This window comes from Pleurodeles waltl, chromosome 3_1, assembly GCF_031143425.1.
Source record: "Pleurodeles waltl isolate 20211129_DDA chromosome 3_1, aPleWal1.hap1.20221129, whole genome shotgun sequence".
In the NCBI taxonomy this organism is placed as follows: Eukaryota; Metazoa; Chordata; class Amphibia; order Caudata; family Salamandridae; genus Pleurodeles; species Pleurodeles waltl.
In genome coordinates this window covers 1,868,031,934-1,868,104,022 of record NC_090440.1, presented here as the reverse complement: position 1 = coordinate 1,868,104,022, position 72,089 = coordinate 1,868,031,934, and the positions used below count along the sequence as shown (strand labels likewise).

The 72,089-nt window shown below is 43.4% G+C and overlaps 1 protein-coding gene across 1 annotated transcript; it reads right to left on the bottom strand.

Annotated features, from left to right (window-relative positions):
- Nucleotides 1–34,377: 34,377 nt before the first annotated feature.
- On the bottom strand, nt 34,378–39,570 carry LOC138283448 (gamma-crystallin-3-like). Its single transcript, XM_069221400.1, has 3 exons — nt 39,465–39,570; nt 35,903–36,145; nt 34,378–34,705 (listed from the first exon to the last, which is right to left on the bottom strand). Exons 1-3 carry the CDS (start codon nt 39,471–39,473, stop codon nt 34,433–34,435), a joined length of 525 nt encoding a protein of 174 aa, XP_069077501.1. The 5' UTR covers nt 39,474–39,570; the 3' UTR covers nt 34,378–34,432.
- Between the last annotated feature and the right edge of the window lie 32,519 nt (nt 39,571–72,089).

The following is a 72,089-nucleotide window of genomic DNA, read 5'->3' as shown; positions in this document are numbered from 1 at the left end:
TTCCATGGTGGTCACCCTGCCATGAAAACCCCTGTGGTTACACACCCGGCGACAGGAGTCTCCATTTTTGTCATCGGCACACACATGAACACATGTCCCCACATCCGTCTGCACACTCACAAACACCCCTCAACGACTTCACGCACACATACATTCACACAGACACCAATTCAGCATATGCATACATCCACACAGACACCCCCAGTCACTCGCAAATGTTCACTCAGACACCCCCAGTCACTCGCATTCATTCACACAGACACCCCTATACATGTGCACGTACATGCACACACACATTCACATTCACTCGCATACACGTACGCATTCACCACCTCCCTCTGCAGACACGCAGACATACACCCACACACACAAACACCCTCCCCCCATTTCAGATTCACATTGAGGAGGACGGGATGGGATAGGTCCTGGAGGTCTTGCATCGCCAGCACCACCATGCCAGCAGGACTCTGCCAAGCCTTTTTCTGGCTTGTGATACGGCGGGCGGAGTCCTGCTGCCATGGCGGTGCTGGCGATGCAACTGCCACTGCGGAGTCAGACTTCCACCCAGAAATGGGTGGAAGTCCTCCAAGGACTCCTAAGGTGGTGGGCTAAAGAACGCCAGCACTGGCGGTCTTTTGCCTGCAGCGGCTTCAGCGGGCCTGGAAAAGGACCGCCGAAGTCGTAATGAGGCCCTTAGTCTATAACAAAGTTTTTAAATTGCAATTCCTTAGGCACCAAACATGATATTTCCCTTGCTCCCAAACAAAGGTTAACACTTATTAAATGTACTAAGAGACCAAATGGTATCTTATCGAAGAGGTAGGCCGCAGTAATTAAAAATGAATTTGTGAGTTTTTGCCTATCTTAAAAGTAGATGTCCAACTTTTTAATTACAACGCATCCTAACCTACAGGCTGTTTAAGGTCTAACTTAGGGGTAACGTATATGCAATAAAAAAGAGGCCTTTGGCACGACCAGTCAATTGGTAGTTTAAAACTGAATACAGGCAATGGCAGGCCTGAGAAATGTTTAAGGGGTTACTTAAGTGGATGGCACAATACGTGCTGCAGCCCCACTATTGGCAGTGAACTTATGAGCGCTTGGTATATGGTATGCCACTTTATTAGGGAGGTATATTTAATATTCCAATAAGGTGTAAGTCAATTTTACCATGCTTTTTGGAGTGAGCACAAGCACTTTGGCAATGGTTAGCAGTGGTAAAGTGCACAGAGTCCTAAGGCCAACAAAAATGAATTCAGAATCCTAGCAGGAGGGAAGGAAAGAAGTTTGGGGGGAAACTACCCTAAGGCTGATAGGTCTAAGAATGTGTAAGAGACATTTACCCTCCAACGGTGATACTATAGAAATGTTCAGTATGTTATAATACTTAAACCCTCACTGATTGTAAACAATAAGCCTACCTTAACCTCCAATATACCTGGATAGGTTAGAGTGTAAAGATATATGATATCCCAGCATTAAGTTTATAAGAAAGTGTGTTGTAGCAGATTGAAATCTGTGAGCACTGGGAAACTTCATATGTCATTCAGGGTGCACAACAAAACACACAGCAAGCCACAGGACATGCACATCGTTTTCAAACAAACAAATCTGTCGTTTCAGCTTGACAAATCAATACAAATATCTGGAACCAGTCACATCCAGTGGGTTCCCAAGGAGAGCAACAGGGAAACTGGAGAAAATGATCAAAATTCTGGAAAAAGAACACTGGTAGCCTGTAGACAACACATACACAGACAGACACACACACACTCATACGCACACACAGATGAGATGTGCTGTAATTGTGATAAAATGATAAAAGTCAATTATTCTATTTGGTGACCAGCCAAGGCATCTGGTGCCCTAATACGAGGTACAGGTAAACTGTTATAAGGCGATTACAATTCAATAAAAATGCTATGTAATGCCTTATTGCTCCAAGGCCTAGCACATACCAGGACAAAATACAGTGAATGTTGGAAAAATATTGGCAATGCCAATAGGGAAATAATGTTGGTATAAGTTAAAAGTTCAAGTGACACTTTTAAACCATACCAGATCATAAACATCTGAAAATGAATACAAATATCTGAAGCCCGCCATGGTCTTCAGTTCCTCATTACAGCAACAGAGAAGCTGGCTAATAATTACTGAAATTCAAGAAAAACACTATTTATAACGTGCACACATCAAAACCCTGTATACAACAATCAGCGTAATAGAAATGTAATTTAGTAAAATGGGAAAATAGTAATAATATCAAGATAAAGCTTGTCACCCTTACAATATACCGTGTAACCTTGTCCCCTACTTCCCACTTGTGCATATCCTTGTCCTAAAACTCCATCCCCACATCCTCCAGCAACGGAAAAAATAAAGAGTTACAAATGTTTAGTGGGGCACCTTGTGCCTCCCTTAGCTAGTAGTCAATCAAACACAAATCCCATACTTCTTAAGTAAGGCAAGCTAGGATGCAGCTAAAGGATGACAAATTATTTTTCTACACTATCAATTTCAAAATGATCAGAGGGCCTGACAACACCATGAAAGGACTCTGAAGGGTAAGAAGAGGAAACTGATACTGTATAGCTAATATTCCATGAAGGGCTCCTTCATGCTAAAAACCACCCTCAAAATGAATTTAACTGAATTTTACATGGACTTGAAAGCAAAAGAAATGTACATTGATCCAGTTTTTGTAAGTGGCCGAAATAACATTAATAACATTGCACTACTTGCACACATCCAATTTCAGAGTTTCCTGCAATACTTTTTCTGCTAAATCCAAATATTGCTAAGTGGAAATTATTATAGAGTGTATGCCTTAAACCTAGGTTTATTTAAGAATAAATATACATACTTGAGGGAATCCATGTGATGCAAGTGCGCCAATAAATTTGAACAACTTTGATATCCTCCTTCATTGTTTGCATGAATCAACTGTATGGCAACATAATCCTGATGTTTCAAGATGCTGTCACATTGTTGATTTAGGTCTAATAGTTTTATTACCATGCAAATATTTATATTGGTTTATATCGGAAGATTCAAAAGTTGCATCAAGCAGAATGATATTTGTTTTATGTTATTTTTTTTTTTTTAATGAATTTGAGGGTTGTTATATTTTTGCGGAGAACATTAAAAATCGTTTATCTTTTCAGTGGGCTTTCATGTGGAAAATATGTTATAGGGGTATGGGAAGATAGGGTAAAACAATTAAACAGTATATTTAAAAGCACAGACTTGTTCCTTCTGGCTATTGTAGGACCCTCTTCTTTTATAACTTTCATAGGTAAATTGTCAGAATATATTTAATTCCCTGAATATTTTTTTCTTAGAAGAAAGTTTTACTTGCATTTTCTTAGTGTGCTTCTCTTTACCTTTTTTGGCTACTGTGGAAAGTAACAGAAAGCAATATTGTTATTGCTGATGTTTATTTTAAACTTTTGGGGGTGTCATGGAAGTCATACATTCATCAATAAAAATGTAGTAACTTTCCCAAATGTATTGAAGTCTTCATGCTCTGATGCTTGGAAGTTAGGATGTCAGTGCATACATTTAAAGGATTCAGTTATGGAGGTGTGTTGGATCTGGTCCTTTCTGTAGGGTCACCACAGATTTCTACCATGCTTTGCTGAAACCATTTTTATTAATACATGTAGAAAATCTTTTTTCTCCTAATGTTGGCTCTAAGTTTATTCCTGCATTACAGGCTCTGCATACTGAGGCACTAATGACAGAGGCAATTATATATACGCTGACACCCTAAAACTATCAGAAATTGGCTAATCCCTGATTGGCATATTTAACTTTCCTATAAGGCCATAGTGTTTGGCGGGAAAATACAAGTACACTCATGGCATGAAAAGTTAACTGTCACCTATGGACTACAGTCTTATTGTGCCATCCACTAGTGTGACAAAAGAAAATATGGTTTCTGGCCTACCATTGTAGCCTGACTGCCATAGTATGACTTGTTAAAACAGCACTGTTTGACATGTAAAGACTTGCATTTTTAAAAATGAGTATGTCACCCCAATGTATGACTTGTAGTCCATAAAGTAGGGTAAACTGTATTTAACTTCTTCGACGCCAAGGACAAGCTGGTCTCATACTCGGCTGCAGCGCTGCTACGCTGAGAGCGGGACTAGCTCCTCCTGCACCTGGCTCACGGGGAGTGCTAGCGATCCCCCGTGGGCCTCCCAACCCCCTCCCCTGGTCAGGAATGGCAGGGGAAGCTCTTCCCCTGCCACCCCGACCCCCCCTTCTGGGCATCTAATGACACCATTGTAGGCAGGCTAATGGTCTGGAAGCTATTTGCTTCCAGAGTTTTGAGGAGTAAACAGATAAGTTTCTCCTCCGGCCGGGAGGGGTTTCTGTTGAAAAAGGCATTGGGGGAAAGGAAAGGGTTTTCCATTCCCTCAATGTCTTTTTCAGCATTGCAGCAGGAATGCCCGCTAGAGATTTGTTTTGGGTCAGTTTCATGTGGCAGGGAGCGGACCCTTGAGCAAGTGTCACTCCCCTTTAGGGGGCAATATGTTGTACGCGATTTCTGCTCACCTTGGAGGCAGATTGGCTATTGATTTTAGGCTGATCTGCCCCCAAGGGAGACTGAAGCCACAGTGATGCCAGGGATTTTGTCTCTTTGTTTTTTTTTTTTTTGTGCTAAGTGGTGGCCCATTGGGCAAGGGTTGCCCCCTAAAGGGGGAACAGAACTGTTGACCATTTCTGCCCCTCTTGGGGGAAGATGGGCCTATTGTTTTTAGGCCCATCTGCCCCCAAAGGGGACAGAAGCCCCTTAGGCATCAGGGATCTTGTGTGTGTTTTGTGTGGGGGGACGGCCCATTGGGCAAGGGTCGCACCCCAAAAGCGGCACATTACTGATGGCCATTTTTGCTCCTCCTGGGGGCAGATCTGCCTATTTTTCTAGGCCCATCTGCCCCCATGGAGGCAGAAGCCACCAACACACCAGGGACTTTTTTTAGTATTTTTTTTGTATGGGGGAGGCCCATTAGGGAAGGGTCACCGACCCAAGGGGGGCACACAACTGTTGGCCATTTCTGGCCCCTTTGGGGGGGGGATCAGCCTATTTTAATTAGGCCCATCTGCCCCCGGGATGCAGAAGCCACTTAGGCACCAGGGATCTTGTGTATGAGGGTGTTTTGTGTGGGGGCGGCCCCTTGGGCAAGGGTCACCACCCAAAAGGGGCACTTGACTGTTAATCGCAATAAGGTAATCGCTATTTGGATGAATGATACATCTGGCCCTTAAATACTGATAATATGTCCAAGGAATGTGACTGGAAAATATTTGTCACTATTTCTAATAGTTATTAAAAATAAATTCAATGATCAAAATGGATTTACTTAATTATTTAGGAAAAGTAACTTTTAAATAATTACCCTTCACCTTTCTGAACTGTCAGAATGCTAATTAGCCAGCTCTTAGCCTGAGTTCAGCATTGAATAGGTGTGATTTAGATGTTATTTGCCTCCCAGGAGTAAACAACAGTTTGACCTGAATAGGTAGGGATGACTCATATGAGCTCAACAGAATATTAAGAGAGGGAGCTGTGGGCATTCTGTGACACTACCATGCCAAATCCTACTTTGCAGGAATGTTTAGCCACATGCAACACCTTTGACACACTTGGCAAGGCGAGAACGGGATGCAGACCCCCTGTCTAGTTTTTGAAGGACCCACTTTTGTCTTCTCAGTTTGTTCTGGGTATAGTGCCTGCTTCACAGTAGATTTTAGTGTTAGGTGTGGGAGGACACTAGGAATACCATAGTATATACCACCCCCACACACTCACTCAATCACCCCTCAGAGCCCAATTTTAGTGTGGCTGAAGGCTTTAACCATTTTAAAAAATACCCTGACATGTGGCATTATTGGTCTGTTTGCAGTAAAGCAAGCAGAAACTTCTGAAAAGTGGGTAGGGTTGGCCCAGGACCTACCCCACTGGTTAGGAAGTATCTAGGATTCACCCCCACACAGTAGTTGGTACCAGATATTAACGTGACATTTCTAGGTACCTAGTTAAGAACACCTCTGGACCTGTGGAAGAACGAAAGAAAACTGTACTTGCTGTGTGTGACCTAAGAGGGACCTTGAATGACTGGGCACACTCACTCATGTACCCAGAACAAGGAAGTGGAGTCCATGGGTCAGTTCTCCAATCTCCTATTTGGCTAAAGACTGCAAAAGGCCTTTTTTCTAAAGTCTCCAGCTGACTAGGTTCAGCTAGACTTGGAATGGACTTTGCTCCTGACCTCTGACCAGAAGTATACTCCTGTTGTTGATTAGGACTTCAAAGATTTAGGGCCTGATTTAGACTTTGAAGGAGAGGGTACTCAGTCACAATGGTGATGAAGTACCATCATCGCCAAACTGGAATTCTGCTACCTCCTTTAGAATAGGGCAAAACTTAAGTATGTCTGCGATGGAGACTACTGATCTTTGTTGTTGACATATATCTCTCTGATGGCCCAATAGAATGAGGTCCATCAGAGGATTGGTCATTTGTCTGCCCACCCTATTTAGACTGAGTAGATAAATGGCTAGTTTTTACTTTACACTTTGCCTCCCAAAACACGCCAGGAAGTGAAGTAAAACATTTTAATATCACCCACTGCTTAAGTGAATGGCATGGGGGTGAATGCTTATTTCATTTTCAAAAAGAAAATACTGCTCTTAAATGTTGTTTTTGAAAATAGATAAAGATATTGAAATTTGAAGTTTGAAAGTGTGCTCCACAGCACAGTCATGTGACAGCAGTATTAATGTAAGAGATGTCTTCAGGGGCGGCGAACACTGTAAATCCGAAGTATACTTACTTTGAACTTTAAATCAGACTCTAAGATAGAAGGGACAATCTTTCACAATGACAGACCTAGTTGGTGTATCTGCCCTTTAATCCATCCTGGTCCTTGTCTGTGGGGACCATTGACTACCATTAGTGCTTAGTGCTTTTAGGTGCTATTTTCTCTTAAATCTTTCAAAATTAATATCTCTAGTTTCTCCTTCTTGGATATTTGTCATTTTAGTGTAATTTATTTTATTACATGTTTCTCTATTTTTATATTTTTCTAATTGAGTTTTGAAGTTCTTCTGCTTGATATTGTGACTTTAATTCTAGTTTTCTACTGCATCAATACTTTAAACATTGATCTAAGTTAAGCCTATATTCTCTGTGGCTTAGCTACCAGGTGGTTCACCTCAGGATAATTTAGGTATTTTGAGGCTTAACTTTGACAAGAATTCTGATTATTCTCACAGGAGGGCAGTCATCCATCCCAAATAATACTCCAATTTGTTACAGAGAACGTAACTGAATCTTATAGGTGTGTTTGAGGATAACAGAATCAGAAATGCAAACACTCCTTCACACTACCTTTATTTTAAAGCTTTTCTGAATTCTCAAACCCAATGATCTTGCTAATTGTTCACTTTACCTTACATCATATATGTATATGTATATATCTATATATATATATATATATATATATATTTATATATATATATACTGTATATATATTTATATATATATATATATATATAGGAAAGTGGGGGTGCATGGTGCGAGTACAGAGCTTTTTTAATAAAATAGGGGCGAGTGACAGGGGTGTGTTCTGGCCCCTACCCTTTTTTTGTTATATACAAATGGGTTGTATGATTTTTTAGTTGAAAGATGTAAGGACGCTACTAAAATCAATCGCAAAAGTATTCCAGTTCTGATATATGCGGATGACGCTGTTCTTATGGCCCGCACAATGAATGGTTTACGTGAGGCAGTCAAAGCATATGATACTTTTATGTCAGCCCTGGATTTAGAAATAAATTGTAGTAAATCTCATTTTATGGTCAATGGAAAACCTTTGAGTGAGGTGGGCGCGCTGAAAATAAAGGAATAGGTCATTGGAAAGGTACAAGACTTTCTTTATCTTGGAGTGATTTTTGATGATAAGGTCACCTGGAAAACCTGCATCTCTAAGAGAGGGAGGCTCTTTAATTCAACAGTAGGTGCCACTTTTGAGTTTGCAGCCAGGGTGGGCAACAAACCTATCAAACCCCTGCTGGAGATTTATAGACATAAATGTCTTCCAGTTTTGACATAGGGGGACCCACTCTGGGGCTATACAGAAAACAGGGTCCTGGGGATTGAGGAAAATCGTTATTGTAGAAGATTATTAGGTGTGAGTCAAAACACTTCTGGGTTCTGCCTGCATGCTGAGCTGGATCTAGATTTTATTGAAGATGCTATTAAAATTGCTCCAATTTTATTGTGGATCTCAATTTGGTCTAATGAATATGCGTCCCTTAACAGGAAATCCCGCTGGACTGTCTGACCTGCGACCACGCTAAGGAAATTGCCTGGTTGGCTTATGTAAGAAAGGTAGCCAGTACTTTTGGACGTTTAGACATCTTTGGTGCACCAGAGGGTCTATCTACCGCAGATAAAAAATGGGTGAAGGAGAATTTCTTAAAAATCTCAACAGCTAAGAGGGATGAGGTGGAGTTAAGGAAAAAAAAACAGTGAGGGATTTTATCATGCTAAAGATGGGGGTGGGCCCAGAGACCTACCTCTTGGAGGTAAAAAAAAGTATGGGAGAGGACCCTCATCATGCGATTCCGTTTGGGGGTAATTAGAAGCAATTTATGTTTCCCCTTTGGGCAGTTTGACCCGAACTCTATAAAATTGTGTCCGTGTGACGGTGTATCCCCACAGACCCTAATCCATTTTACTATGTTTTGTGAATTTTATGCACCTTTCAGGCAACTATACTTAGGAGTTTTGTGCAATACCACCCAGCTTTTATGTGGCTGAGTATGACCTCAGATGCGCTGGTAAGGCATGGGATTGGTTCCTCTTTAGAGGGAGCTATAACCTGGCATAACAATGTTAATTGTTAACTTTTTAAACTTTGGTTAGCGTTGGTTTTAAATTGTTACTTTTTATGGAACCATTATTTTTTTAGTATAGTGATTTTATATGTAATCTTTATTTTGTTAACTGTTAAAAAAAAAAGATTATCTGGAGGATATTGAGGTTAGAGATTTTGTGATGTGTTGTGTATTTCTATGTATTTATATGTTCTTATGGTTGTACATTTTTAAACCGAATGAAGTCATTATTGATTGATATATATATATATATATATATATATATATATATATATATATATATATATATATATATATATATATATATATATATATATGTATGTGCCAAATAAGGCTTTTCTACCTATAAATATATCTTGGAAATGTATTCTTTCAATTCTCCCCATTGTGGAAACTCTCTTTAACAAACAGAGGTGCCCAAAAAAGCCTCTGATTTAGGAACACACAAGCAGAGATGGTGGTCTGCTGTTCCTTATATACCACAATGCATGTGTTGTTATGCAGTCAAAGGAGGTGAATAATAAATACCTGCATAAATAATTATCATTATGCAGGAGGGACTTCAGTAACTCTTTGGGGCTCCGCATTTCTCAGCACAACCAATAAGCTCATATGTTGAATCACAAAATTACAGAGAGATCACGAAAAGTGGGGATGCAGTTTTTCAAATGCCTTTGTATGCAAACCATAATTGGGGGCTTTTCAATTTTGTGTCTCACTAGTCCTTTCTTTATCCCAGACTCAGCATTGCCCGAAACTTTCACAAGTAGTCTTGCAGAATTTGAAATGATTTGGCATCACACTTCATGTGATGCAACGGCAGATTATACATTGAAATCATACCTATGAGGCCATGCAAAACCACTTTGCATGGGTTTGAATGGCCTCATAGATATGGAGTAAGGCAAGGCAGTGGAAATTGCTGTGTTGTCTTACTTTGCGCAAGGGAGGTGTCCCATGGGTGTTAGAGTGGGTGTTCCCATGCAACACCAATGGATTTTGACATATCCTCGGATTTAAAAGACCTTGTTAACCTCGGGATGTGCCAAAATCTTCTGACTCATGAGTGGAGGGGCAACAAGGAGAAGTATCTTTATTTCTCCTCCTTTTTTCATATTTCTATGAGTGCTGCATTCTGCGGCACACAGAAAGAGAAAAACACCACTTAGGATTGTATTTGTGCAGGAAGGTGATTTGCAGTGCTGTCCTGAACCAAAATCACAGAAATATGGGTCTTAGTCTTTTTTTCAGAGCTCTAAATCCTCCAGTGGGGCTAGGCTGAAGGCTGTGTTTAATGAGGGTTGCACAAGGCCAAGTATCTTCTATCTGAGGGACTGCTGGAGTGAATTTACAGCTGCAGAGAGGCTCCCTGTGGGGCAAATGTGTTTCTTCAGCCACACAACTGCTTTGGGTGGATCAGCTTGGCACGTTTGTCCATGTCCTCTGGAGATCTTGAAGTCCAAAAATGTTCCAAGTACCAGGGTTTTAGGATTATTAGGAAATGTCCAATTGACAAAGTCAAGGGTGCCAGGACCTACCAAGCCCTGACGAACAGCACCTGTGGTCAGGACTCACTGCAACCCAGACCACTAGCAGGATTCAGGTCAGGTCCAGTTGATACTAGTCAGTTGCCACTTCAGGAAAAGGTCTCTTGAAACTTATTGTGGCCCTCTAGCTTACAAAAAGTTTCAACCAACTGACCATTGGAGTCCACTTGTATGCCCTGGGTACAAATGCAAACAGCCCCTTACTTCAGCTATCCTCAGAGGCCTTAAATAGCAGGGGTAGTCCTTCTTCTCTTCTTCTATTGGTCCAGTAGTATTATGAGGAGTCTGAGAGCGAATGGCACATTTATGTCTGACACTAGCTTATGGGTGTGGGGCTGACTCCTGGGCCCTACCTAACCAATAGGTAAACAAGATCTCAGGGGTAACCCTACCATCTATTGCTTTACGTTCTGTGTGTACTATTGCAAAAAGTCGGACAGTATCCCTCACTCACTAAATCCAAGAAAGAAACACCCTTCTCTCTTTCTACAAGGCGTGTGTGCCCCCCTCAAGGTGTGGTCAGTGTAATGAGCAGTCCTCTCCTCCTTGGTCACTTCAAATCAGTTCTGGGGGCAGTTTTTCCTCTGCTGGGTTCAGTGTCTGTGTGACTGGTAGGACAAAAGAAGGGGCCTGTTCAGGTGAGGCCTCTTTGTGTTAAATTAGGTTCCTGGGCACTGCCCAACTGATCTCACTGCCAGAGTACAAAACAACTCCCCATACCAAGGCCATTTCCTATACAATGACTGCAGCTTTCACATCTCATCACAGCTGTTCACCAGTTAGGTGACAGTTGAAGGCTAAAACAATTAAATACATCTCCTGGGGTTTCAGGCAGGAAAAGATCACTTTCTAAAAGTCCCTTTTCCTTAATAGTTATTAAACTTCCAACGTCAGCATTGAGTTGGACCTCTTAATAAATAATAAAAACTGTCTTTGAATTATTTGTCTGGCTGGTTCCAAGCCTGAGATAGCAGAATTAATATTTAATATAGCTTTCACATTGTTTCTCTAAGGAGTAGCCTGCCTTGCAATAGTGAACTTAGCATTTGAGTCACTTTAAGGACATATTAACTTTGAATTTCTACATATCATACTTTTAAATAGCATGCATTCTGTCTTGTGTGTTATAAGGCCTACGTAGGGGTGACATATTAGTATTTAAAAGAGAGGGTTTCTCCTAACAATAGGGTTTAGTTTAAAAGGCCAGTTTGCAGTTTTAAAACTGCAGCAACCTGGCTAAACTGGTAGGCCTGGCGTCCTGTTTCAATTGTCACACTAGTGGATGGCAGAGTAGAGCTGCAGTCCATAGCTGATATATAACTTTCAATGCCATGGATGTATTTTAGGCCCATATCATATGGCCCTATAGGAAACCTAAATATGCCAATTAGGGTGTTAGCCAATTTCTACATTTTGTAGGGGTTAGAATGCACTGAGGCCTGGTTTTCAGCCTCCCAAGGCACAGAGTAAAAAAACCAACATCATCAGTCCTCAAAAAATGTGACTTACCATGCAAAAATAGGCACTTTCTCCCATTCAGTATTCCTGTCACAATATTTCTTTAGTTTTACTGTAATCTTGTTAGTCATATCAACCGCTTACATATTTTATGAGTTGTGGGTGGCTTTTGTCACTTTAGACTGTTGCTGCTCATATGAGTAAGGTCAAACTACTTAACTCTGGGGACAGGAGTTTTGGGAATCTTATGAGTATCAAGAAGACAGTGCATGTGTCATGCAGCCTGGCACTGTCACTCGATGTCCTGGCAGTCTGAGACTGTGCTGCTTACTTCATGGTCATGGGCACCCAAAGAACTGTCCACAATTAGTGTGAAATGCTAGTAGAAGGACAGCGATTTGACTTTGGAATTCTGTGCCACGTAAAAGGTATCGAACTTGAATTTCCTCGTCTATCATACTGATGCAACAAATTACATGAAAAAAGCATTGAAAATCTTTTGATTTGCCCTTCCCAATATGTTGTTAAGATATATTTTCCTGTGATGTAACTTCCTGTTTGAATAATATATGTGAAGGTGTAGATTAGTGAAGGAAGTGTTCCATTGTGTATGTGCCCTTAGTTTTTGTCATGTTTATTGCCCTATATAGTCTTTTTGTGTTTTTGTCTGCAATGTTTTTGCTCCTTATAGTTAGAATGTTTGTTTGGGTCTCCTGCTAGATGTCTTTGCTTGGCTGTTTCCTTTTCCCTCATATCATGGAAAAGTTAGTAACTTTGTTATTTACTTCTGCCTTAGATTTCATCTTCAATCAAGTACTACAGGGTTGTCAAGATAGATTTTATCCTATGTGGCTTTTCATTCTATTTGGGGCCCTCTAAATGAGACACAACATTGTTCACATGAACTATTCTATGTAGGCTGTCACCGTTTGCTCCCGGGAGGAGTCACCCTTTCTTTAGGTAATCACCAACAAAACTTAACAGACCATTTCAGAATCCAATCCTTGACAACATGAGCCTGCATAGTGACTTTGCAATGCATGGTTAATGGCTGAAGAGTGCCATTTCTTTGTCATTTGGACCCTACATTGTTTTGCTATTCAGCTTGGATGTAATTTCATGTCTACCAAAATGTCTCATCACAATTTAGCTCCACAATTTAAATAGAGTACAGTTATCAAATTGAATGCTTCAGATTCCTTGCGAGAACATGTGCTTTTCTATTGCATTTTCATTGTTGTAATATGACAACAAATGTAGAATAAAAACAAGCATCACAAGTGTCTAGTAGAAAGCATTTGTACACTTTTTAGATACAGTGCATTTATAAGAAAAGTGGGAGTATGTAAATACGTTATTACAGAGTGCTTTAAATACAATAACATATGTACAATAACTCCTTGTCTAGAAATGTGCAGTGCGTAGTACCAACAAGATATAATTTATGTATGCCTGGATATCTTTGGGACAATATGTATACAGCAGATTCCAAAATGTGCTACTTCATAGTAAGGCTATAGCTGAGCAGGATGAATTCTATACGAACAGTCATGAGTAACACTTTGAGAAAGTCAAGGCATTGCCTGTTGTTTTTATCCCAGAGGAATGAGAAAACCTTTCTCAATAGCTATGCAGTGGGGTCACTATCCCACAAAATTCTTGTAACAAGCATCTATGAAGGTTTGTGAAATCTATGAAGCTTTGCATATCTTTTATTGAAGCTGAGGTATTCAATTATTACCTGCACTTTTTGGGTATCCATTTCTATGCCTATATAACTCTAAAGCCCCAAAATTACCTGGTGAGTGGATACAATATGCATCTCTGTGGTTGGACAAATACATAACTTGCAACCTCCTCTAGATGTGTTCACATAGTTCTCAAAATCAATAGATAACCTATATAAATGTCAGCCAAAATTGCTTAATGCTTTGTCCATCAGGTACTGAAATGCATCAAGAGTAAAAAACAGTCCAAAGGGCAATACTTGATATTTATATTGACATAGGATTCGGTGTATGGCGAAGTTTTCTATTTGTCACGCTGCATTATGATGATATGCCCCATGATATTTGGGTGAATTCTTAACTTGGCTAGGAGATCAGGAATCAAAGGCCAAGGATATATATGATCTATGTTCAACCTGTTTAATGTTCTATACCATATAAAGGTTCATAAATCCCAGATTTTATTAGAGATGGAAAATAGTGAGGAGGATGCTGGTGACTGCAATGCAGAATCTCATGGCCCAAGTCATCCTTTAATCCGACTTTTACGGCATGGAAAAACTGCTTTTTTGTTCACTCTCAAGCGTATTAATGAATAAACGGATTGAACCAACTTAGATAGCAGTAGAAATCTTTACTGTGTTGTTTCTATTCTGTAATGAATGTGTTTTCAATGTACCACTCACCATAACAGTGGTCAAATATCTTAAGAAACTCACCTTAGAATCTATTCCAATTATAGAACAAAGAGCTACTGTCAATTACCTGTGAGAAGGTTCTTAAGGTGGTCTCTCCACTCAATAAGAAAGCAAAAAGAAAAATCACAATGTTGCTTTCAAATATTGGTGTCCTGTACATGTAAAGTAAATTCTATTGTGCAATGCATGCATACAGATTTAGAGGGCCCCCAATAAATATTCCATGGAGAGCTATGGTTTTTAGATGGTATGCTGTCATTCACACATGTCCAGAGTGTATCATCCACTCTGGTATATCTTTCTAGTGGAAGCATCTGATGGCCCATGTACTGGCAAGAGAAGGTATTCTTGTCTGTTTTTGTACAGTTCTAACTAATAAGTAATTGGTGACGGCCACAGTGACTATTAGCTCAGTCAGACAATCATAATGTTTATTATAGACAATTAGCTAAATATCCATCCTCAGCCATTATTAACTATACTTGGATACACAATAAAGTACAGAAACTGAGGCCAATATTTGGCTGTAGAAGACATATTGAAAGTCCAGAGGGCCAGTTGGCAAATCAGTCTGTCAGTGGGTTAACTTATTATGTACACCAATACTTTTTTCCACATGGAACCTATAAACCAAATAAGTGCTTTAACAAAGACTTGTATGATTCAGCCTATTAAAGTGAGTATGCTCTTGTTGGGATGCAAAAGCAGAATTTAGATGTAGAGAAAATTTGGAAATCTGTCCTGGAGCTGTATCAATTTATCTGTAAAAGATAGAGAAAAGGTAGTGAATACCTCAATAAAAATCTCATACGTGGCAAGTAAGTAATAGAATGAAATATGCATTACCCGTGCAAAGCTGAGCAAAAGCAAAAACTCAATATAGCCTTAGAACCCGTTGTAGCGGGCTCTACCGGCTATTAAAGGCCCGTTCCCCGTGTTAAATGCCCGAGCCGAAGGCGAGGGCATTTAACAAGGGAGAGGGACTTTAATAGCCGGTAGAGCCCGCTACGGCGGGTTCTAAGGCTATTAGAACATTCTGCCACTCAGGGCAGAATGTTCTATTAAAAAAAAAAAATTTCACGGAGCCCGAGGGGATTAAAATCCCCTCGGGCTCCGTGAGGCTTTGTTCACAGCTGTTGCTGTGAACAAAGCGAACATTGGAATGTTGGCGCTGCGGGCTTTTACCGGCCAGTAAAAGCCCGCAGCACTCCATTGTTTTCAATGGAGCCCCCAGCATTCCAATGTTCTAATATTAATTAGAGGATAAGTTCACTGGAACTAAGGTTCCCCAGTTGTGCATGGTGGCAGTTCCAAATTACAATCCATCTAGAGACAAACAAAATTAAAATATAATCTTTATATCCTGAACAATTGCTTAATATTGCATACCTTAGACATTTCACAAAGGAGGAACAGAGAAGGAACCCACAACATCCTCAAGGTTTTGAGACACGATGAGCAAGGAGATTTTGAACAAAACAAAGCAAAATGAGGCAGGTCATCCAAAGACCTGAATCACGATGGGACAATACATGTACTAGCAATCCAAATTCCTATGAGATACTCTTTTCTAAAGTCAGTCAGTCTCCACCCACTACGTTCTTTTCACTATTCACAAGGCTATGTGAATAGTGCCTCAGTGGAGCTACAATCTATGTAAGAAATGTAGCTGCCTTATTGGTGGCATTGTTTCCATTTCTAACAATAAGTTTTCAGAATGCTTTGTCCAATGGTGTAAACAGAAAACATTAACCAAATTATTTTCTTTACCATCTGTCCAGTTTATGACTTACATGTCTTCCATTGTTGCTAGTGCCTCCCTACTATGGGAGCACAGCCATACCTGTTGTTTGGTGTCTGCTCATTCGATAACATGATAGGCTGTTTATGTGATCCCTGACAGATCACTTTATGGAAGACCTTCTGGCTTCCTTATCTGCTATGCTCTTGGTGTGGTCTCTCCTGTCTTTTTGCCTTGGCTTCACATGTTTTGACTCTGTTTTTCCTGTTTTTGGTACGCTGGATACTTTACCACTGCTGACCAGTGCTAAAGTGCAAGTACTCCTGTGTAAAATGTATGTGTAATTGGCTTTTACATGAGTGCCACTTTTTCTTTACTAGTAAGTACCTAGTAAAGTGTACTAGAGATGCCCAGGGCCTGTAAATCAAATGCTACTAGTGGGCCTGCAGCACTGGTTGTGCCACCCACATAAGTAGCCCTGTAAACATGGCTCAGATCTGCCACTGCAGTGTCTATGTGTGCAGTTGTAAACTGCCAATTTGACCTGGAAACTGTAGCCACTTGCCAGGCCCCAACCTTCCCTTTTTATACATGTAAGGCACCCCTAAGGTAGGCCCTAGGTAGCCCCATGGGCAGGGTGCAGTGTATGTGTTTTACATGTCCTAACAGTGAAATACTGCCAAATTTTGTTTTCACTGTTGCAAGGCCTATCTCATAGGTTAACATGGGTGTTGCCTTTAAATATCATTTAAGAGCAGTTTCCCTTTGGGAGTAGACAGAACTGTGTTCAATGTTTCTGAACTCACAATTTAAAAATACTGCTAATGGTAAAGTTGGTTTTTAAATTGTCAGTTTGAAAATGCCATTTTAAAAAGTGGGCATTTTCTTGCCTAAACCATTCAGTGACTCTGCCTGTTTGTGGATTACCTGTCTGGGTCAGACTGACAGTTGGGCTGTTTGTGAATCCCCTCTAGACAGTTAGACAAAGATAGCTGGGGTGTAGCCTGCATATCTTGATGGGCCATCTGAGCTAGAGTGGAGGGAAGAGTGGTCACTTACATCTGAATGGGTTGTGTCCGCCCTCACAAAATTCAGTCTCCAACCCCCTGGTGTTCATCTGTGGCCAGGGGAGAGGGTGAACAACAGAGACTTTCCTTCAAAGTTTGCCTGCTTCAAAGGCAGAAAGGGGTATAAGTAGTGGACACAAAAACCCAGATTTTTAGATTACTTCTGGGATCAAGATGAACCTCTGCCAAGGACAACAGCTTAAGAGCTGGAAGAGTACTGCCCTTTGCCTGTGACTGTGCTCTGATGGGTTGGCCTGCAGTGCTGCTTCTGCCTGAAAGAGGACAAAGACTGGACTTTGTTGTGCATTCCTGTTTGTGAAGAATCTCCAAGGACTTGGACTGAGCTTGCCCCCTGTTTTGACATCTTAGGGCCATTAAAGACTTCCTCTGCCAGCACCTAGACTCTCTGCTGAGACTCCAGCCCTGCCAGGTGGTGCCCTATCCAGTCCCTGGGCCCTCACAAGGAGAAGTTGGCAGAACAAGGACTGAAATCCATGCACAGAACACTGTGTGGGGAAAATTTTGACGCACCACTTGCAACACAGCTGAAAAACGACATGCCTCGTGCTTTGTGGCTAAAATCATCACTTCACCTGAATCGCAGCTGGGAGATTGACTCATCGGAGCTGGAGAAATGACGCAACACCTGCTTGCGGCTGCTGATAATGACGCAAACCCCATGTAGCGCGGTTTTACATCACTGTACGGCCGGATATCACACGTATCATCGCTGGGCGTCAAAAGTCAATGCAAGCCTGCACGGATCCGAGGTGCCCATCCTGAAATCAACGCATCGCACTCTTGGGGGAGAGAAAAACAACGCAGCACCTATCCAACTGGAGAAGACAACTATGCTGGGTCTTGCTTGCGAGTGAGGAAACAACGCATCACTGACTTTTTCGATGCACACTCGCTTGTGCATCTTTATTTCTGACGCAAACCAGGTACTTTGTGTAAAATCAACATTTCCATTGTTTTCTATATAGTAAGACTATTATTCTTTTGAAAATATTTTGACTTGTGTATGTTGGATTTTTGTTGTTTTGGTATTTTTTGATTTAGATAAATATTTCCTATTTTTCCAAACTGGTGTGGTGTTCATTTTGTAGTGTTTGCACTGTATTACTGTATATGTTGGTACAAATAGTTTACACATTGCCTCTATGATAAGCCTGACTGCTTGTGCCAAGCTATGAAGGGGGTGAACAGGGGTTATCTTGAGTGTGTCTCTCCTTTGCCCTGACTAGAGTGAGGGTCTCTGCTTAGACAGAGTGCAAACTGATTGCTAACCAGAGACCCCATTACAACCAGCTCTCATTAAAGATTCACTATTTTCCAGAAATATCTAATTTTCAATTTATTAAACATTTGCAACATCTGCTTCACATTCCTTTCAAAGATAACTTGCAAGTAGTTGAAGGCAAGGACAACCAATAGATTATCGCTTTACTGTGTATCCTCTCTGTGTAGGTGGTTAAGTTAAGTTATGTTGCTTGAATTCTTGGAACCATTTTTCCTTTTAATGTTATTGATAGCTCTGAGATTAATCGACCTTTGGAGAGGGAGCATTCTATTCTTAAAGTCTGAATCAAATGTGTTTTACAACACCTCATGGGATCTCCTCAGTGTCCGGGTTTTCTGGCCCTGAGTAAAAAATGAGGCATGTCATCGGGGGGTTGCAACAGTGGGTTCCTCTTGCTTTCTAAACTTTCGCCTCTGTAGTAGCCTTCTCTATCTTGCATCTAATTCTCCCTTCCTGCAAACTGGAGCTCAGAGCTCAGGTGCATGCGAGCTTTGCAATCCAAACAACAGTTTGTACTTTCCAATTAAAACTTCATTTTAGCTGAGTGGCTGTGACAGAATAGCAAAAAATGTATTGTAGGTTAGAATTAGATAATATATACAATAGGTAAGTAAAGCAGAGTAGGAAGAGGGTGGCTGTGGGGATATAACAGTGGTATTTCTTATTCTCATGATTTTCCATCAGGATGTCATTTTTTTACATCAGCACATTCAGGTGTAATTCTCTCAGTATTTGCTCCCTAGTGTCTTCCTTTCCCCTCTTGCTGTCTTGTCACCCCACACCCAAATGGGTTGGCAGCATTGCCAGCCACTGCCCTACTGTCAAAGCCCACATCTGACCTCATTGCTAAAGGCTATATGTTTGGATGGTAGAGCTCTAGAATACCATCAGTAACCACCAGAACCATGTCACATGTTTTGTCTATGTAATCTAAACTATGGACTTTGGCTAGTCAGTAGAATGGCAGTGGCAGAACAAATTAAACCAAAAGCCATTGCAGAAGTGGCAACAACCCAGTGTTAAGGCAACAGTCTGTCTCTTAATTTCTGGTAAATGACGTTCTGGCCAGAACAGTGCACTGAGAAAAGCTTGCACAATATGCACACACATGTTAGTTACAGGGTACAGGACCACCTGCAGTGCATTTTATGGTTGTTTCTTATATTTTCTGTCTATGAGAAAAATGTTTCCTTCCACCCTAAATTAAAGGTCCGACATGCAACTGAACTTACATTTAGAGTGGAATTGAATTTACAAAACGTTGCTGAAGAGAGGCAATAGAAACTCACCAGATAATAGAGGACATTAAATAGGATAAGAAAGGTGGGTGCAACTATTCATGAATTCTAAAAACAATGTTTACAAAATTAAATGCATCAGTTGCAACCATTTAAAAAACTTGGACATTTTTTCTGAAACAGTCAAATGAAAGACAGTTGCACAAGAATATATAGAATATCAAACCTTATGGGATGTCCTCCAGATTTCATTAAGGAAAAGATATTTAGTGGAGAAAATCAGTCCAAAGCTCAAGAGTCTCTTTTTTCAACACAGACAAATCAGAACAGAGAAGAAAAGTATATATTAAAATACAGAATGGGTATAACAAATAATGTGGGCAAACCTGCAAGAAAAGAAACATATATATATATAGTGCATTAGGAGCACACCTTGTGCTATGAAAATGAATGAAAATGATCCAGACTAGAAGACTAAACTATAGGGTGAAGGGTAACCATAATGCTCCTGAAAGATACTTTGGACTGTTTGTGATAACTAATACCTCAGATGACTCCTAAACTGCTGAGACATGCTTGGTCTATACCATGGCAGCTATCACACATTTCTCTGTTCAAAAGAATGAAATAGAGAGAATGGATAATCAAATAAAGACAGTTACCGCTAGAAGATTAATTCACAGTGTAAGAAGACCCAAATGGGGCAACAAGCAAAATCATATACAAACCTTAACAGAATTAATTGTTTGTAATAGGTTCTCTAACAAAGTTCATCAGATATAGTTGGAGAATACTGAATCACCACACTTTAAATATAGGAAAAATGGCAGTATTCCAGGCTTGAATATCATTTTAGGTCCAAAACAAATTCAAAATTGCTAACCTAAATGGCTTGAACTTAGTGACACACTAATCCATCAAAAGATATCAGAATCCATTTGTTACATCTTTCCAAGGTATATAGTTAAATGATAACATTATTGACAACTAAGTAATTAGATTTATTTCAAATAGCATAACCTTGTCAAAGCTGAACTAAGTCACATATGACTGTGGCTAATCTGAGGTGACATGGTGGGCTAAAACAAACAATAGTTTAGAATTCTACCCCCGGGTGAATGCTGGTGGTTAGAGTATTTGCAAACATTACTCCTGTCAATTTTTTTGTGTTTGTAGTAATTCTTCAAACTGCCATGGGAATATCTAGCCAGAGATCCTGTGCTCCCTGTGCCACTGGAACAAAGGTCACCTGACTGAAAAGACCCAAGTAGGCTGAAACTGGCCTTGGGTTACTGGAATTCCGTTTCTGAGAGACAGCAAGAGACATTTTATTGTAATAACCAAAGAAGGTCCCTTACTGGTCTCATACTTTTGACACCGTCTTACAGTGAAAACTTCTATGTTTGGAGTTTTGGAGTGCGGACTACTCTGGTGGGACTATAGTACAGGCTCTGCCTGAAGAGGGCTCAAAAAGGCTCTATAACATCTGTGCGAGGACCCACTAAACCAGATTTGTTGCTGCAGTTAAGCTTGGTGTGGGGGAAACCTGAATCTTCAACCCAGCTGCAATGCATGTTCATTGAATCTGCTTGGCTTTTATGTCCCAATCCTCCAGTGGTCTTTGGAGCCAAGAAGTTTCCAATTTACAGATTTCTCAGGATGTTAGGAGGAGTGCATTATGGCACGGTTAAGATTTCCAGAACTCAGGGACAGCACTTTGTGGTATCCAAGTTATATATACCTAGGTAACAGGATGCTGCATGTTCTAGAATAAGGAAACGTAAAGAGAGGGTTGGAGCAGTTGGAGAGAACTCTGTAGTGTGATCTTACCTACCTAGTACTGAAGTCTATCCTACAAATTTGTCGACGAGGAGGAAGCTCCGGTGTCAGAGAGCTCACACCCGGACTGGAGTGCCTATAGGAGGACAGCAAGCCGGTAGTTTCTGCATTGCTGACGTTAAAGGTATTCCTGTTGATCTAGGCAATGAGATAAATTGGCCGTAGGAAAGAAAGGAACAATTGAGAAGTTCTTTACTATTTCAGAAGTTGGTGGTGAGTAGGTAGGAGCAGCTGGGAGGGAAGAGCAATTGAGCCCCTCATGCTCCACCTTATTGAACTGCTCATTCATCATCTCGCACACATTGGTGAATGATATATGTCCTTTTCACCTGCACGCAGTACCTACTGGAAGCAAGAAAAAGCCGGAGACGTGCTGTAGTGACTACGTCCCCTGCCAGTGCACGCAAGAGATGCAGCAGCGTGTCACACAAACAGCCATCTAAGTTTAGGCTCAAATACTTTTTCGAAGGTATCAGGGTATGAGCACACAGCATCAAATTGTCATCATTCAGTTTAGTAGCATGTCCGATGATACACACCATTCCTGTAAGCCGCTTCTAATTGTAATACTTCCAGTGCATCACAAGAATCTTTCCTGAATCACAGTGATGCGAACACCTTAATCATAGTGCTAATCCTGTGATTTGCACACCATATAAGGTAACCTTCTAAGGCGATCTACGGGATAGAGTGCACATTTCGGTGATTTGCACACCTTGGTTAAATGGATTAATAATAACTTCATATAAATGAACTACTGTTAAATATTGATAATACGTTTTGGAAGTTTGCAAGTTAGCATGAGTTCTCAAAACGATGGTCTTACTCCTTCTGTACTGTTTTTTTCCGAGACCAGGTGATGCTTTATTAAAATGGTTAGACTGGAAGGAATGTTTTGTAAACTCCATATCAGCGCTAGAGGAAGAGAATAATGAGGAATTTACTTTGTCATGAAAGAAAGAAACATTGTTACATAGTCTTGGTCCTGAAGGGTTGCGAATATACTTTCAGATTGAAATGAAATACAGACAAGCTGATAGAACATTTAGACGCATTTAGAGATCTCTTGGGGGATCTGGAAGATTATTACCAACCAGTAGTTTATATGGCTATCGTTAGGTATGCATTCTTTCAAAGGAAACAGATGAAGAATGAAACTATGTAGCTTGTCTAAAATACTGACAGTATTTTTTATTAGAGATCAATTAGTTGTGCACTCTAATATTGCAAATATTCAAGGAAAACTAGATGTTTGTGGTGATAATAATTGAGATTATTGTAATAGTAAAGAAAGCTGAAATTTCAAAAAAGTATGCTAAAGCAGCTCTAAAGAATAGCAGTGAAGGAGAGTCAGTGTGCAAGGGAATTTAATCCTAAAGAATACCAAAGGTGCGTGGACAAGAAATGCACAAACAATTCTGGGTTGAAGAAATCAGTAAAATGAAAACCTGAATTAGAGGACAAAAGACCAGTGTGTCTTAGATGTGGTAGCATGGGGCACATAACCAGAAGCAAAAACTGTCCTGCAATCATAACTAAATATGATCATTGTGGGATCATTGGCTACTATGCTAAGATGTGAAAAAAAGGTGAAAACTATACAGTCAAATGTGTGTTAGATAAGGAAGAAAATGTAGAAGAAGAGAATGATTCTACTAGCAATGAAGGTGTACTCAGCATTGAAGATACAGCTTTAGATGTAAATATTAGTTCCAAGGAAAAATAAAAATGTGATGTAAGAATTTGTGGTGTACATAAACAAGTGGCTGCAGATTCAGGATCTCCATACACTATGGTGGAACATTCAGTGTGGGAAGACAAATTTGTAGCAATTTTGAGGTTCCAATTGAGTCCCACAAAAATACACACAATCATCTTCACGGGTGAAGAGATCCCCATAGTAGGCTTTCAAGAAGTGGAATTTGAATTTAAGGACAGAACAGCCAAAGGAAAATTGAAAGTGGATGAAAACGGTCCCTCAGTACTGGGATGAATTGACCAGTACTGATCATACTTGATCCTAACAGTGGATACTTGATATCATACTTGATCATACTTAATCCTAACTGTGGATGCCAAGTAATTTTACTGGCTGAATCAACAATGAATATTGAAGAGGAGGTCAAGGAACAATTTCTGAGTGTATTTTCTGGTGATGTAGGAGCATTAAAAGGGTTTGTCCATAGAATTGTATTGAAGAAGTGGGCTAAACCAATTTGTCACAAAGTCAAAAATATACCCATGAGTATTAAAAAAAATGTCATGAAGAAATTAGAGGCCATGGAGAAGAAAGGGATCATAGGACCAGTGGAAAATGCAGAATGGTTAAATCCCAGGTAGTAGCTCGCAAACCTGACAGGCGATTATGACTATGCATGACCTTAGGGAATTGAATAAAAACATTGTTATCGACAAATGCCCACTATCTAAGATTGATGAACTTTGATCTCAATCGAAAGATACTAAATGGTTCTCAACAAAATATTTAACGTCAGACTATCACCAGGTCCAACTACATACATCTAGCAGAAGTCTTACAGCATTTATCAGTCTATTCGAACATCATAGATTTGTTCGCATGCCACTTGGCCTTGCTTCAGTGGCAGCAGTTTTTCAACACCCTATGTACAAACTTTTCAAAGGTATTGATTGAGTGACTTATTTTCAAGACAACATATTAGTTATGGGTCGAGACAGGAGGGAAAATTATTATAGACTGGTGTTGGTATTAAAAAAATGAGCTGACAATGGGCTAAAGGTTGAATTAAAGAATTGCACATTTGTAGTCAATTTTGTAACATATCTGGACAACGAAGTAGTTAGTGAGGGTATTTCACCAAAGAAAAACATCAATAAACCTTTTAGCAATTCCCCAGCTCCAGTGTCTAAAGACAAAAATGAGGCAATTCTTAAAAGTGAGGCAGGAATTCAAGTGGGAATAACAATTGCAAATAGGTTTTGAAAACGTCAAACGAGATATATGTAAGGCTAGTCCTTCGTCAGGTTTTGAAGTCGGAACACATAGCATTGTAAGCACTTCTGAAGGCAATATTAGAGCAACACCACGCATAGCAAGAATGACTCTGAGATTGTTAGATTATGTATATGACATTGATTGTTTACCAGGGAAAATGAACAAGTTAGCAGTTAATTTAAGTCAATAGCCTTTACCAATTGATGAAGAAATAGAAACAGACTGGGATAAATACAGTGTGGCAATGATTGAGGATAGTAAAAATGATATACTGAAGGATGGATGGGAATCAAAATACAAAGAAGATGAAAATATGAGTTTGATCAAACAATTCATTTTTAGAGGTTGGACGGATAAAAACAAATTACAGGATGAATGTAAGAAGTTGCGGGAGATCAAAGAAGAATTATCTCTTAGTAAAACAGGATACATTTTCAGAGGAGACAGATTAGTACCTTCTGGATTGAGACTAAGAATATTGGATATAAATCATGATGGTCATTTGAGTATTGTAAAACTAAAGAAAAGGGTGGAATCTATGTATTGGTGGCCAGGGATTGATACAGAAATAGAAAGAGTTGTAAAGAACTGCAAAGTATTTCCCAATTCTGGCAAAACCCAATCAATGCTTAGATCATCTTTGGGTGAACGGAAGTACCCAGGGCATCCATGAAAAGAGGTGAGCATAGCCACCCTGGGGCCTATTTTAGATAAATGGGGTGTACCGAGGTATACAATTGTAGTTATGGATCATTATTCTAAGTGGTTAGAAATTGAGGTGATAGAGGAAATTGAGGATAAAGCTGTGATTGCATTTCTAGAAAGACTGTTTTTAAAGAAGGTATTCCCAAATATGTTTTAACTGAGAATGGACAGCAATTTAATTCTGAGAAATATGGATTTTTTTTTAACAGGAATGGCGTTACAGGTAAAAAAATCCCAGTTTGCAATGCTGCTGGGAATGGCATTGTAGAACGCTTTAACAAAGTGAAAATGGGCAGTATTCAAGCAGCTATCAAAGCTGACAAGGATTTTACGAGGAAGAGAACTGTTTGCGAAAGACAACCTAGTTTGGAAGGATAGGAAAGATTGCAGCAAACTGTCCCCTTCTGTAATAAAAGGGAACATGATGAAAATGCAAGAATTGTACAAAACATATTATGATAAAAAAACATGCAGTTAACACCAGCCGGTTGGGTAAGAGTAAAGTTGGGTCACAAAACAAGAAAAGGATGTAGCAAGTGATAGAAGTTCAAAATAAATCTGTTTGTTAAGTGAAAGAAAAATATGGCACTTTAGCAGGATGTCTAGGTGCTATAGGATTCATGATCTGCAAATTAATAAAAAGAGCGAAGGGGATCATACACATCAGATGGAATGGATGTGGGATGATGTAACTGATACTTGTGGAGGAACAGAACTATCAACAGTACATACTAGTACATCTTCTTCGAGAGCAGAGAGTCTTGGTTATATGAAGAATACCTCCAATACTCCAGAGCATAATATCAATGATTTAAATGTGGATACCAATATAACAATGAGTGGGGGGTAGGTTGATCATGTTGCCAAAGAAATTCAATGAGTTTGTGATGAGATGTTAAATTGGTATCTCCCAATGGAGAATTTATGTAAATATGTAGATTGTTTTTTGTGTTTACTGAGTAGGGGTGTTCAGGGTTTATGCTAAACATGTAATTGATGAGTTACAATGTTAAGTTATTTCATATTTCTAAGTGACAGTGTGAAGTAATTACTGGTTAAAGTATTGAAAACATTTTTACAAAAGGGAGATGTGTTATCCTAGTTACATGTACCTAGGTAAAAGGATATTGCATATTCTAGAATGGAAAACCATAAGGAGAGACTGGAGCAGATGGAAAGAACCTTGTAGCATGAGAGGACGTTGCGGGCTTCTCTCCTTAATAAATATGCTATTGAACTTACCTTACTGGAGTCTATCTTACATACTTGAGTGTCAAGATTTACTCTAGCAGAAGCCATCAGCAGAGTCCAAGGCAAGTCCATTTGTAACTGGTCAGCTTGGCAGCTGCAAGAAAGGCCTCTTCTAGTTTGGTTAGTGCCATTATTTAACGCCTGGGTTTGAGCAGGCATTAGTGGACCTGTGGGCCTATTTCCATGGTCAGAGACCATGGAACGAACCCACAGGTGCCCTTCCCTGGACCCAGGGACACCCCCACCACGAAGACACCCAAGGGTGGGGGGACCCTATCCCAAGTAAGTAGAGGTGAGTTTTTAAAAATATTTTTTGTAGTCCCATGGGTGGCATAACTTGGGCCCCCCTACATGGCACTGGGCCCAACGGGCTGGGGGGGCATGACTCATGTCTTTACTCAGACAGGAGTCATGTCCATGGGGGTTGTGCCCCAAAATATGATGCTAATCAATTTTTCTTGACTCTAACCTTACTAGCGCCATTCTTTGATGCACAACCTCCAGTTTTCCCTATGCCTCCCCTACCTGGTTAGCATCAAATATGTTGACGCTAATGGGGACTTACCGCTCGCCAACATCATCCCATAAATGTGACTCCCGGCCTGTGTCTTGGCATGGCACTAGCCGGCGGTATACTTTTTGACGTTAAACTGTGCAGTTGAGAATCAAAAAGTATAGATCAAGGCATAAAAGTCTACTTCTTTGTCCTGGAAACAAGAGGGAGAGCAAGTCTTCAGGGCTTTTCTCAGGTCAGGAACAGCAGTTTCAGTTGTTTTCTTATTTTCCACAGTTCCAGTAGTATTCTGAGGAGGGCACTTTGGGTACCATATTTCTTCACTTCACTGACCTATGGATGGGATGACTGCTGCCCTCCCTAACCAATAATGTGAATCCTGCTCACTTTTGCACACTTCCTAAGTGCCCAACAGCAAACATTTCACAGTGCTCCTCTCTGTCTAAATCCAAGATGGCAAAACATTTAGGTTGAGCACATGGGCTCTGAACACGGAAAGAGAAATATTGGAGGCAAACTCTCCTCTATAGTTATTCCAAGCCAGTTCTGGCGGGGTTTTACCACCGTGATTGGAGCCTGCTGCTTGGCTGGGGCAACAAAAAAGGCCCTGACCTCTGCTTATGGATTTAATCACCTTCCTGGGTACAGACCACACCCAAGCCTTTGTCTCTGCTATAGGAGCAGTTTTCATACTTCATAAAGGAACTATCCTGCTGCTGGGTCATAGTTGGAGTTCATCCAAATGGGCTTCTAGAGGCTTTAGGCAGGGAAAAGTAACTTTCTAAAACTGCCTTCTCATTATTAAATATAGAAAATGGATTTGACATTTGAATTGGATTTTTAATAACTATTAAAAATAGCCCTTTTTTAATTTTTTTACTGTTTCCTAACTGAAAATAGCATTATGAAACATAATATAGTAATCCAGTGTTTCCGATAGAAATGCCAGCCTTGCTACATTGAAAATAGTTTTTGGGGTCTCTTCACGGTAAGGATGTTTAACATTGCGTTTCTTCATGTCCTACTTTTGAATACTATGCGCTGTGCCTCATTGGCAGTAAGTCCTAATTAGTGGTGACTTATTAATGTCATAAAATAATGTTTTGACCAGACAAAAGGGTTTATTTTGACAGATAGAATTACAGTTTAAGACTGCTTCAGTCAGGCTATAATGGTAGGCCTGAAGCCATGGTTTAAAGTGTCACTGTAGTGGATGGCATAATGGGTGCTCCAGTCCACTGGTGGCATTCACCTTACAGGCCATGGGTAGATGTTGCACTATATACTTGAGACTAATAGGTAAAATTAAATATATCAATTAGTGTCCGTAGGCAAACAAAGGGAATAAATGGGGATGACTCACATTATATCATGGAATGTCAACAGTCTCCTCGATAAGATTAAAAGGTCAGCAGTGCTTGCTCATGTCCATAGACATAAACCCGATATGCTCCTGATGCAGGAGACACATCTCATTGGGAATCAATGCCCCTTCTTAGCCCGTAAAGGATTTGACAGGGTGTTTCACGCCAGGTTCATGGGAGGCTCAAGGGGGGTGGCAATAGTGCTGCATCGCTCACTACCACTGGTGGTGAGACAAGAATGGAGAGACCTGCAAGGGAGATATGTGGCGATCTCAGATACAATGGAGGGTCGAACAATGAACATCGTGAACGTATATGCCCCCCCGAATATGGTGCGTAAGACTCTAGGAGATCTGACACAAATATTGGCGGAATTGCTCCCTGGAAACACGGTAATAGGGGGTGACTTTAATGTAGTCCTGAACCCAGGGCTGGACACGAGTGGGGGGCCATCAGCCCACAGACAGGCTATGGCCACTAGCTTATCCGGATGGATGTCATCGACAGGGCTCTGTGATGCCTGGAGAACTTGGCATCCAAGGCACAAGCAATTCACACATCTCCGCAGCTCACAGTACACAATCCAGGATAGACCTGGTGTTCATGCTAGCCAGTGAATGCAGTCACCTTTCCCACATCAAGATCCTACCACGTGGGATCTCAGACCACACGCCGATCCGTCTCAGAATGGGCCTCGCAAACCCATTGACCCGCCCCATGTGGTGGCTAAACGCATGGTATCTACAAGACGAGGAATACGTCGATAGCTTGAGGGAGTCGCTACGTGAGTACTTCATTATTAATGGGGGCTCAGTGAGGTCGCCCGGAACCCTATGGGCGGCGAGTAAGGTGGTGCTGAAAGGGGCAGCTAGGGCCTAATCCGTGCACGGGAGCGCTCCCGGGCCTCTCGAATTACCCAACTGGAGGCCTGTGCCATCCGTCTGGAAACAGAGCAGGAGGCACACTCGAACGAACGGATAACCAGACTACTCCTGCTGATTCAGGAGGAGATTCATAGTCAATCCCTAGAAGCGACCAAACACATGTGGCGCGCCTCCACGGCCCGAGTTTATGGATGGGCAATAAGACAGGGAAACTATTATATTGGTTGATTTCCCAACAGCTGGCTCCCCAAATCGTCCCTGAAATTTGCAATGAGCATGGGGAGCGGTTAGTTGAGTTCCAGGAGGTGGCCGAGGCGTTCGCTGACTACTATAGGGTCTTGTATCGAGCAACTAATCCCGAGAGGACGGGCACCTCCGACCAGTTCCTGGCAGATACCCCGCTCACGGAGCTACCCACTGTAGATGTCCGGACACTGGAGGAACCGTTCATTGAAACGGAAATTGGTGAGGCTATAGCGGCGATGGGAGCAGGGACAACTCCTGGGCCTGATGGGTTCCCTCCAGAATACTATAAGAGGTTTAGGGAAGACCTGGTTCCGCACCTAATGAATCTCTATGCAGAAGAGGACCAGAAAAGCTCCTTTCCGGATGGGCTAGACGTTGCCACCATTGTCGTATTGCCTAAGACCCACCCCCTTCCCTTTACTGCGCGGACTATAGACCCATATCTCTGATTAACAGTGAAGTAAAGATCTCTGCCGCGATACTGGCCTCCCGTCTCAAGAGGTTGATGCCCCTGCTAGTGCACCCGGATCAATATGGATTCATGGCCGGACGTAGCACGCGTCATTGTATACGAAGGCTCCAAGTGGCCCTCGCAAGGCGACACCGACTGCCCCAACAATTAGCCCTCCTGTTCATTGACTTCGAAAAGGCGTTTGACTCCGTTGACTGGGGGTTCCTTCTTGCAGTGCTCCGGCGCGCCAGTTTTGGACCAAGGTTTTGCCGATTGGTCCAGGCCCTGTATACAAAGCCTACGGCGCGGGTGCAGGTTAATGGAGTCTTGTCCTCGGCCTTTCCAATTCATCTGGGTTGCTCTGGAGATTGAGCCCTTAGAAAGAACGATAAGAGAAGACCTGATTTATCGAGGTTGGAAATGGAGCCCCTCGTGCGAGAACCGAGTGGCCTTATATGCAGGCGATGTCCTGCTATACATGGCAAATCCGGGAGTGACTGGCCCTCGAAGTTTCCATCTACTCCGGCGTTTTGAGGAAGCCTCCGGGCTCAAGATGAACCCGGCCAAGTCGGTGCTGGTCCCTCTGGCACGATCACGAGACTGCTTTGACTGGCAAGAGGTGGTGCCTCTGCGCCGGTTAAGATTTAAATACCTTGGGATATGGGTTGCGCTGCTCCCGGAATTATCCTGGTCCCTGAACCTAACTCTGCTGCCGTCTCGTGTACGAGAGGACCTTAGGCGGTGGCAATCATTGCCGCTGAATGTATTGGGCCGTATAGCTTTGCATAAGCTGATGGTCCTACCGCACCTCCTATATGTGACCCAGAACTTGCCATGTACATAATGGGGGACTGGGCATAGCGGACCCGTAGCTGTATTACCTGGCGATGTACCTCCTGGTGGCTCATGATTGGTTCAATTGGGGTTGGTCAGACCCAGCATATCAGGTAGAACTTAATGCTTTAGGGTACCCCCGTATCCTGGATGTGCTCTATGGTGCGCCGATCCCCAGGGAGCTAGAGCCTATCACCAAGGCGGTCTTTTTAGCATGGAGAGCAGCTCTAAGACATACTGGTTGGAACAAAGTGGTTACTCTGCAAACCCCATTGTGGCACAGTAACGGGCTGAGAGAGACAGCCAAACTGGAGGGATTCAGGAAATGGGACACACTGGGCATATCTTTGGTGGGAGATGTATGGAAGGGTAGCATGATGAAGTCCTTCCAAGAAGTACAACAAGAGTTTCAATTGTCCCCAAAGCTATTTTTTAGGTATCTCCAACTCCGGCATGCCCTTGGTATACACCTGAAAGAGATGGCCCCCTTGCCGGAATTCAACCCAGTCAAGGCTAAAACACTCATGGGAAGTCTGGGGAAGAAAGGCGTTTCCCAAATCTATAGAATGTTAGAAAATAATGCACCTGGGGATCTAAGCCACCTTAGGAAGGGATGGGAGAAGTGGGTGGGACCGCTTGAAGAGACAGATTGGGCAGAGGCACTGATGGCTTCCCGAGCACTGGCGGTGTCGGCAAGACTGAGGGCGATTCAATTCTATTTTCTACACAAAGCATATCTGTCTCCAGATAGGCTGCACAAGATGGGTGTCCGTTGCTCTGCCCGGTGCCCGCTGTGCGGTGGGGGCCAAGCCGATTTCTTCCATATGATATGGTCTTGCCCCGTGATTCGGGTGTACTGGGAGGGAGTAAACCAAGAGTTGAACAGTGCTTTTTGAACATTGCAAATACTGACCCCAAAAATGCTTCTATTGGGTATAATGGAAGACATGGCGAGGTCCAGAGCGGACAAGACTTTGGTCGTAGCAGCAACACTGGTGGCTAAGAGAGACATTGCAGCTGCTTGGAATACTGCGAAGGGCCCCTCCCTTTAGAAATGGAGATGGGGGTAGACTGGTGTGTAGCCCAAGAAAAAGTGGTATACGACTCAATGGGATGCCCCCATAAATATGAGAAGATTTGGGGGAAATGGACGGGATTGCTAGGTTAAAGGGGCTCAAAAGAAAGAATGTGTGTGCATGCTCCTTCTTTTTTCTCTGTATTATTAAACTATGACATTTGGGAAATTCCTGTGTACCTCAGGTACAGAAGTGTCAGATTAGAATTGATCATCCAGTCGGTACCAAACAGACCAAGGCTTGTATGTTACTTGTGTGCTTTACCTGTTTTCTCTTTAAAAGCAATAAAATTTGTTTATAAAAAAAAAGAAAATATCAATTAGTGGTATACCAATTTCATCATGTTGAAAGGAGAGGCACTTTACCTCTGGTTAGCAGCGGTAACGTGCACCGAGTTGAACAGTCAGCCAAAACAGTTAAGGCAAAAATATGGGGGTATACCATATAAAAGAGACTTATTTATAGCCTTTCTTTCATTAAAATGTCTTATTTTCATCCACTCAGCCTTTTTGGGCCCTTCGCTTAGGAGGGTCAGACAAATTAGCCAACATATGACATATGCTCCTATCACTTAGCACACCCATTTAAAAGCTAACTTTATCAATACCGTTAGCACCCAGTTCAATTGTTTTTAAACATTCTGGTAAATTGTGCATATTCTCTGGAGTCCATTTCATTATTTTCAGAGCAGAACTGTTAGATCTGACAGTCTTAGGGTGGTCAGCCCTAACTTTTTGCCTGCCTCCCTCCACTTTTGAGATACTGTTTGTGCTGTGTTTTAGACTCTGCGCACTTTACCACTGCTAACCAATACTAAAGTGCATATGCTCTTTCCCCTTAAACATGGTAACATTGGATCACACCCAATTGGGCTATTTAATGTACTTATAAGTCCCTGGTAGAGTGCACTAACGGTGCCCAGGGCCTGTAAATTAAAAGCTACAAGTGGGCCTGCAGCACTGATTATGCCACCCACTTAAGTAGCCCCTTAACCTTGTCTCAGGCCTGCCATTGCAAGGCCCGTGTGTGCAGTTTCACTGCCAATTTGACTTGGCATTTAAAAGTACTTGCCAAGCCTAAAATTCCTCTTTTTCCACATATAAGTCACTCCTAAGGTGTGCCCTAGGTAATCCCTGGAGCAGTGTGCTGTGTAGGTAAAAGGCAGGACATGTACCTGTGTAGTTTACATGTCCTGGCAGTGTACAACTACTACAATTCGTTTTTACACTACTGTTAGGCCTGCTCCCTTCATAGGCTAATGTTGGGGCTACCCTCATACATTGTTTGAGTGGTAGCTGCTGATCTGAAAGACATCATTGACCTGAAAGGGGACCTGGTGCACTTCTAAGCCATTCTTTGAAGTCTCCCCCACTTCAAAGGCACATTTGGGTATAAAAAAGGGCCTCTGCCCTACCACCTCAGAAACTTCCTGGAGAAGAAACCTGAACCAGAACCTGCACCCTGACAAGAAGGACTGCCTGGCTGCCTAAAGGACTCACCTGACTGCTTTCTGCAGAGGACTGCTGCCTTGTTGTTGCCCTGCTGTCTTGCTGCTTTCTTGCCTTGCTGCAGAAGTGCTCTCCAAGGTCTTGGATAGAGCTTGCCTCCTGTCCCCTGAAGTCTCAGGACCAAAAACACTGCTCTCCTGCAGCTGAAATCCCCATGCAGCGTAAATTCGACTCACAGCCTGCCAAGAATGATGCACAGTCTGCTTGCGGTGAAAAACAATGCAGCCCGACCTCGCCACAGAAGATCAACGCAGCGCCAGCAACACGACCGGAAGTTCAATGCACAGCCCTACTGGATTAACCCAAGCTGACTCAGAACGACGACGCCCGATTTCCTGAGAGGAATCCCCAGCAAACTCTGTTATTTTGGTTGTTGAATCACATGTGATGAAAACCGAGTTCTCTATGCTTGGGTAAATAGTCACTACGTGGGACTGCTGATTTTGTTGAGTTCAGAATATGCCAGTAAACTACCACCAAGTGGCTGATGATAAAGCATCTGGCTCTTTTTTAAAGAGATATGTGTCAGAGGGCAAGGAGTACAATAGTTGGACATAAAGAACAAGCATTATTATTAGCACAAGCACTTTGATGATGTCCCTTGGTAGGGGGGGCCTTGGTAGGGGGGTCAAATCTGTGTTATGGAGCCACTATATTATATAGTGGCACCATAACACAGATTTGGCTATCTCTTTAAGTGATGATTCAGGAGAGTGCTGTGCCAATGACAACTAGACTAGATGTTATCATAACAGGAATATGGTTAAAGATGTGAAAGGTATGGTAGAGGTCAAGGAGGATGAGTATGGTATAGAGATAGTTGTGTTGTTCTGTAGTTTTGAGATTTGAAACATGAATCTGCTTTGATCAAATTGATACTTAGAATCACGTACCAAGGGTGCTTATTGGTGATATCCCTATATAACATTTGAATGTATTTACACTTCTAGTGAACAAGTCTGATTTCTCTTTAGCTTCAAAGAATCAAATGTTCACAGATATGTAGCAGTTCAATGTTAATAAGTACCCCAAATAACAAAAGTATGTTGCATATGAATTTATTGGTTACATGTTAGCCTTTGCGAAGGAAGTATCTTTTAATGATCTCTAACTCTCCTGAAAGAACCAACTCTGGGGCTTGAGGCGCCCCAGTCGCTGTATCTCTTGTAATCGCCGGGTCTCAAGTAGTACTGACGTCCTCTGTAGTTGGGCTCTTCATAGAAGACCCAGTGCCCATCCTGCACATTACAGGAATAGATGTCATTGTAGCGGAACTGCTCATACACATGTGGGCAGTCTTCAGAGAACTCCATCATCTGACCTCCAAAGTTTTCCCTCTCATAAACTCTTATTCTGTAGGATCCACGGTGCTGTAATGGCAAGTAAAGACAAGTATTAAAACCTTTCTTAAAATGAAAAGCATTACAAAATAAAAAGATAAAAGATAACTGGATAATTTAATTGAATAACAAAACCTTTGTTAAAAAATATTGGAATACATTACTTCGCTTTTCAAACGAAACTTGCACTTGCCATCCTTTTTTTGATAACAACAGGCAGTATTGTATGTCTGAAAAGAATAATTGGTATCTACTACAAGATAACAATTAATTCAGAAGGGTTTATATTCGTAAGCTGTTTTTTGTGCTACAGAACCCTTCTCCCTATATTTTTCCGATTCCCTTGCAAAAGTATATTGGATAAGATGTTCTTGGTTATATGAGTCAGATCAGACCTCATGTTGTCCTGCTTGTAGCTGTGCAGCAGTTTCAGCAATAACTGATACGCAGTGGAGATAAAAAATCACACTGATGCGGGAATCCACAGATGACTAGGCAACAGCCACTTGCCCCATTACACTGCCAAGCCCATCAAAGGTATAGAGGTGGTCTAGATGATTGGCTAACATTCTAGAATATCTCCAAGACAGTTACAGTAATTTTTGTCATCTGGGTCAGGAGGCTGATGAAGCAAATACCCATAAAAGGGGACAGTACTATGCAGAATTTGGTACACAATAGAGGTCACCACCTGGAGACACAATATGTCTAGTTGGAATGTACTAACCAATGTTTAGGTAGTTTTAGTAACATAAAGCACTGGAATTTAACTTTGCTGATATAATAATGTAATAGAATGTGGGAATGTTTTGTCACATGGCACACAATTCTATCCTTCACAAACCACCAACACTCTTCTTTCCTACTTGGTGTCCTACTTGGTGTCTTGCAATCTCGGATTGCACTGTAGGACTCTTAATTGTACTGCAGGCCCACACAAATAACGCAGACAGTTTATTTATGGGATATGGCCATTCTGGCATAGGGTAGATGCGAACTGAGGGCCTGATTCACAAAAGTAAACTTACACCTGGTAGTAAAATTACACTTGTAGTTTGTGAATTCCAAAAAGTAGTATAAATACTTTGGTGAGTGGAAACTTGCACAAAAGTGTAAGTTTTACTTTCTGAATTAGGTCATGAGACTGTTTTATGGATTGGTGTATTTGAAGAGCTAGACTGAAAAGGGTACTCTGAAGAAACCAAAATGAAACAGAGTTACACTCACTTGTGGGGTCAAGCGGCATGACCTGATCGAGTCATTGAAGCCCATCCAGTGCTGGAAGTCAGGGTACTCCCCTCTTTTCAGATAGTACTGGTGTCCCCTGAAGTTGGGATGTTCATAGAGTACCCAGTTGCCACTTTCCACTCGGATGGAGTTACAACGGCTGAAATAGGAGCTCAGATCGGCACACTCAGTGCTGCACTCATAGGAACGGCCCTGGAAGTTCCTGTCTTCATAGAAGATGATCTGTAACAAAAAAGATCACTTTTTTTTTCATTAATGTGTATTTCTGCATGTTCTCGGGATAAACATGTGTTTTTTGTAGTAGAACAGAGGATAACAAATACATCGCTATGAAAGGTGAACTACCACACATTATTTTCATAGTTCTTTAATAATGCATGTCAATACAGATCGATTACCTGCTTGCCTTGCTTTCATTCTGCTGGTTCTGGTTTACTGTATCAATTCCAAACTGTGCTACTAGTATCTAATAGCAAATAATTATATTGGAATTTCACAATGCTTCTTTTAACTCAGGTTCCTTGTTACCAGTTAATACTTGTGCAAACTATAATAGTGGAATAGAACTAAGACATACTAAATTGCCTGTTGGTTGAAATTTCGATAACTGATTTTAGTGCTCTAAAGAGGGAAAAGTCATATCTAAGCTACTTCTCACTAGAATCGGTTTTTTAAATTTTAAATGTATTGAGCAAAATTAAGTAAAAAAGTGACCCTGGTGCTGAGAACCCAAAAATAAAGAAGTAAATACGAAAAGCTGCCAAATAACGTTTTAGTAAAATAGATTAAAAGACACATTTTACTCTGCTTTATATGGACTGACTGCTCCCAAGTGGACCTGATGTATAAGAGCAAAACATTCCTCATCTTGGTTGTCACACTGGTAAGGAAGGGCACTTATGTGGCAATGTCCAACGGGTGGAGTAACAAGAAAAGCCTTGCTGGAAGATCAGAAGGTTCATGTTGGGCAATACTGTTCAAACCTTGGGGACGGACTTCCATGCATATACATTCGTCTGCATTTCGTACTGTTGCTTTTGAACAACTGTTGAGAAATTGATTTCTTAATTGTGTAATAAAGAAAGATCCTAGGAAACACCTAAACAAGGTAAGTGCGAGCTAATGACTATTTGATGAGTTCAGAGTCCACAGACCAGTTTTCGACATTGTATCGTTGTGCCTCATGTCCCATAGGTGTCAAAATTGAAAGCACTTTAAAACAATGTCATTGCTGTTGTTAGGACCTGTATCAGTACCTAAATATTAGACGTACAGCTCTCAAAATCATTCCAATAATTTTCGTTTTGTCTAGCTAAAGTCATGCTATGTTATGGAGAGGTATGTTTATCGCTCCTTTTACCTACACTAGGTGATAATAATACAATTTAATTTTTATGTCTGATCATTTGCTGTGTAACTTAGATTGCTTTACTTAACAAGAATCAGGGTATAGATTAAAAAACTATGAATATTTGGTGACGGAAATAGGTTAGTCTCAATACAGCCAAGGGAAAATAATTTTGTTTGGGGCCTAACTAGAAGGCCATGAGGAATGAAGACTTGAAAACCCAAACCAGAAGACGGGTCTCTGGGTTATCATATCACAAATAGTTATACAGCTGTGGAAAGAGTAGAGTTGAGACAGTATATGTAATAAACTGAAGGTCATACCACCACCACCTCACAGTAGAAAAGCATGTTGAGAAGAAGCCTACCTACTTTGAAGGAAACAATGGGGTAGATTGACAATTTTTTCACACAGCACACAGTATATTTTCCCCTTTGCGTAATGCTGCACTGCATTGTGCACAGGGGAAAACGCAGCACAGAGTCAATCTGCTATGATTGGCTCTTCCTAGTTGGCGCTCTAAAAAGCTGCCTTTGTGACCCACAACTTCACGGAGGTCAGGGCACATAATCTGGCATTGGATTTGTGTTGGAAGCACACACTTGCAGTACACGATCCTATGTCTAGACAAAGATAGAAAATACCACACACTGAGGCCCATATTTATACTTTTTGACGCTAAACTGCGCTAACGCAGTTTAGCGTCAAAAAATTTAGCGCCGTCTAACGCCATTCTGAAGCGCCATGCGGGCGCCGTATTTATGGAATGGCGTTAGCCGGCGCTAGCAGACCGGCGCTGCCTGGTGTGCGTGGAAAAAAAACACGTAGACCAGGCAGCCCCGGCGTAGGGGGAAAATGGCGTTAGGGCGTCTTAAAATGGGGCAAGTCAGGTTGAGGCAAAAAAATCGCCTCAACCCGATTTGCGCCATTATTTTCGACGCCCAGACGCCATTTAAATGACTCCTGTCTTAGTAAAGACAGGAGTCATGCCCCCTTGCCCAATGGCCATGCCCAGGGGACTTATGTCCCCTGGGCATGGTCATTGGGCATAGTGGCATGTAGGGGGGCACAAATAAGGCCCCCCTATGCCACCCAAAAAAAAATTACAAATATAAAAAATTATACTTACCTGAACTTACCTGAATGTCCCTGGGGTGGGTCCCTCCATCCTTGGGTGTCCTCCTGGGGTAGGCAGGGGTGGCAGGGGGGGTCCCTGGGGGCAGGGGAGGGCACCTGTGGGCTCATTTTGAGCCCACAGGCCCCTTAACGCCTACCCTGACCCAGGCGTTAAATAGTGGCGCAAATGCGGGGTTTTTTGACCCGCCACCTCCCGGGCGTGACTTTTGCCCGGGAGTATAAATACGACGCATTTGCGTCGCCGTCATTTTTTTAGACGGGAACGCCTTCCTTGCATCTCATTAACGCAAGGAAGGCGTTCACGCAAAAAAATGACGCTATTTGCCCATACTTTGGCGCTAGACGCGTCTAACGCCAAAGTATAAATATGGCGTTAGTTTTGCGCCGAATTTGCGTCGAAAAAAACGACGCTAATTCGGCGCAAACGGAGTATAAATACGGGCCTGAATGTGTGCTGTAAATTTCAGCACACATGCAATTCATCTATGGGTTTTATGAGAAATTAAAACATGTCCTCTTGTTCAAGAAGGTTTTATTTTTATGGAAAGCCCTGTGTGGCTATCTCAGTAAGTAAACTCCACAATACATAGAATCAAATGGCCGGGTGATCTGGTGTGTTCTAACATGAAGAGTTTTAAACTATTAAAGATGTGCTACAGTACACATATACAATGCGCAGGTCATTTTAAAACGCTGTATTAGCTCCTCAAATGACATTTGGTTGCAGTGTGTTTAGAGAGGCCAAGTCGGGTGTCCATGTACTACAGTATGGCAATTTTCAACAAAGGCCTTCTATAATAAATCCTGATTTCAGATTTAGTACTACAACAAGCCAATACCGCCTTGTGATCAGCTGCTGAAATAAAAGTGCCAAACAAAACTATAAACGAGAGAATATTTCAGAAATAAAATTACATTAAGGTTACTTTGGTGCATATCAAATGTTCATGTCCGGATTAAATTCTCATATTCTGCTAATCATATAAATGAGAAGATTATTGTGTATGAATGTGTCTCTGTCACAAAACAAATCACAACCTGACATTTCTCACTCACCTTCCCCATGTTGGCTGCTGGATGGTTTGTCGACCTCGGTGCTGTTCATGGGCGCTTAGCAGCCTTTATATACACCCTGTGATCCTGCTGCCTGTAGGAGAACAATACACTGCACCACACAACGGTTTCTGCCCACTAAGGTGAATGTATAGAGGCCCTCTGAGTTCTATAACGCGCGCACTGGGATTGTTTGTATTTGCTTACTGGGGAGTCCCATTGACTGTGAAACTAAAGCACATCGTGGTCGCATGGTCGCTGAGCTAAAAGCAGTATATTGTGCTTTAAATAATGTAACTTTTAAAGCATTCCTGCTGACTGGAAGTAAGCGGTTTTCAACTGCTAGATACAGTTAGAAGAGTCATGCAACAGAAAATCGTCCCAAAGCTTGAGATTTCCACATCTGACTAATTTTATTTGGCTACCAGAGCAATACAAGTGAATAAAGAGAGAATTTATAGATGGGTTTTGCACATTTATACACAGTGGTGCCGGAACATGGATGCTGCCATCAGTGGAAAATCAATGAAGTCATAGTGTTTATAAAAAATCAGAGAGTCACCAAAAGAACATATGTAGGAAATGAGGCACACCCATTCAAGAGGAGAGTCATAAGGTTGTGGTTTGTAGCCAATGGTGCATTTGGAGCACCATATCACAAATATATCATTAAGAATAGTGTAATAGGGTACTGTCATGCAAAGCACAGACATGCAGTTTTACTGATACACACTATATGTGAACATGGGGTATCGGCAAATATTTATGATATGCGCATTATGAAGTTGTTGAGGTTTGTTTTTATCGTATAACATCCATACTTACAATTGCTCTTTAGAATTACAAAAATGTGTTTCATTTATGCTATCCTAACTGCTGATATACTATGAAATATGTGTACCAGTCTTTTACAGGTATTTGATTGGTCGTAGTGTACGAGAAACAAAAGCATCCTACTGCCTTTCCTTTCACACTCCTTGTAGTCCAGCAAGATTGTCACATGATTCACTTTACAAAATCCTCTCAATTGGTAGTTAGAGTATGAAAAGTAAACACCACTTTCTATATTAAAAGAATAAGCATCAATTTCTCAAGAGCCTGACATTTGACCTCTGTTTTTGAACACACAACATACGTGACAAAATAAAAACAAAATGTAAAGCATCTTTATTGCTCTTTTACCTTCTGGCTCCAGCATTGTTATTGTGTGGGCCCTACACCCCTACTCCAGCACTTATGGGTATAACAATTGTATTCGTTTTTGAATAGCAGACCACCTAGTAGTCCCAAAAACCATCCCCTCCAAAACCCAAATGCCAGTATGTGCAGCCTCATTATCATGCACTGCTGTCATGACAGGAGCACTTCCTGCTTCAAATGTCACAAGAAGCATGGCCATTGCAACACAGCATAATGCACATACTGTCCCAGCATTGGATTGTGCAGGAAACCCCTTAGTTAAAATGGCTGTTTCATGAGAGTGACAATGCCAGCCATCTTAGCTAAAGTGATTTCTCTCAAAATCTATAGATACCCAGTGCACATCTACACAAAAGCAATGTTCTATATCTATGGCTATCTCCTTATGCTTGCCTTGGCAAGTTGTGAAAACACACCACTTCATGGTCCACTTTGCAGAGTGAGCAAGAGCCCTAGACAATAAAAGGAAATAGGCAGCAGACATGACATGGGATGGGAATGCAGGGTCACAGGACAGTAAGGCAAGCAGTGTATACTTGGTGGATACCGCTGCTGTCTACGCTGCATTAGGTGTTTAGGTTTGTTTTTAAATTAAAACTGCACTCTTCAGGCCTGAATACGATCTTGGCAGATGGGATGCTCCATCTCAAACGTGATGGATATCCCGCCTGCCCTATTACAAGTTCGATAGGATATAATGGAACTTGTAATATGGCAGATGGGATATCCGTCACGTTTGTGCGTATCCCATCCACTAAGATTGTAATCAGGTCCATAGCCTTAGAACCCAGATGTGCAGACTGCACAGACTGACAAAAATTATGCAATGATCACGCTGAGTTAACATCCTCCATAATTCCTAAGTGACACACACCTGGCACAGCCACTGTGTAGCACAGTCTTACACCGAACGTGGTGTTGAACAAAACCCACTCTGAAGCTAAGGCAGGCACCATATTTGAAAAGTAGGTAAGAACTGCATGAAACGCAACCCCTTGTTTGGAAGATCACTGAGGCCCAATAAGCGGATTATAGGAAGTGAACAAAGAGACTGACTCTTGACAGGTGGTGATCTGAGAGCCCACCATTCTGAAATGCCTATTCCCATGCCAATGGATCACTTCATAAGTGTAGACCCTTTCAGGCTTCTCTGTCAACCTCAGGAACAAATGCTGTAAGGTTATGAGCACATATAAAGAATACATGTCTCTTCAGAGCAGTCAATCTTTAGATGTGTGAGATACCAAGAAGGATAGCAGGAAGGTAGCTCGTCCAATTGTGAAACTAGGCCAGTCCGACACAGATTACATCCAATGGTACTGCTCTTTAACTCTATTACTTCCTATCCATCAAATAGGACCTCCCACTAACAAATACACTTTGTCTAGGCATGGGGCTAAGGGGTCTCCCTTTCTTCCATTCAGACAGGTAAACAGTTCTGCCAATGCCAAAGTGGCTAATGTGTCACAGGGCTGTTTCAGGGTACAGGATGCCCCAGAATCAAGCAGAAAAACTAATTACTGGTTCTCAGTTTCACAAAGGTTTCATCCAAAGTCAGAAACAAAGACAAGGTATTGGTCTTGCAGCACCAGGAACCTACTGGAGATAGTGCAATGGCCAAGCTATCTTTGTGCACCTAGCAGACTGACAATATTTGTATGGGAAAGTACTTTTTTACATACAGACTATGAGCGAAGTCTGAAGATCCAGGAGTAGATCTCGATGTCCCAGTGAGAGCAACAAATCCCCCTGTGTTTAAAGGAATTGCCTCAGCTCTCACTACAGTTGGGTTCTGCCCACTAAATGTTCTGATACCGCTGTGTCATGCTGCATTCTACCAAGAATGCGGGTCAGTCTTGCAAGCACTTAGCCACCCACTTTGTGGTCTGGGTGGTGTTCTGGGGTCTTTGTCACAATTCACCTTTCATTCCAATACATCTATCATGAAACTTCTCATTTAGGTTTTGCTTTGTTTGCTACAGCTACATCCTGCCATGGAATGTACTTAAGAGCCCTGCACACATATTTACAGCCCACCAGGAAGATTAGCTTTTGTTAAAAAAAAGTGTTCATATGTTATCATTCAGCAATGTAATTTGTAAATCCATCTTCCACACATCACCAAAATGTGTGATTGTCATCAAGTCATTTTTTCCATAGCTCGGTTCTCATCTGTACCATATTTAAAAGTTACTGAATTTTTGATTATGGCAAATGTGTTAGTAAAGTCAGTGTTACCCCTTGATGACTTTTCCAGTTTCATTTCATGTGATTTCATGTGATTTCATGTGTGTTAGACCTGACAGCCTAAGGGTGGTCACCCCTAACTTTTTGCATCCCTCCCTCCACTTTTGAGATACTGTTTTGCTGGCTTTAAGACTATGCACACTTTAGCACTGCTAACCTGTGCTAAAGTGCATATGCTCTCTCCCTTTAAACATGGTAACATTGGATAATACCCAATTGGGCTATTTAATTTACTTCTAAGTCCCTAGTAGAGTGCACTATATGTGCCCAGGGCCTGTAGATTAAATACTACTAGTGGGCCTGCAGCACTGATTGTGCCACCCACTTCAGTAGCCCCTTAACCTTGTCTCAGGCCTGCCACTGCAAGGCCTGTGTGGGCAGTTTCACTGCCAATTCGACTTGGCATTTAAATGTACTTGCCAAGCCTAAAACTCCCCCTTTCCTACCTATAAGACACCCCTAAGGTGTGCCCTGGGTACCCCACGAGGGCAGGGTATTGTGTAGGCAAAAGGCAGGACATGTACCTATGTAGTTTACATGTCCTGGTAGTATAAAACTGCTCCCTTCATAGGGTAACATTAGGACTGCCCTCATACATTGTTCGAGTGGTAGCTGCTGATCTAAAAGGAGTAGGGAGGTCATATTTAGTATGGCCAGAATGGTGATATAAAATCCTGCTGATTGGTGAAGTTAGATAGTTAGATTTAATATTACTATTTTAGAAATGCCACTTTTAGAAAGTGAGAATTTCTCTGCACTTAAATTGTTCTGTGCCATACAATCCACATCTGGCTGGGTTTATTTGACAGCTCCTTGTGCAGTCACTCAAACACCCCCCAAACGCAAGATACTCAGCCTCACTTGCATAAATCTGCATTTTGAATGAGTCTTCCCGGGCTGGGAGGGTGGAGGGCCTGCCTTCACACAAAGGACTGCCACACCCCCTACTGGGACCCTGGCAGACAGGATTGAACTTAAAGGGGACCTGGTGCACTTCTAAGTCACTCTTTGAACTCTCCCCCATTTTAAAGGCACATTTGCGTATATAAACAGGGCCTCTGCCCCTACTGGCTCAGACACTTCCTGGAGAAGAAACTGGGACCAGAACCTGCATCCTGCCAAGAAGAACTGCCTGGCTGCCCAAAGGACTCACCAGACTGCTTTCTGTGAAGGACTTCTGCCTTGCTGCTGCCCTGCTGGCTTGCTGCTCTCTGGCTGAGGTGAAGAAGTGCTCTCCAAGGGCTTGGATAGAGCTTGCTTCCATTTCCCTGAAGTCTCAGGACCAAAAAGACTTCATCTATACAAGAAGGATTCCTTGTGCAGCAAAATTCAATGCACAGCCTGCCAGAAATGACGTAAAGCCTGCACCGCGGGGTAAATTTCACTGCGTGCCAAACCAGAACGACTCTGCAATGAGAAGATTGACGCAGCGCCAGCGTAGCAACCGGAAATTCGCCGCACGGCCCACTGGATTGATGCACAGCCGAGCCGGAATGATGCGGTCCGACTTCCAGAGAGGAATTGACGCAGCGCATGCCGTGCAGTAGAAAATTCGATGCAATGCCCACCGGATTGACGCAGCTCCTGTGACTTCATCCTGCTATTGCAGGAAATCCACGCATCGTCCCCTGGGCATCTGAAAAACCCGCAACCCAAGAGGCTCCCCGAACGAGCGCCGGAAATTGACGCACAGCTGTCCCTGCGTGAAAAACTAAACAACGCATTGCCAAAGAAAATTGATGCACACTGCTTTGTTTGCACGCATCTCCTCCTCTGCTGCTCTTTGCGAAGATCTTTCATGCAAACCAGGTACTTTGTGCTTGAAAGAGACTTTGTTTGCTTTTAAAAGACTTAAGACACTTTATATAACTTTTCAGTGATATCTCAACATATATTTATTGCATTTTAATCATTTTGACCTGCATCTTATCAGATAAATATTATATATTTTTCCAAACACTGTGTAGTGTATTTTTGTGGTGCTATATTGTGTTATTGTATGATTTATTGCACACATACTTTACACATTGCTTTCTAAGTTAAGCCTGACTGATCAGTGCCAAGCTACCAGAGGGTGGGCACAGGATAATTTGGATTGCGTGTGACTTACTCTGACTAGAGTGAGGGTCCTTGCTTGGACAGGGGGTATCCTGACTGCCAACCAAAGACCCCATTTCTAACAATATGGGTCAGTGGTCAACGCAGATTTTCTGAAACCTGATATTGGTCAAAAGATTAAGGGCCAGATATACAAGACCCAAGCGCCACCGGAGAGTCACTTTTTGTGATGCTCCAGTGGCACTGTACACATTTACAAGCCACCTTGTAAATATGGGTCCCTCTGATGCAGTTTTTTGTGTCAGACGGGCGTGCAATGCACCAGATCTACAAGAAAGTGATACATCAGTCCTGATGTGCCACTTTTCTTGTACCGCCCTTAGTTCCCCTAACATCACCATGGTAGCACTGTACTGTATTAACCCCTTCGCTGCCAGGCCTTTTCCCCCTCCTGTGCCAGGCCTTTTTTTGCCTATTTGGGGCAGTTCGCGCTTAGGCCCTCATAACATTTTGTCCACATAAGCTAACCAAGCCAAATTTGCGTCCTTTTTTTCCAACATCCTAGGGATTCTAGAGGTACCCAGACATCATGGGTTCCCCTGAAGGAGGCCAAGAAATTAACCAAAATACAGTGAAAATTTAGTTTTTTTCAAAAAAATGGGAAAAAGTGGCTGCAGAAGAAGGCTTGTGGTTTTTCCCCTGAAAATGGAATCAACAAAGGGTTTGCGGTGCTAAACTCACCAGCTTCCCAGCTTTCAGGAACAGGCAGACTTGAATCAGAAAACCCAATTTTTCAACACAAATTTGGAATTTTACTGGGACATACCCCATTTGTACAATTTTTTGTGCTTTCAGCCTCCTTCCAGTCAGTGACTGAAATGGGCATGAAACCAATACTGGATCCCAGAAACCTAAACATTTCTGAAAAGTAGATAGAATTCTGAATTCAGCAAGGGGTCATTTGTGTAGATCCTACAAGGGTTTCCTACAGAAAATAACAACTGAAAAAGAAAAAATATTGAAATTGAGGTAAAAAAAAACATCAATTTTTCTCTACGTTTTACTCTGTAAGTTTTTCCTGCTATGTCAGATTTTCGAAAGCAATATACCGTTACGTCTGCTGGACTCCTCTGGTTATGTAGGGCTTGTAGGTTCATCAAGAACCCTAGGTACCAAGAGCCAATAAATGACTGCACCCTGCAGTGCGTTTTCATTCTATACTGGGTATAAAGCAATTCATTTGCTGAAATATAAAGAGTAAAAAATAGCTATCAAGAAAACCTTTGTATTTCCAAAAAGGGCACAAAATAAGGTGTTGAGGAGCAGTGGTTATTTGCACATCTCTGAATTCTGGGGTGACCATACTAGCATGTGAATTACAGGGCATTTCTCAAATAGATGTCTTTTTTACACACTCTCCTATATTTGGAAGGAAAAAATATAGAGAAAGACAAGGGGCAATAACACTTGTTTTGCTAATATATGTTCCCCCAAGTCTCCTGATAAAAATGATACCTCACTTGTGTGGGTAGGCCTAGCGCTCGCGACAGGAAATGCCCCAAAACGCAACGTGGACACATCAGATTTTTTTAAAGAAAACAGAGGTGTTTTTTGCAAAGTGCCTACCTGTAGATTTTGGCCTCTAGCTCAGCCAGCACCTAGGGAAACCTACCAAACCTGTGCATTTTGGAAAACTAGAGACCTAGGGGAATCGAAGATGGGGTGACTTGTGGGGCTCTGACTAGGTTCTGTTACCCAGAATCCTTTGCAAACCTCAAAATATGGCTAAAAAAACACATGTTCCTCAAATTTCTGTGGCAGAAAGTTCTGGAATCTGAGAGGAGGCACAAATTTCCCTCCACCCAGCGTTCCCCCAAGTCTCCCGAAAAAAATGATACCTCACTTGTGTGGGTAGGCCTAGCGCCCGCGACAGAAAATGCCCCAAAGCACAACGTGGGCACATCCTGTTTTTTGACAGAAAACAGAGGTGTTTTTTGCAAAGTGCCTACCTGTAGATTTTGGCCTCTAGCTGAGCCGGCACCTAGGGGAACCTACCAAACCTGTGCATTTTTTAAAACTAGAGGCCTAGGGGAATCCAAGATGGGGTGACTTGTGGAGCTCTGACCAGGTTCTGTTACCCAGAATCCTTTGCAAACCTCAAAATTTGGCTAAAAAAACACATTTTCTTCACATTATGGTGACAGAAAGTTCTGGAATCTGAGAGGAGCCACAAATTTCCTTCCACCCAGCGTTCCCCCAAGTCTCCCGATAAAAATGATACCTCACTTGTGTGGGTAGGACTAGCGCCCGCAACAGGAAATGCCCCAAAGCGAAACGTGGACACATCCCATTTTTTTAAAGAAAACAGAGGTGTTTTTTGCAAAGTGCCTACCTGTAAATTTTGTCCTCTAGCTCAGCCGGCACCTAGGGAAACCTACCAAACCTGTGCATTTTTGAAAACTAGAGACCTAGGGGAATCCAAGATGGGATGACTTGTGGGGCTCTGACTAGGTTCTGTTACCCAGAATCATTTGCAAACCTCAAAATTTGGCTAAAAAAACACATGTTCCTCACATTTCTGTGGCAGAAAGTTCTGGAATCTGAGAGGAGGCACAAATTTCCTTCCACCCAGTGTTCCCCCAAGTCTCCCGATAAAAATGATATCTCACTTGTGTGGGTAGGCCTAGCGCCCGCGACAGGAAACGCCCCAAAACGCAACGTGGACACATCCCATTTTTTCAAAGAAAACAGAGGTGTTTTTTGCAAAGTGCCTACCTGTAGATTTTGGCCTCTAGCTCAGCCAGCACCTAGGGAAACCTACCAAACCTGTGCATTTTGGAAAACTAGAGACCTAGGGGAATCGAAGATGGGGTGACTTGTGGGGCTCTGACCAGGTTCTGTTACCCAGAATCCTTTGCAAACCTCAAAATCTGGCTAAAAAAACACATGTTCCTCAAATTTCTGTGGCAGAAAGTTCTGGAATCTGAGAGGAGGCACAAATTTCCCTCCACCCAGCGTTCCCCCAAGTCTCCCGAAAAAAATGATACCTCACTTGTGTGGGTAGGCCTAGCGCCCGCGACAGGAAATGCCCCAAAGCACAACGTGGGCACATCCCGTTTTTTGACAGAAAACAGAGGTGTTTTTTGCAAAGTGCCTACCTGTAGATTTTGGCCTCTAGCTGAGCCGGCACCTAGGGGAACCTACCAAACCTGTGCATTTTTTAAAACTAGAGGCCTAGGGGAATCCAAGATGGGGTGACTTGTGGAGCTCTGACCAGGTTCTGTTACCCAGAATCCTTTGCAAACCTCAAAATTTGGCTAAAAAAACACATTTTCTTCACATTATGGTGACAGAAAGTTCTGGAATCTGAGAGGAGCCACAAATTTTCTTCCATCCAGCGTTCCCCCAAGTCTCCCGATAAAAATGATACCTCACTTGTGTTGGTAGGCCTAGCGCCCGCGACAGGAAATGCCTCAAAGGGCAACGTGGACACATCCCATTTTTTTTAAAGAAAACAGAGGTGTTTTTTGCAAAGTGCCTACCTGTAGGTTTTGGCCTCTAGCTCAGCCAGCACCTAGGGAAACCTACAAAACCTGTGCATTCTTTAAAACTAGAGACCTAGGGAAATCCAAGATGGGGTGACTTGGGGGGCTCTGACCAGGTTCTGTTACCCAGAATCCTTTGCAAACCTCAAAATGTGGCAAAAAAAACACATGTTCCTCACATTTCTGTGGCAGAAAGTTCTGGAATCTGAGAGGAGGCACAAATTTCTTTCCACCCAGCGTTCCCCCAGGTCTCCCGATAAAAATGATACCTCACTTGTGTGGGTAGGCCTAGCGCCCGCGACAGGAAATGCCCCAAAGCACAACGTGGGCACATCCCGTTTTTTGACAGAAAACAGAGGTGTTTTTTGCAAAGTGCCTACCTGTAGATTTTGGCCTCTAGCTGAGCCGGCACCTAGGGGAACCTACCAAACCTGTGCATTTTTTAAAACTAGAGGCCTAGGGGAATCCAAGATGGGGTGACTTGTGGAGCTCTGACCAGGTTCTGTTACCCAGAATACTTTGCAAACCTCAAAATTTGGCTAAAAAAACACATTTTCTTCACATTATGGTGACAGAAAGTTCTGGAATCTGAGAGGAGCCACAAATTTCCTTCCACCCAGCGTTCCCCCAAGTCTCCCGATAAAAATGATACCTCACTTGTGTGGGTAGGCCTAGCGCCCGCAACAGGAAATGCCCCAAAGCGCAACGTGGACACATCCCATTTTTTTAAAGAAAACAGAGGTGTTTTTTGCAAAGTGCCTACCTGTAGATTTTGTCCTCTAGCTCAGCCGGCACCTAGGGAAACCTACCAAACCTGTACATTTTTGAAAACTAGCGACCTAGGGGAATCCAAGATGGGGTGACTTGTGGAGCTCTGACCAGGTTCTGTTACCCAGAATCCTTTGCAAACCTCAAAATTTGGCTAAAAAACACATTTTCCTCACATTATGGTGACAGAAAGTTCTGGAATCTGAGAGGAGCCACAAATTTCCTTCCATCCAGCGTTCCCCCAAGTCTCCCGATAAAAATGATACCTCACTTGTGTTGGTAGGCCTAGCGCCCGCGACAGGAAATGCCTCAAAGGGCAACGTGGACACATCCCATTTTTTTTAAAGAAAACAGAGGTGTTTTTTGCAAAGTGCCTACCTGTAGGTTTTGGCCTCTAGCTCAGCCAGCACCTAGGGAAACCTACCAAACCTGTGCATTCTTTAAAACTAGAGACCTAGGGAAATCCAAGATGGGGTGACTTGGGGGGCTCTGACCAGGTTCTGTTACCCAGAATCCTTTGCAAACCTCAAAATGTGGCAAAAAAAACACATGTTCCTCACATTTCTGAGGCAGAAAGTTCTGGAATCTGAGAGGAGGCACAAATTTCTTTCCACCCAGCGTTCCCCCAGGTCTCCCGATAAAAATGATACCTCACTTGTGTGGGTAAGCCTAGCGCCCGCTACAGGAAATGCCCCAAAGCGCAACGTGAACACATCCCATTTTTTGAAAGAAAACAGAAGTGTTTTTTGCAAAGTGCCTACCTGTAAATTTTGGCCTCTAGCTCAGCCGGCACCTAGGGAAACCTACCAAACCTGTGCATTTTTGAAAACTAGAGACCTAGGGGAATCCAAAATGGGGTGACTTGTGGGGCTCTGATCAGGTTCTGTTACCCAGAATCCTTTGCAAACCTCAAAATTTGGCTAAAAAAACACATTTTCCTCACTTTATGGTGACAAAAAGTTCTGGAATCTGAGAGGAGACACAAATTTCCTTCCACCCAGAGTTCCCACAAGTCACACCATAAAAATGATACCTCACTTGTGTGGGTAGGCATAGCGCCCGCGACAGAAAATGCCCCAAAGCACAACGTGGGCACATCCCATTTTTTGAAAGAAAACAGAGGTGTTTTTTGCAAAGTGCCTACCTGTAGATTTTGGCCTCTAGCTCAGCCAGCACCTAGGGAAACCTACCAAACCTGTGCATTTTGGAAAACTAGAGACCTAGGGGAATTGAAGATGGGGTGACTTGTGGGGCTCTGACTAGGTTCTGTTACCCAGAATCCTTTGCAAACTTCAAAATCTGGCTAAAAAAACACATGTTCCTCAAATTTCTGTGGCAGAAAGTTCTGGAATCTGAGAGGAGGCACAAATTTCCCTCCACCCAGCGTTCCCCCAAGTCTCCCGAAAAAAATGATACCTCACTTGTGTGGGTAGGCCTAGCGCCCGCGACAGGAAATGCCCCAAAGCACAACGTGGGCACATCCCGTTTTTTGACAGAAAACAGAGGTGTTTTTTGCAAAGTGCCTACCTGTAGATTTTGGCCTCTAGCTGAGCCGGCACCTAGGGGAACCTACCAAACCTGTGCATTTTTAAAAACTAGAGGCCTAGGGGAATCCAAGATGGGGTGACTTGTGGAGCTCTGACCAGGTTCTGTTACCCAGAATCCTTTGCAAACCTCAAAATTTGGCTAAAAAAACACATTTTCTTCACATTATGGTGACAGAAAGTTCTGGAATCTGAGAGGAGCCACAAATTTCCTTCCACCCAGCGTTCCCCCAAGTCTCCCGATAAAAATGATACCTCACTTGTGTGGGTAGGCCTAGCGCCCGCAACAGGAAATGCCCCAAAGCGCAACGTGGACACATCCCATTTTTTTAAAGAAAACAGAGGTGTTTTTTGCAAAGTGCCTACCTGTAGATTTTGTCCTCTAGCTCAGCCGGCACCTAGGGAAACCTACCAAACCTGTACATTTTTTAAAACTAGCGACCTAGGGGAATCCAAGATGGGGTGACTTGTGGAGCTCTGACCAGGTTCTGTTACCCAGAATCCTTTGCAAACCTCAAAATTTGGCTAAAAAACACATTTTCCTCACATTATGGTGACAGAAAGTTCTGGAATCTGAGAGGAGCCACAAATTTCCTTCCACCCAGCGTTCCCCCAAGTCTCCCGATAAAAATGATACCTCACTTGTGTTGGTAGGCCTAGCGCCCGCGACAGGAAATGCCTCAAAGGGCAACGTGGACACATCCCATTTTTTTTAAAGAAAACAGAGGTGTTTTTTGCAAAGTGCCTACCTGTAGGTTTTGGCCTCTAGCTCAGCCAGCACCTAGGGAAACCTACCAAACCTGTGCATTCTTTAAAACTAGAGACCTAGGGAAATCCAAGATGGGGTGACTTGGGGGGCTCTGACCAGGTTCTGTTACCCAGAATCCTTTGCAAACCTCAAAATGTGGCAAAAAAAACACATGTTCCTCACATTTCTGTGGCAGAAAGTTCTGGAATCTGAGAGGAGGCACAAATTTCTTTCTACCCAGCGTTCCCCCAGGTCTCCCGATAAAAATGATACCTCACTTGTGTGGGTAGGCCTAGCGCCCGCTACAGGAAATGCCCCAAAGCGCAACGTGAACACATCCCATTTTTTGAAAGAAAACAGAAGTGTTTTTTGCAAAGTGCCTACCTGTAAATTTTGGCCTCTAGCTCAGCCGGCACCTAGGGAAACCTACCAAACCTGTGCATTTTTGAAAACTAGAGACCTAGGGGAATCCAAAATGGGGTGACTTGTGGGGCTCTGGTCAGGTTCTGTTACCCAGAATCCTTTGCACACCTCAAAATTTGGCTAAAAAAACACATTTTCCTCACATTATGGTGACAGAAAGTTCTGGAATCTGAGAGGAGACACAAATTTCCTTCCACCCAGCGTTCCCACAAGTCACACCATTAAAATGATACCTCACTTGTGTGGGTAGGCCTAGCGCCCACGACAGAAAATGCCCCAAAGCACAACGTGGGCACATCCCATTTTTTGACAGAAAACAGAGCTGTTTTTTGCAAAGTGCCTACCTGTAGATTTTGGCCTCTAGCTCAGCCGGCACCTAGGGAAACCAACCAAACCTGTGCATTTTTAAAAATTAGAGACCTAGGGGAATCCAAGATGGGGTGACTTGGGGGGCTCTGACCAGGTTCTGTTACCCAGAATCCTTTGCAAACCTCCAAATTTGGCTAAAAAAACACATTTTCCTCACATTATGGTGACAGAAAGTTCTGGAATCTGAGAGGAGACACAAATTTCCTTCCACCCAGCGTTCCCACAAGTCACACCATAAAAATTATACCTCACTTGTGTGGGTAGGCCTAGCGCCCGCGACAGGAAACGCCCCAAAACGCAACTTGGACACATCCCATTTTTTGAAAGAAAACAGAGGTGTTTTTTGCAAAGTGCCTACCTGTTGATTTTGGCCTCTAGCTCAGCCGGCACCTAGGAAAACCTACCAAACCTGTGCATTTTTAAAAACTAGAGACCTAGCGGAATCCAAGATGGGATGACTTGTGGGGCTCTGACTAGGTTCTGTTACCCAGAATCATTTGCAAACCTCAAAATTTGGCTAAAAAAACACATGTTCCTCACATTTCTGTGGCAGAAAGTTCTGGAATCTGAGAGGAGGCACAAATTTCCTTCCACCCAGTGTTCCCCCAAGTCTCCTGATAAAAATGATACCTCACTTGTGTGGGTAGGCCTAGCGCTCGCGACAGGAAATGCCCCAAAACGCAACGTGGACACATCAGATTTTTTTAAAGAAAACAGAGGTGTTTTTTGCAAAGTGCCTACCTGTAGATTTTGGCCTCTAGCTCAGCCAGCACCTAGGGAAACCTACCAAACCTGTGCATTTTGGAAAACTAGAGACCTAGGGGAATCGAAGATGGGGTGACTTGTGGGGCTCTGACTAGGTTCTGTTACCCAGAATCCTTTGCAAACCTCAAAATCTGGCTAAAAAAACACATGTTCCTCAAATTTCTGTGGCAGAAAGTTCTGGAATCTGAGAGGAGGCACAAATTTCCCTCCACCCAGCGTTCCCCCAAGTCTCCCGAAAAAAATGATACCTCACTTGTGTGGGTAGGCCTAGCGCCCGCGACAGGAAATGCCCCAAAGAACAACGTGGGCACATCCCGTTTTTTGACAGAAAACAGAGGTGTTTTTTGCAAAGTGCCTACCTGTAGATTTTGGCCTCTAGCTGAGCCGGCACCTAGGGGAACCTACCAAACCTGTGCATTTTTTAAAACTAGAGGCCTAGGGGAATCCAAGATGGGGTGACTTGTGGAGCTCTGCAGAATCCTTTGCAAACCTCAAAATTTGGCTAAAAAAACACATTTTCTTCACATTATGGTGACAGAAAGTTCTGGAATCTGAGAGGAGCCACAAATTTCCTTCCACCCAGCGTTCCCCCAAGTCTCCCGATAAAAATGATACCTCACTTGTGTGGGTAGGCCTAGCGCCCGCAACAGGAAATGCCCCAAAGCGCAACGTGGACACATCCCATTTTTTTAAAGAAAACAGAGGTGTTTTTTGCAAAGTGCCTACCTGTAGATTTTGTCCTCTAGCTCAGCCGGCACCTAGGGAAACCTACCAAACCTGTGCATTTTTGAAAACTAGCGACCTAGGGGAATCCAAGATGGGGTGACTTGTGGAGCTCTGACCAGGTTCTGTTACCCAGAATCCTTTGCAAACCTCAAAATTTGGCTAAAAAAACACATTTTCCTCACATTATGGTGACAGAAAGTTCTGGAATCTGAGAGGAGCCACAAATTTCCTTCCTCCCAGCGTTCCCCCAAGTCTCCCGATAAAAATGATACCTCACTTGTATTGGTAGGCCTAGCGCCCGCGACAGGAAATGCCTCAAAGGGCAACGTGGACACATCTCATTTTTTTTTAAGAAAACAGAGGTGTTTTTTGCAAAGTGCCTACCTGTAGGTTTTGGCCTCTAGCTCAGCCAGCACCTAGGGAAACCTACCAAACCTGTGCATTCTTTAAAACTAGAGACCTAGGGAAATCCAAGATGGGGTGACTTGGGGGGCTCTGACGAGGTTCTGTTACCCAGAATCCTTTGCAAACCTCAAAATGTGGCAAAAAAAACACATGTTCCTCACATTTCTGTGGCAGAAAGTTCTGGAATCTGAGAGGAGGCACAAATTTCTTTCCACCCAGCGTTCCCCCAGGTCTCCCGATAAAAATGATACCTCACTTGTGTGGGTAAGCCTAGCGCCCGCTACAGGAAATGCCCCAAAGCGCAACGTGAACACATCCCATTTTTTGAAAGAAAACAGAAGTGTTTTTTGCAAAGTGCCTACCTGTAAATTTTGGCCTCTAGCTCAGCCGGCACCTAGGGAATCCTACCAAACCTGTGCATTTTTGAAAACTAGAGACCTAGGGGAATCCAAAATGGGGTGACTTGTGGGGCTCTGGTCAGGTTCTGTTACCCAGAATCCTTTGCAAACCTCAAAATTTGGCTAAAAAAACACATTTTCTTCACATTATGGTGACAGAAAGTTCTGGAATCTGAGAGGAGCCACAAATTTCCTTCCACCCAGCGTTCCCGCAAGTCTCCCGATAAAAATGATACCTCACTTGTATTGGTAGGCCTAGCGCCCGCGACAGGAAATGCCTCAAAGGGCAACGTGGACACATCCCATTTTTTTTAAAGAAAACAGAGGTGTTTTTTGCAAAGTGCCTACCTGTAGGTTTTGGCCTCTAGCTCAGCCAGCACCTAGGGAAACCTACCAAACCTGTGCATTCTTTAAAACTAGAGACCTAGGGAAATCCAAGATGGGGTGACTTGGGGGGCTCTGACGAGGTTCTGTTACCCAGAATCCTTTGCAAACCTCAAAATGTGGCAAAAAAAAACACATGTTCCTCACATTTCTGTGGCAGAAAGTTCTGGAATCTGAGAGGAGGCACAAATTTCTTTCCACCCAGCGTTCCCCCAGGTCTCCCGATAAAAATGATACCTCACTTGTGTGGGTAGGCCTAGCGCCCGCTACAGGAAATGCCCCAAAGCGCAACGTGAAAACATCCCATTTTTTGAAAGAAAACAGAAGTGTTTTTTGCAAAGTGCCTACCTGTAAATTTTGGCCTCTAGCTCAGCCGGCACCTAGGGAAACCTACCAAACCTGTGCATTTTTGAAAACTAGAGACCTAGGGGAATCCAAAATGGGGTGACTTGTGGGGCTCTGGTCAGGTTCTGTTACCCAGAATCCTTTGCAAACCTCAAAATTTGGCTAAAAAAACACATTTTCCTCACATTATGGTGACAGAAAGTTCTGGAATCTGAGAGGAGACACAAATTTCCTTCCACCCAGCGTTCCCACAAGTCACACCATAAAAATGATACCTCACTTGTGTGGGTAGGCCTAGCGCCCGCGGCAGAAAATGCCCCAAAGCACAACGTGGGCACATCCCATTTTTTGACAGAAAACAGAGCTGTTTTTTGCAAAGTGCCTACCTGTAGATTTTGGCCTCTAGCTCAGCCGGCACCTAGGGAAACCAACCAAACCTGTGCATTTTTAAAAATTAGAGACCTAGGGGAATCCAAGATGGGGTGACTTGGGGGGCTCTGACCAGGTTCTGTTACCCAGAATCCTTTGCAAACCTCAAAATTTGGCTAAAAAAACACATTTTCCTCACATTATGGTGACAGAAAGTTCTGGAATCTGAGAGGAGCCACAAATTTCCTTCCACCCAGCTTTCCCCCAAGTCTCCTAATAAAAATGATATCTCACTTGTGTGGGTAGGCCTAGCACCCGCGACAGGAAACGCCCCAAAGCGCAATGTGGGCACATCCCATTTTTTGACAGAAAACAGAGCTGTTTTTTTACAAAGTGCCTACCTGTAGATTTTGGCCTCTAGCTCAGCCGGCACCTAGGGAAACCTATCAAACCTGTGCATTTTTTGAAACTAGAGACCCAGGGGAATCCAAGATAGGGTGACTTGTGGGGCTCTGACCAGGTTCTGTTACCCAGAATCCTTTGCAAACCTCAAAATATGGCTAAAAATATACATTTTGCTCACATTATGGTGACAGAAAGTTCTGGAATCTGAGAGGAGCCACAAATTTCCTTCCACCCAGCGTGCCCCCAAGTCTCCCGATAAAAATGATACCTCACTTGTGTGGGTAGGCCTAGCGCCCGCAACAGGAAATGCCCCAAAGCGCAACGTGGACACATCCCATTTTTTTAAAGAAAACAGAGGTGTTTTTTGCAAAGTGCCTACCTGTAGATTTTGTCCTCTAGCTCAGCCGGCACCTAGGGAAACCTACCAAACCTGTGCATTATTTAATACTAGAGACCTAGGGAAATCCAAGATGGGGTGACTTGGGGGGCTCTGACCAGGTTCTGTTACCCAGAATCCTTTGCAAACCTCAAAATGTGGCAAAAAAATCACATGTTCCTCACATTTCTGTGGCAGAAAGTTCTGGAATCTGAGAGGAGGCACAAATTTCTTTCCACCCAGCGTTCCCACAAGTCTCACCATAAAAATTATACCTCACTTGTGTGGGTAGGCCTAGCGCCCGCGACAGAAAATGCCCCAAAGCACAACGTGGGCACATCCCATTTTTTGACAGAAAACAGAGCTGTTTTTTGCAAAGTGCCTACCTGTAGATTTTGGCCTCTAGCTCAGCCGGCACCTAGGGAAACCAACCAAACCTGTGCATTTTTTAAAATTAGAGACCTAGGGGAATCCAAGATGGGGTGACTTGTGGGGCTCTGACCAGGTTCTGTTACCCAGAATCCTTTGCAAACCTCAAAATTTGGCTAAAAAAACACATTTTCCTCACATTATGGTGACAGAAAGTTCTGGAATCTGAGAGGAGCCACAAATTTTCTTCCACCCAGCGTTCCCCCAAGTCTCCCGATAAAAATGATACCTCACTTGTGTGGGTAGGCCTAGCGCCCGCGACAGGAAACGCCCCAAAACGCAACTTGGACACATCCCATTTTTTGAAAGAAAACAGAGGTGTTTTTTGCAAAGTGCCTACCTGTTGATTTTGGCCTCTAGCTCAGCCGGCACCTAGGGAAACCTACCAAACCTGTGCAATCTTTAAAAACTAGAGACCTAGCGGAATCCAAGATGGGGTGACTTGTGGGGCTCTGACCAGGTTCTGTTACCCAGAATCATTTGCAAACCTCAAAATTTGGCTAAAAAAACACATGTTCCTCACATTTCTGTGGCAGAAAGTTCTGGAATCTGAGAGGAGGCACAAATTTCCTTCCACCCAGCGTTCCCCCAAGTCTCCTGATAAAAATGATACCTCACTTGTGTGGGTAGGCCTAGCGCCCGCGACAGGAAATGCCCCAAAACGCAACGTGGACAAATCAGATTTTTTTAAAGAAAACAGAGGTGTTTTTTGCAAAGTGCCTACCTGTAGATTTTGGCCTCTAGCTCAGCCGGCACCTAGGGAAACCTACCAAACCTGTGCATTTTTTAAAACTAGGACCTAGGGGAATCCAAGATGGGGTGACTTGTGGGGCTCTGACCCGGTTCTGTTACCCAGAATCCTTTGCAAACCTCAGAATTTGGCAAAAAATATACATTTTGCTCACATTTCGCTGACACAAAGTTCTGGAATCGGAGAGGAACCACAAATTTCCTTCCACCCAGCGTTCCCTCAAGTCTCCCAATAAAAGTTATACCTCACTTGTGTGGGTAGGCCTAGCGCCTGTGACAGGAAATGCCCCAAAGCGCAACATGGACACATCCCATTTTTTGAAAGAAAACAGAGGTGTTTTTTGCAAAGTGCCTACCTGTAGATTTTGGCCTCTAGCTCAACCAGCACCTAGGGAAACCTACCAAACCTGTGCATTTTGGAAAACTAGAGACCTAGGGGAATCGAAGATGGGGTGACTTGTGGGGCTCTGACCAGGTTCTGTTACCCAGAATCGTTTGCAAACCTCAAAATCTGGCTAAAAAAACACATGTTCCTCAAATTTCTGTGGCAGAAAGTTCTGGAATCTGAGAGGAGGCACAAATTTCCCTCCACCCAGCGTTCCCCCAAGTCTCCCGATAAAAATGATACCTCACTTGTGTGGGTAGGCCTAGCGCCCGCGACAGGAAATGCCCCAAAGCACAACGTGGGCACATCCCATTTTTTGACAGAAAACAGAGGTGTTTTTTGCAAAGTGCCTACCTGTAGATTTTGGCCTCTAGCTGAGCCGGCACCTAGGGGAACCTACCAAACCTGTGCATTTTTTAAAACTAGAGGCCTAGGGGAATCCAAGATGGGGTGACTTGTGGAGCTCTGACCAGGTTCTGTTACCCAGAATCCTTTGCAAACCTCAAAATATGGCTAAAAATATACATTTTGCTCACATTTCGCTGACACAAAGTTCTGGAATCTGACAGGAGGCACAAATTTCCCTCCACCCAGCGTTCCCCCAAGTCTCCCGATAAAAATGATATCTCACTTGTGTGGGTAGGCCTAGCGCCCGCGACAGGAAATGCCCCAAAGCACAACGTGGGCACATCCCATTTTTTGACAGAAAACAGAGGTGTTTTTTGCAAAGTGCCTACCTGTAGATTTTGGCCTCTAGCTGAGCCGGCACCTAGGGGAACCTACCAAACCTGTGCATTTTTTAAAACTAGAGGCCTAGGGGAATCCAAGATGGGGTGACTTGTGGAGCTCTGACCAGATTCTGTTACCCAGAATCCTTTGCAAACCTCAAAATTTGGCTAAAAAAACACATTTTCTTCACATTATGGTGACAGAAAGTTCTGGAATCTGAGAGGAGCCACAAATTTCCTTCCACCCAGCGTTCCCCCAAGTCTCCCGATAAAAATGATACCTCACTTGTGTGGGTAGGCCTAGCGCCCGCAACAGGAAATGCCCCGAAGCGCAACGTGGACACATCCCATTTTTTTAAAGAAAACAGAGGTGTTTTTTGCAAAGTGCCTACCTGTAGATTTTGTCCTCTAGCTCAGCCGGCACCTAGGGAAACCTACCAAACCTGTGCATTCTTTAAAACTAGAGACCTAGGGAAATCCAAGATGGGGTGACTTGGGGGGCTCTGACGAGGTTCTGTTACCCAGAATCCTTTGCAAACCTCAAAATGTGGCAAAAAAAACACATGTTCCTCACATTTCTGTGGCAGAAAGTTCTGGAATCTGAGAGGAGGCACAAATTTCTTTCCACCCAGCGTTCCCCCAGGTCTCCCGATAAAAATGATACCTCACTTGTGTGGGTAGGCCTAGCGCCCGCTACAGGAAATGCCCCAAAGCGCAACGTGAACACATCCCATTTTTTGAAAGAAAACAGAAGTGTTTTTTGCAAAGTGCCTACCTGTAAATTTTGGCCTCTAGCTCAGCCGGCACCTAGGGAAACCTACCAAACCTGTGCATTTTTGAAAACTAGAGACCTAGGGGAATCCAAAATGGGGTGACTTGTGGGGCTCTGGTCAGGTTCTGTTACCCAGAATCCTTTGCAAACCTCAAAATTTGGCTAAAAAAACACATTTTCCTCACATTATGGTGACAGAAAGTTCTGGAATCTGAGAGGAGACACAAATTTCCTTCCACCCAGCGTTCCCACAAGTCACACCATAAAAATGATACCTCACTTGTGTGGGTAGGCCTAGCGCCCGCGGCAGAAAATGCCCCAAAGCACAACGTGGGCACATCCCATTTTTTGACAGAAAACAGAGCTGTTTTTTGCAAAGTGCCTACCTGTAGATTTTGGCCTCTAGCTCAGCCGGCACCTAGGGAAACCAACCAAACCTGTGCATTTTTAAAAATTAGAGACCTAGGGGAATCCAAGATGGGGTGACTTGGGGGGCTCTGACCAGGTTCTGTTACCCAGAATCCTTTGCAAACCTCAAAATTTGGCTAAAAAAACACATTTTCCTCACATTATGGTGACAGAAAGTTCTGGAATCTGAGAGGAGCCACAAATTTCCTTCCACCCAGCTTTCCCCCAAGTCTCCTAATAAAAATGATATCTCACTTGTGTGGGTAGGCCTAGCACCCGCGACAGGAAACGCCCCAAAGCGCAATGTGGGCACATCCCATTTTTTGACAGAAAACAGAGCTGTTTTTTTACAAAGTGCCTACCTGTAGATTTTGGCCTCTAGCTCAGCCGGCACCTAGGGAAACCTATCAAACCTGTGCATTTTTTGAAACTAGAGACCCAGGGGAATCCAAGATAGGGTGACTTGTGGGGCTCTGACCAGGTTCTGTTACCCAGAATCCTTTGCAAACCTCAAAATATGGCTAAAAATATACATTTTGCTCACATTATGGTGACAGAAAGTTCTGGAATCTGAGAGGAGCCACAAATTTCCTTCCACCCAGCGTGCCCCCAAGTCTCCCGATAAAAATGATACCTCACTTGTGTGGGTAGGCCTAGCGCCCGCAACAGGAAATGCCCCAAAGCGCAACGTGGACACATCCCATTTTTTTAAAGAAAACAGAGGTGTTTTTTGCAAAGTGCCTACCTGTAGATTTTGTCCTCTAGCTCAGCCGGCACCTATGGAAACCTACCAAACCTGTGCATTATTTAATACTAGAGACCTAGGGAAATCCAAGATGGGGTGACTTGGGGGGCTCTGACCAGGTTCTGTTACCCAGAATCCTTTGCAAACCTCAAAATGTGGCAAAAAAATCACATGTTCCTCACATTTCTGTGGCAGAAAGTTCTGGAATCTGAGAGGAGGCACAAATTTCTTTCCACCCAGCGTTCCCACAAGTCTCACCATAAAAATTATACCTCACTTGTGTGGGTAGGCCTAGCGCCCGCGACAGAAAATGCCCCAAAGCACAACGTGGGCACATCCCATTTTTTGACAGAAAACAGAGCTGTTTTTTGCAAAGTGCCTACCTGTAGATTTTGGCCTCTAGCTCAGCCGGCACCTAGGGAAACCAACCAAACCTGTGCATTTTTTAAAATTAGAGACCTAGGGGAATCCAAGATGGGGTGACTTGTGGGGCTCTGACCAGGTTCTGTTACCCAGAATCCTTTGCAAACCTCAAAATTTGGCTAAAAAAACACATTTTCCTCACATTATGGTGACAGAAAGTTCTGGAATCTGAGAGGAGCCACAAATTTTCTTCCACCCAGCGTTCCCCCAAGTCTCCCGATAAAAATGATACCTCACTTGTGTGGGTAGGCCTAGCGCCCGCGACAGGAAACGCCCCAAAACGCAACTTGGACACATCCCATTTTTTGAAAGAAAACAGAGGTGTTTTTTGCAAAGTGCCTACCTGTTGATTTTGGCCTCTAGCTCAGCCGGCACCTAGGGAAACCTACCAAACCTGTGCAATCTTTAAAAACTAGAGACCTAGCGGAATCCAAGATGGGGTGACTTGTGGGGCTCTGACCAGGTTCTGTTACCCAGAATCATTTGCAAACCTCAAAATTTGGCTAAAAAAACACATGTTCCTCACATTTCTGTGGCAGAAAGTTCTGGAATCTGAGAGGAGGCACAAATTTCCTTCCACCCAGCGTTCCCCCAAGTCTCCTGATAAAAATGATACCTCACTTGTGTGGGTAGGCCTAGCGCCCGCGACAGGAAATGCCCCAAAACGCAACGTGGACAAATCAGATTTTTTTAAAGAAAACAGAGGTGTTTTTTGCAAAGTGCCTACCTGTAGATTTTGGCCTCTAGCTCAGCCGGCACCTAGGGAAACCTACCAAACCTGTGCATTTTTTAAAACTAGGACCTAGGGGAATCCAAGATGGGGTGACTTGTGGGGCTCTGACCCGGTTCTGTTACCCAGAATCCTTTGCAAACCTCAGAATTTGGCAAAAAATATACATTTTGCTCACATTTCGCTGACACAAAGTTCTGGAATCGGAGAGGAACCACAAATTTCCTTCCACCCAGCGTTCCCTCAAGTCTCCCAATAAAAGTTATACCTCACTTGTGTGGGTAGGCCTAGCGCCTGTGACAGGAAATGCCCCAAAGCGCAACATGGACACATCCCATTTTTTGAAAGAAAACAGAGGTGTTTTTTGCAAAGTGCCTACCTGTAGATTTTGGCCTCTAGCTCAACCAGCACCTAGGGAAACCTACCAAACCTGTGCATTTTGGAAAACTAGAGACCTAGGGGAATCGAAGATGGGGTGACTTGTGGGGCTCTGACCAGGTTCTGTTACCCAGAATCGTTTGCAAACCTCAAAATCTGGCTAAAAAAACACATGTTCCTCAAATTTCTGTGGCAGAAAGTTCTGGAATCTGAGAGGAGGCACAAATTTCCCTCCACCCAGCGTTCCCCCAAGTCTCCCGATAAAAATGATACCTCACTTGTGTGGGTAGGCCTAGCGCCCGCGACAGGAAATGCCCCAAAGCACAACGTGGGCACATCCCATTTTTTGACAGAAAACAGAGGTGTTTTTTGCAAAGTGCCTACCTGTAGATTTTGGCCTCTAGCTGAGCCGGCACCTAGGGGAACCTACCAAACCTGTGCATTTTTTAAAACTAGAGGCCTAGGGGAATCCAAGATGGGGTGACTTGTGGAGCTCTGACCAGGTTCTGTTACCCAGAATCCTTTGCAAACCTCAAAATATGGCTAAAAATATACATTTTGCTCACATTTCGCTGACACAAAGTTCTGGAATCTGACAGGAGGCACAAATTTCCCTCCACCCAGCGTTCCCCCAAGTCTCCCGATAAAAATGATATCTCACTTGTGTGGGTAGGCCTAGCGCCCGCGACAGGAAATGCCCCAAAGCACAACGTGGGCACATCCCATTTTTTGACAGAAAACAGAGGTGTTTTTTGCAAAGTGCCTACCTGTAGATTTTGGCCTCTAGCTGAGCCGGCACCTAGGGGAACCTACCAAACCTGTGCATTTTTTAAAACTAGAGGCCTAGGGGAATCCAAGATGGGGTGACTTGTGGAGCTCTGACCAGATTCTGTTACCCAGAATCCTTTGCAAACCTCAAAATTTGGCTAAAAAAACACATTTTCTTCACATTATGGTGACAGAAAGTTCTGGAATCTGAGAGGAGCCACAAATTTCCTTCCACCCAGCGTTCCCCCAGGTCTCCCGATAAAAATGATACCTCACTTGTGTGGGTAGGCCTAGCGCCCTCTACAGGAAATGCCCCAAAGCGCAACGTGAACACATCCCATTTTTTGAAAGAAAACAGAGGTGTTTTTTGCAAAGTGCCTACCTGTAAATTTTGGCCTCTAGCTCAGCCGGCACCTAGGGAAACCTACCAAACCTGTGCATTTCTGAAAACTAGAGACCTAGGGGAATCCAAAATGGGGTGACTTGTGGGGCTCTGGCCAGGTTCTGTTACCCAGAATCCTTTGCAAACCTCAAAATTTGGCTAAAAAAACACATTTTCCTCACATTATGGTGACAGAAAGTTCTGGAATCTGAGAGGAGCCACAAATTTCCTTCCACCCAGCGTTCCCACAAGTCTCACCATAAAAATGATACCTCACTTTTGTGGGTAGGCCTAGCGCCAGCGACAGGAAATGCCCCAAAGCACAACGTGGGCACATCCCATTTTTTGACAGAAAACAGAGGTGTTTTTTGCAAAGTGCCTACCTGTAGATTTTGGCCTCTAGCTGAGCCGGCACCTAGGGGAACCTACCAAACCTGTGCATTTTTTAAAACTAGAGGCCTAGGGGAATCCAAGATGGGGTGACTTGTGGAGCTCTGACCAGGTTCTGTTACCCAGAATTCTTTGCAAACCTCAAAATCTGGCTAAAAAAACACATGTTCCTCAAATTTCTGTGGCAGAAAGTTCTGGAATCTGAGAGGAGGCACAAATTTCCCTCCACCCAGCGTTCCCCCAAGTCTCCCGATAAAAATGATATCTCACTTGTGTGGGTAGGCCTAGCGCCCGCGACAGGAAATGCCCCAAAGCACAACGTGGGCACATCCCATTTTTTGACAGAAAACAGAGGTGTTTTTTGCAAAGTGCCTACCTGTAGATTTTGGCCTCTAGCTGAGCCGGCACCTAGGGGAACCTACCAAACCTGTGCATTTTTTAAAACTAGAGGCCTAGGGGAATCCAAGATGGGGTGACTTGTGGAGCTCTGACCAGGTTCTGTTACCCAGAATCCTTTGCAAACCTCAAAATTTGGCTAAAAAAACACATTTTCTTCACATTATGGTGACAGAAAGTTCTGGAATCTGAGAGGAGCCACAAATGTCCTTCCACCCAGCGTTCCCCCAAGTCTCCCGATAAAAATGATACCTCACTTGTGTGGGTAGGCCTAGCGCCCGCAACAGGAAATGCCCCAAAGCGCAACGTGGACACATCCCATTTTTTAAAAGAAAACAGAGGTGTTTTTTGCAAAGTGCCTACCTGTAGATTTTGTCCTCTAGCTCAGCCGGCACCTAGGGAAACCTACCAAACCTGTGCATTCTTTAAAACTAGAGACCTAGGGAAATCCAAGATGGGGTGACTTGGGGGGCTCTGACCAGGTTCTGTTACCCAGAATCCTTTGCAAACCTCAAAATGTGGCAAAAAAAACACATGTTCCTCACATTTCTGTGGCAGAAAGTTCTGGAATCTGAGAGGAGGCACAAATTTCTTTCCACCCAGCGTTCCCCCAGGTCTCCCGATAAAAATGATACCTCACTTGTGTGGGTAGGCCTAGCGCCCGCTAGAGGAAATGCCCCAAAGCGCAACGTGAACACATCCCATTTTTTGAAAGAAAACAGAGGTGTTTTTTGCAAAGTGCCTACCTGTAAATTTTGGCCTCTAGCTCAGCCAGCACCTAGGGAAACCTACCAAACCTGTGCATTGTTGAAAACTAGAGACCTAGGGGAATCCAAAATGGGGTGACTTGTGGGGCTCTGGCCAGGTTCTGTTACCCAGAATCCTTTGCAAACCTCAAAATTTGGCTAAAAAAACACATTTTCCTCACATTATGGTGACAGAAAGTTCTGGAATCTGAGAGGAGCCACAAATTTCCTTCCACCCAGCGTTCCCACAAGTCTCACCATAAAAATGATACCTCACTTGTGTGGGTAGGCCTAGCGCCCATGACAGAAAATGCCCCAAAGCACAACGTGAACACATCCCATTTTTTGAAAGAAAACAGAGGTGTTTTTTGCAAAGTGCCTACCTGTAAATTTTGGCCTCTAGCTCAGCCGGCACCTAGGGAAACCTACCAAACCTGTGCATTTTTGAAAACTAGAGACCTAGGGGAATCCAAAATGGGGTGACTTGTGGGGCTCTGGCCAGGTTCTGTTACCCAGAATCCTTTGCAAACCTCAAAATTTGGCTAAAAAAACACATTTTCCTCACATTATGGTGACAGAAAGTTCTGGAATCTGAGAGGAGCCACAAATTTCCTTCCACCCAGCGTTCCCCCAAGTCTCCCGATAAAAATGATACCTCACTTGTGTTGGTAGGCCTAGCGCCCGCGACAGGAAATGCCTCAAAGGGCAACGTGGACACATCCCATTTTTTTTAAAGAAAACAGAGGTGTTTTTTGCAAAGTGCCTACCTGTAGGTTTTGGCCTCTAGCTCAGCCAGCACCTAGGGAAACCTACCAAACCTGTGCATTCTTTAAAACTAGAGACCTAGGGAAATCCAAGATGGGGTGACTTGGGGGGCTCTGACCAGGTTCTGTTACCCAGAATCCTTTGCAAACCTCAAAATGTGGCAAAAAAAACACATGTTCCTCACATTTCTGTGGCAGAAAGTTCTGGAATCTGAGAGGAGGCACAAATTTCTTTCTACCCAGCGTTCCCCCAGGTCTCCCGATAAAAATGATACCTCACTTGTGTGGGTAGGCCTAGCGCCCGCTACAGGAAATGCCCCAAAGCGCAACGTGAACACATCCCATTTTTTGAAAGAAAACAGAAGTGTTTTTTGCAAAGTGCCTACCTGTAAATTTTGGCCTCTAGCTCAGCCGGCACCTAGGGAAACCTACCAAACCTGTGCATTTTTGAAAACTAGAGACCTAGGGGAATCCAAAATGGGGTGACTTGTGGGGCTCTGGTCAGGTTCTGTTACCCAGAATCCTTTGCACACCTCAAAATTTGGCTAAAAAAACACATTTTCCTCACATTATGGTGACAGAAAGTTCTGGAATCTGAGAGGAGACACAAATTTCCTTCCACCCAGCGTTCCCACAAGTCACACCATTAAAATGATACCTCACTTGTGTGGGTAGGCCTAGCGCCCACGACAGAAAATGCCCCAAAGCACAACGTGGGCACATCCCATTTTTTGACAGAAAACAGAGCTGTTTTTTGCAAAGTGCCTACCTGTAGATTTTGGCCTCTAGCTCAGCCGGCACCTAGGGAAACCAACCAAACCTGTGCATTTTTAAAAATTAGAGACCTAGGGGAATCCAAGATGGGGTGACTTGGGGGGCTCTGACCAGGTTCTGTTACCCAGAATCCTTTGCAAACCTCCAAATTTGGCTAAAAAAACACATTTTCCTCACATTATGGTGACAGAAAGTTCTGGAATCTGAGAGGAGACACAAATTTCCTTCCACCCAGCGTTCCCACAAGTCACACCATAAAAATTATACCTCACTTGTGTGGGTAGGCCTAGCGCCCGCGACAGGAAACGCCCCAAAACGCAACTTGGACACATCCCATTTTTTGAAAGAAAACAGAGGTGTTTTTTGCAAAGTGCCTACCTGTTGATTTTGGCCTCTAGCTCAGCCGGCACCTAGGAAAACCTACCAAACCTGTGCATTTTTAAAAACTAGAGACCTAGCGGAATCCAAGATGGGATGACTTGTGGGGCTCTGACTAGGTTCTGTTACCCAGAATCATTTGCAAACCTCAAAATTTGGCTAAAAAAACACATGTTCCTCACATTTCTGTGGCAGAAAGTTCTGGAATCTGAGAGGAGGCACAAATTTCCTTCCACCCAGTGTTCCCCCAAGTCTCCTGATAAAAATGATACCTCACTTGTGTGGGTAGGCCTAGCGCTCGCGACAGGAAATGCCCCAAAACGCAACGTGGACACATCAGATTTTTTTAAAGAAAACAGAGGTGTTTTTTGCAAAGTGCCTACCTGTAGATTTTGGCCTCTAGCTCAGCCAGCACCTAGGGAAACCTACCAAACCTGTGCATTTTGGAAAACTAGAGACCTAGGGGAATCGAAGATGGGGTGACTTGTGGGGCTCTGACTAGGTTCTGTTACCCAGAATCCTTTGCAAACCTCAAAATCTGGCTAAAAAAACACATGTTCCTCAAATTTCTGTGGCAGAAAGTTCTGGAATCTGAGAGGAGGCACAAATTTCCCTCCACCCAGCGTTCCCCCAAGTCTCCCGAAAAAAATGATACCTCACTTGTGTGGGTAGGCCTAGCGCCCGCGACAGGAAATGCCCCAAAGAACAACGTGGGCACATCCCGTTTTTTGACAGAAAACAGAGGTGTTTTTTGCAAAGTGCCTACCTGTAGATTTTGGCCTCTAGCTGAGCCGGCACCTAGGGGAACCTACCAAACCTGTGCATTTTTTAAAACTAGAGGCCTAGGGGAATCCAAGATGGGGTGACTTGTGGAGCTCTGCAGAATCCTTTGCAAACCTCAAAATTTGGCTAAAAAAACACATTTTCTTCACATTATGGTGACAGAAAGTTCTGGAATCTGAGAGGAGCCACAAATTTCCTTCCACCCAGCGTTCCCCCAAGTCTCCCGATAAAAATGATACCTCACTTGTGTGGGTAGGCCTAGCGCCCGCTAGAGGAAATGCCCCAAAGCGCAACGTTAACACATCCCATTTTTTGAAAGAAAACAGAGGTGTTTTTTGCAAAGTGCCTACCTGTAAATTTTGGCCTCTAGCTCAGCCAGCACCTAGGGAAACCTACCAAACCTGTGCATTGTTGAAAACTAGAGACCTAGGGGAATCCAAAATGGGGTGACTTGTGGGGCTCTGGCCAGGTTCTGTTACCCAGAATCCTTTGCAAACCTCAAAATTTGGCTAAAAAAACACATTTTCCTCACATTATGGTGACAGAAAGTTCTGGAATCTGAGAGGAGCCACAAATTTCCTTCCACCCAGCGTTCCCACAAGTCTCACCATAAAAATGATACCTTACTTGTGTGGGTAGGCCTAGCGCCCATGACAGAAAATGCCCCAAAGCACAACGTGAACACATCCCATTTTTTGAAAGAAAACAGAGGTGTTTTTTGCAAAGTGCCTACCTGTAAATTTTGGCCTCTAGCTCAGCCGGCACCTAGGGAAACCTACCAAACCTGTGCATTTTTGAAAACTAGAGACCTAGGGGAATCCAAAATGGGGTGACTTGTGGGGCTCTGGCCAGGTTCTGTTACCCAGAATCCTCTGCAAACCTCAAAATGTGGCAAAAAAAACACATGTTCCTCACATTTCTGTGGCAGAAAGTTCTGGAATCTGAGAGGAGGCACAAATTTCTTTCCACCCAGCGTTCCCCCAGGTCTCCCGATAAAAATGATACCTCACTTGTGTGGGTAGGCCTAGCGCCCGCTAGAGGAAATGCCCCAAAGCGCAACGTGAACACATCCCATTTTTTGAAAGAAAACAGAGGTGTTTTTTGCAAAGTGCCTACCTGTAAATTTTGGCCTCTAGCTCAGCCGGCACCTAGGGAAACCTACCAAACCTGTGCATTTTTGAAAACTAGAGACCTAGGGGAATCCAAAATGGGGTGACTTGTGGGGCTCTGGCCAGGTTCTGTTACCCAGAATCCTTTGCAAACCTCAAAATTTGGTTAAAAAAACACATTTTCCTCACATTATCGTGACAGAAAGTTCTGGAATCTGAGAGGAGCCACAAATTTCCTTCCACCCAGCGTTCCCACAAGTCTCACCATAAAAATGATACCTCACTTGTGTGGGTAGGCCTAGCGCCCGTGACAGAAAATGCCCCAAAGCACAACGTGGGCACATCCCATTTTTTGACAGAAAACAGAGCTGTTTTTTGCAAAGTGCCTACCTGTAGATTTTGGCCTCTAGCTCAGCCGGCACCTAGGGAAACCAACCAAACCTGTGCATTTTTAAAAATCAGAGACCTAGGGGAATATAAGATGGGGTGACTTGTGGGGCTCTCACCAGCTTCTGTTACCCAGAATCCTTTGCAAACTTCAAAATTTTGCTAAAAAAACACTTTTTCCTCACATTTCGGTGACAGAAAGTTCTGTAATCTGAGAGGAGCCACAAATTTCCTTCCACCCAGCGTTCCCCCAAGTCTCCCGATAAAAATGATACCTCACTTGTGTGGGTAGGCCTAGTGCCCCACGACAGGAAATACCCCAAAACACAACGTGGAGACATTAAATTTTTCCACAGAAAACAGAGGTGTTTTTTACAAAGTGCCTACCTGTGGATTTTTGCCTCTAGCTCAGCCGACACCTAGGGAAACCGACCAAACCTGTGCATTTTTTTAAACTAGAGACCTAGGGGAATCCAATATGGGGTGACTTGTGGGGCTCGCACAAGCTTCTGTTACCCAGAATCCTTTGCAAACCTCAAAATTTGACAAAAAAAAACGCTTTTTCCTCACATTTCGGTGACAGAAAGTTCTGGAAACTGAGAGGAGCCACAAATTTCCTTCCACCCAGCGTTCCCCCAAGTCTCCGATAAAAATTATACCTCACTTGTGTGGGTAGGCCTAGTGCCCGAGACAGGAAATGCCGCAACAACACAACGTGGACACATCACCTTTTTCCACGGAAAACAGAGGTGTTTTTTGCAAAGTGCCTACCTGTGGATTTTGGCCTCTAGCTCAGCCGGCACCTAGGGAAACCTACCAAACCTGTGCATTTTTTAAAACTAGAGACCTAGGGAAATCCAAGATGGGGTGACTTGTGGGGCTCCCACCAGGTTCTGTTACCCAGGATCCTTTGCAAATCTCAAAATTTGGCTAAAAAAAAAACTTTTTCCTCACATTTCGGTGATAGAAAGTTCTGGAATCTGAGAGAAGCCACAAATTTCCTTCCACCCAGCATTTCCCCAAGTCTTCCGATAACAATGATACCTCACTTGTAGGCCTAGTGCCAGCGACAGGAAAAGGCCAAATCCTTGTAGAGATTGAGGGGATGGCACAGTGAGTTGATAAGCACATATTCTTCTTTCATACATCTTTAGGCTGACTCTGCTTTGGGGACCCACACAAGTGAGGTGTCATTTTACTTGGGAGACTGAGAGGAACGCTGGGGAGTCGAAATTTTGTGCTGGAGTGGTGATCCTACTAAGAAAAGTCAAGAAAATATGCTTTTTTAAGCAAATGTTGAGATTTGCAGAGGAGTCTGGATAAGAAAATGTTGGGGTATCTACGCAAGCCACACCTCCCTGGACTCCTTGGGGTGTCTAGTTTTAAAAAACATCTGAGTTTGGTAGATTTCCCTAGATGAAGGCCGCACCCAGGACCAAAAACATAGGTGCCTCCTCCCCTCCAAACACAGGTAGTTTTTGCAATATATCATTTTGATGTGTCCACGTACGTCTGTGATGTGCCAAACACTAAAATTGTGAAAAGAAACGCAGGGTTATGTGAAAAAGATCCCTCACCCAACAACCAAGTTGGTGGCATACTTCACTAGTGTGTCACAAGTGTGCTGCGACGCCTGATTACAGCAGAGCAGGTTTTGTCTTTTGTACCACACATACTGGTTGGATTTGGCACAAGGGTGAGTGATGGTTCAGTAGATCAAATTTTATTTACAAGAGATTTCACAAAAGTTAAATGCACTGTTAATAACTGAAAGGCCAATCATCTGAACCAATGGCTCACAGCTCGTGAGCTGTAAAGCCGCGTCAAGGCACCAACCGTTTTACAGTCCAATCACACACCTTTCATACATGACATGCACAAGACCATTTACGCTGCCTGGCACGGGCCCAGTACATTACAACACTCACATCGACCGACAGCGCCACTCAAGGGCCCATCACTTACATACGGCCACATGCCTGATACAGCAGTCACACTAGCTGATAGGAGTGTGTGGACTGACGTTTGGCTGGCACCGCCAGCCAAGCGCCACCCCAAGCAAACCGCCAGCCAAGCGCCACCACACCCACACTGCCAGCCAAGCACCACCCCACGCACACCGCCAGCCAAGCACCACCCCACGCACACCACCAGCCAAGCGCCACCCCACACACACCATCACTTTTTTTTGTTTATAAACAACAAAGAAACCACTAACTAATTATAAAATAAGTACAAAACTACAAACACAAAAGCTCTAACTAAATACATGACAGTAATGCCAACCGTGAAACTGAACATAGGAAAATATAAAATAGGCAGTTTGTGCTCACGGTATTGCCCCAAAACCTTTTTTTGGGGTGGTAACTTCTAAAACAGCCAGCCACACACAGCCCAGGCTTTGAAGGGCAATCGGGACAGTACATCCGGCTCTCCCTCCAGATACCTCTTCGGGCACATACTCTACATTTGTTAGTGGGCAAGTCTTTTTTGGGAGTGGGAGGAATGTGATTTGGAAAGTGGCGATCTTTCAATCTAGCCACATCCTCCAACACTGCTACTCTAGGAACTCTTGCCTATTCCACCACAATAAAGCTCTCTATCACCGACTCCTGAAATTTAACAAATTCCATCCTTGACTCAGGTGAACAATCCTTGAACACAATAAAAGCATTAAAAGTTGCCAAATGAAATAAATGTAGAGCCAACTTTTTATACCACACATAAGACTTACAAAGAGCAGTGTGAGGTTCCAACCTCTGATCTACTCTATCAACACCACCCATGTGCCTATTGTAGTCCAAAATGCTTGCAGGTCTGCGCACTTCAGCAACCTGACGCGGAACAGTCATAGGGGAAGTACTCTCATCATGGATGGTAGATAGCATGTACACATCCCTCCAGTCTGAAAATTTCAGAGCTAGCAGC

Excerpts from the sequence above, each read along its gene's own strand:
- LOC138283448 (XM_069221400.1), bottom strand. Across the intron at positions 34,706-35,902 it reads CATGCCGCTTGACCCCACAA|CACCGTGGATCCTACAGAAT; the intron begins GTGAGTGTAACT and ends TTGCCATTACAG.